Source organism: Stomoxys calcitrans, chromosome 1 (assembly GCF_963082655.1).
Source record: "Stomoxys calcitrans chromosome 1, idStoCalc2.1, whole genome shotgun sequence".
In the NCBI taxonomy this organism is placed as follows: domain Eukaryota; kingdom Metazoa; phylum Arthropoda; class Insecta; order Diptera; family Muscidae; genus Stomoxys; species Stomoxys calcitrans.
This window is the reverse complement of record NC_081552.1, coordinates 81,496,021-81,568,109: the sequence shown is the minus strand read 5'-3', so window position 1 is coordinate 81,568,109 and position 72,089 is coordinate 81,496,021. Positions and strand designations below refer to the sequence as shown.

At 37.7% G+C, this 72,089-nt stretch overlaps 1 protein-coding gene and 1 long non-coding RNA gene across 3 annotated transcripts in view; one reads left to right on the top strand and one right to left on the bottom strand.

Annotated features, from left to right (window-relative positions):
* Positions 1-3,166, top strand: part of LOC131994178 (uncharacterized) — a 3,186-nt gene extending 20 nt beyond the window's left edge. Inside the window, exons 1-2 of the mRNA XM_059360645.1 lie at positions 1-955; positions 3,075-3,166. The exon at positions 1-955 is cut by the window's left edge and continues 20 nt beyond it. Coding sequence (XP_059216628.1) covers positions 336-955; positions 3,075-3,096 — 642 coding nt within the window. The 5' untranslated portion in view covers positions 1-335 and the 3' untranslated portion in view covers positions 3,097-3,166. The remainder of the gene's footprint in view (positions 956-3,074) is intronic.
* A 12,538-nt stretch (positions 3,167-15,704) lies between these two features.
* Positions 15,705-67,616, bottom strand: LOC131994179 (uncharacterized). Of its 2 annotated transcripts, XR_009396510.1 has the most exons (4): positions 67,536-67,616; positions 67,274-67,437; positions 66,975-67,112; positions 15,705-16,019 (listed from the first exon to the last, which is right to left on the bottom strand). It is a non-coding gene; the product is annotated as an uncharacterized LOC131994179 (long non-coding RNA). The 2 variants fall into 2 exon arrangements; XR_009396509.1 differs by having other exon boundaries at positions 67,274-67,609.
* Between the last annotated feature and the right edge of the window lie 4,473 nt (positions 67,617-72,089).

Sequence of the window (72,089 nt, the reverse complement as noted above, 5' to 3'; positions counted from 1 at the left end):
ACTTGTTGGTTCCCAAGTTTTCTGCCAATTTTTCGTGTCAGGCGTATCATCCATTATTGGAAATAACTCTAAGCCATAGAGCTACGTTGGAGGTTGCCGCAGTAGAGTTTGCAGCATACATTCGACTCCCGTTGTCGTTAAAAACCACATTTAAAAAATAAATTATTTTATTAAACTTTGTAATATCACTGGAAGGCGCTGGTAATACTAATACAACGAATAGCTATAAGTAAACAACAGCTGCGCTCTTCTATCAAACCACATTGTCGATAACGATCAAACAGCTGTCCGATATAATCGTTCAACGTAAAACACAGGGTGTTACGTATTAGCAAATGAATAATAAGAGAACGCTATTATCGATATCACCAGAAAACAGTCACAGTACCCCAAAAAAGTATTCACCATATCAAAAAATGAACATAAATAACCAACAAGATGTTTTTTCGTGGAGTAAGCTGGGCGATGTGTTGGATGATAAGTTGAAAGATGTGGCCAAAAAAGAGGACCTTACTGCAATCAAATATGAAGTGGAAGAACTTAAACAGGAAAATTGTAAATTGAGAGAAGATATCAAGAAACTAACAAATCGCTTAGAAACCTTAGACAGAAAATCTCGTACTACAAATATTGTGGTGAGTGGACTTAGAAGTAGAACTACATTTACGGCAAAAAAAGAATTCCTCGACATCTGCAACAACAAATTAAACATCGTAGTTAACATATCGTACGCTAGAATGTTATCTTCAGGAAAATCGTTCGTATTTACACTGGACACCAATTCCCAAGTGCAAAATATTTTAAATACGAAAGAAAAATTGCATGGCCAATTTATATATATACAAAAGGATTATACTGCTGTCGAACAGTCTACCAGATACAACCTGCGTCAAGTTGGCAAAATCGTATCCCAGCATAAAAAAGACGTTAAAGTTAGGTTAGGAGAGTTCTGTCTCTTCTTGAATGATAAAAGATATTGCTGGGCCGACGGAAAAATACTAGCTCCAACTTTAAGTGATGCCAAATTTCTGAGCAACATTCTTGTTGATAACGGTAGTCCCATTGAGGTTTATTGCAACAATGCTGAAAATGTTACCCTTAATGTTCCCCCATCATCGCAATAGCAATTTGATTCGTGCCATTTGTTATCATATAATGTTTCAAATCTCGAAAGTTCTTTAAATTATGGAAATTTTATAACCTACCTTAATAATTTTGATATTTTCTTTCTCTTTGAAACACATGTATTACCCAATAAACAAACGTATCTCTCGTCTTATTTACAAAACTACTATTTGCAGTGGCAGGACGCAACTAAAGTGAATAGATTTGGGCGTGCCAGTGGTGGATGTCTTTTCGGCTTCAAAAAAGAAATTAAAAAGAAATACAAATTAAATTTTATCGTCTCTGATTCTCAGTACACAATGCTGTCAGCTAGTCTAGATGGAAATATATTTTATTTTATACCTACGTATTTGAACTGTACGCGTTGGAAGGTGGATGTAGAAAGGTTTGGTTCTTTTTTGGAAGACCTTAACCCAACGAATTTTTGTATAATGGGTGATATGAATGCAAGAATAGGCGAAGAACAGGTTCTAGATTACAACATTGTTAAAGATTGTCCCCACATTAGCTATTCTAGACGCTCCAAAGACAGAAACGTTAATACCCAGGGAAGGAATCTCCTACGTATTGTTGATGACATAGGCGGTATTATCATAAATGGCAGAACTTTAGAGGATATAGATGGGGAGTTTACTTTTTGTGGTGCAATGGGTAGTTCTGTCATAGATTACTGTATAAGTTCGGCGAGTTTTCTGTCATATATTGACAAGTTCAAGGTGGCCACTGAACCCTTTTCTGATCACATGCCCTTATGCTTAGATATTAAGATTCCGAAAAGTTCGACAGAAACTACTCAACAGCCTATACAGAAGCTACACTGGGATGAAAGGCATAGATCTCAATACAATCACAACTTAAGTTTACTTGCAGAGCCAGTAAATGATTGCGTCTTTTTATCGTCAGAGGATTTGGTTGAGAACATTAAAAATAAAATTAGGCGGGCTCAGGTAAAGAAGACCAATAGAACATTTTTTGAGCCTAAGCAGAAGTGGTTCGATTGGACGTGCTTTCGTTTAAGATCCAATATGCATAAAAATTTAAAGATATACAGAAAGTCACACACTGTTATCAACAGAAGGCGTTATTATTCATCCAGATCTAAGTTTCATAGAATGTGTAACGAGAAGAAACTGCAATATTTCAATGGCAACCTCAGAGAACTAGATACTGTTTCCTGCAGCAAGGATTGGTGGAATCTGGCAAATTCTCTGAATAAACGTAATGTTAAGGGTAGAGGAAATCTAGACGCAGATGATTTCTTAGCACACTTTAACTCTTTACTAGTTAACGAAGATAATTCCAAAATTATCAGCTGGTGTATACCGTTTCATGTAGACCCACTTTTAGACTCCCCTTTTGAATTTTGTGAGCTACTCTCCGTTTTAAAAGGACTTAAATCGAATAAGGCCCCCGGGAACGATGGTATACCTTACGAATTTTATAAATTTGCTCCTCGCCGTTTTCTGCAAGAAATACTTGTAGTATTTAATAAGATATTCCTCCATGAAAATGTTCCTACTTCCTTCAAGAAGTCAATATTGATACCTCTATTTAAGAAAGGTGATATAAACTTGGCGTCAAATTATAGAGGTTTGTCACTTCTGGATACTATCGGAAAAATTTTTAACTCTGTTCTGCTAAACCGTATAACATTTTGGCTGACGAGACACGATGTTTTAAATGAATTTCAGGCTGGATTTAGAAGAGAGTATTCTACTATAGATAATATATTTAACCTCGTGAATATTGTTTCTTTGAACCAGCTACAAGGCAAAATTACATATGCGTTTTTTGTCGATTTCTCTTCTGCATTTGATTTGATTCCCAGAAACAGCCTTTTTTATAAACTATCTAGTCAGGGTCTATCTACGAAACTTGTAACTATATTAAGAATGCTGTATGATGGCACAGAAAGTAGAGTATGGGATGGAAGTACGTTCTCTGAATACTTTCCTGTTGAATCTGGTGTGAAACAGGGCTGTATTCTCAGTCCTGTACTCTTTTCGTTATACGTGAATGACCTTCCCTATATATTGCCTGGTGGTGTAAGAGTAGCGGACACTACGGTCAAAGTCTTATTATACGCCGATGACATTGTGCTATTATCTGACTCTCCATTGGGCTTACAAGAGATGATTTATGAACTTGAGAGGTACTGTTTGTTGTGGAGCTTGAAAGTAAACCTTTCTAAATCGAAAATTCTTGTTTTTCGTAGAGGTTCTAGAATCTCTTCGAATTTAAGGTGGTGCTTTGGAAATCAGAATATTGAAATTGTTAATAGTTACACATACCTGGGCGTTGAAATAACTTACAATTTGTCATTTAGAAAACACTTACAGAAGAAGCTTGCGGATTCCAAACTGGCCATAAATAGCACATGGTCGAAGTATATAAGTCACCCTAGTATTGCTAAAACTAATAAGATGAAGATATTCGATGCATGTTCCAGATCTATAATGTTTTACGCTGCACAGGTTTGGGGTTACTCAAGGTTTGATGATGTAGAGAAGCTCTTTCGCTTTTTTACTAAGAAAATGCTTTATTTGCCTAATAATACACCAAATTACATGTTGTATCTAGAAACTGGATTTTCTTCTATGTTTTGTAACACTCTTAGAATCCATTTTAACTACATTAATAGAATATTGCGACTTAGCTCTCACCGCTTGCCCCGCTTGCTGGCGGAGAAAATCATAGAATTGAATGCATTATGGGCAAAAGAATGGTCAAATATTTGCCAAACCCTACAATATATTCCTGCTAATGCTACAAATCCGATATGCATGTATTCAGACAAAATAGTAGAATTACTGAGAATTCAAGAACAACGTGAATTTGAATCAGATGCAAGAAATTCACAGTTCCACGATCTTTATTCTGTGCTTGAGTATAATATAATTCCATTTCATACTGCTGACTTATCTTCACGAGCTACTAGCTTAATCATTAAAGCTAGAGGTGGTTTACTCGACCTTAACTCGAGATCATTCAGAAGTAACACCCACGGCACTTGTTCTATGTGTAATACAGATCAAGATGAAAATACACTTCACTTTATTGGCGCCTGCCCACTATACAGAGAATTTAGAAAAAGTTATTTCGGAAAATATTCCCTTAATGAGTCCGAAGTATTAAATATATTAAATGGCACGAATAACTCATCACTATATAAATACATAGAAAATTGTACTAAGTATAGAAAATTAATTATTAATGAATTCAGTTTTTAATAACCAAAATGAAAAAAGAAAAAGCAAGAAACATATAGAAACAAACAACAATTTAGTGATAAGCATTGTATTACGGCTAACAGCATTTTTGCTAAGCCTAACATAGATTGTATTTAAGAACTTTATGAAATACTATTCTTGAATTGTAATTTGAATTCAATCTATTAATAAATAATAATAATAAATAATAATAATAATATATGTTTGGTAGGTTTTAGGGTGGGGCGGCCCTCCTAGGTACCCCATCCGAAATATAGATACCAAATTTTTATTTTTAGGATACTATATGAGAGCACACAAAATTTCGCTTAAATCGCACCACCCATCTCCGAGATCTGTCGCTTCTGAAAATTAGGTTAAGGGGGAGAGTCCGCGTTTTTTCAACGGCTTGGTACTCTGTAATTGCATTCTTTCTTCTGTCAGTTATCAGCTGTTATTTTTAGCTTGCTTTAGAAAAAAAGTGTAAAAAAGTATATTTGATTAAAGTTCATTCTAAGTTTTATTAAAAATGCATTTACTTTCTTTTAAAAAATCCGCAATTACTTTTTGGGGAACCCAATAGCTGCCATATAAACCGATCTTGGGTCTTGACTTCTTGAGCCTCTAGAGTGCGCAATTCTTATCCAATTGGAATGAAATTTTGCGCGACGTGTATTGTTACGACTTTCAACAACTGTGCCGAGTATGGTTCAAATCGGTCTATAACCTGATATAGCTGCCATATAAACCGATCTTAGCTCTTGACTTCTTGAGCCTCTAGAGTGCGCAATTCTTATCCGATTGGAATGAAATTTTGCACGACGTGTTTTGTTATGAGTGCGCAATTCTTATCCGGTTGGAATGAAATATTGCACGACGTGTTTTGTTATGATGTCCAACAACTGTGCCAAGTATGGTTCAAATCGGTTCATAACCTGATATAGCTGTCATAAACAGATCTGGGGACTTGGCTTCTTGAGCTTCTAGAGGGCGCAATTCCTATCCGATTTGGTTGTAAAATTTCATGAAGTATTTTATTCTTACTTTCAACAACTGTGTCAAAGAAGGTTGAAATCGGTTCATAACCTGATATAGCTGCCATATAAACCGATCTGGGATCTTGACTTCTTGAGCCTCTAGAGGTCGCAATTATTATCCGAATTGCCTGAAATTTTGTACTACGGATCCCCTCATGACCATTAACATACGTGTTTATTATGATCTGAATCGGTCTATAGCCCGATACAGCTTCCATATAAATATATCTCTCTTTTTTACTTCTTGAGCCCCCAAAGGGTGCATTTCTTATTCGAATTGGCTGACATTTTACACAGGTCTGTAACATATAAATTAATTGTGGTGCTAACCGCACCATATCTTGATATCGCTCTAACAACAGAGCACATCTTTTCTTATATCCTTTTTTTGCCTAAGAAGAGATGCCGGGAAAAGAACTTGACAAATGCGACCAAGGTGGAGGGTATATAAAATTCGGCCCGGCCGTACTTAGCACGAAATAATTTTTTAAGGACAAAATTAATGAAATTCTTAGTAAAAATAAATTTTTAATGCAAGTTTTTCTTAACAAATTTTAATTAAATTTTTCTAAAGATTAAAATTCAGCATACATTCTGTAATGACAACACTTCATCTCGAAATTATTTTTTTTTTAATTTCTTTAAAATTGTTTCTAAAGACAACATTTAAATAAATTTTTTAAGGATTAAATTTCAGCGAAAAACTCTCTACAGACAACCTAACCTCGAGATTAATTTTTAAAGCAAAAATTTTAATTAAATTTTGCATTTTGCGACACTACATTTTGCATAAACATTCTTAAAGGCTTTTGATCCCTCCACCATAGGATGGCGGTGTACTAATTTCGTCATTCTGTTTGTAACTACTCGAAATATTCGTCTGAGACCCCATAAAGTATATATATTCTTGATCGTCGCGATATTTTATGTCGATCTAGCCATGTCCGTCCGTCCGTCCGTCTGTCCGTCCGTCGGCCCGTCTGTCTGTCGAAAGCACGCTAACTTCCGAAGGAGTAAAGCTAGCCGCTTGATATTTTGCACAAATACTTTTAATTGAGCCTCTCGAGGGCGCAATTCTTTTCCGATTGGAATGAAATTTTGCACGACGTGTTTTGTTATGATATCCAACAACTGTGCAAAGTACGGTTCAAATCGGCCTATAACGTGATATAGCTGCCATATAAACCGATCTTGGGTCTTGAATTATTGAGCTTCTAGAGGGCGTAATTCTTATCCGAATGGAATTAAAATTTTCCACGACGTGTTTAAATATAACGTCCAACAACTGTGCTAAATTAGGTTCAAATCGCTCCATAACCTGATGGAGCTGTCACTTAAACCGATCTGGGGACTTCACTTCTTGATCTTTTAGAGGGCGCAATTCCTATTCGATTTGACTGAAATTTTGCATGACGTATTTTATTATGACTTTCAAAAACTGTGCCAAATAAGGTTCAAATCGGTTCATAGCCTGATATAGCTGCCATATAAATCGATCTGGGATCTTGAGCCCCTAATGGGCGCAATTCTCATCCGATTTGGCAGAAATTTTGTACAATGGCTTCTCTCATGACCTTCAAATTTCGTGTTCAATATAGTCTGAATCGATCAATAGCTTGATATTTGCTTCTTGAGCCCCTAAAAGGCGCAATTCTTTTCCGAATGAACTGAAATATTAGACAATGACTTCTAAAATGTTCAGTATTCATTTATGGTCCGAATGGGACTATAACTTCATATAGCTCCAACATCATAACAGTTCTTATTCAATATTCTTCGTTTGCCTAAAAAGAGATACCGCGCATAGAACTCGACAAATACGATCCTTGGAGGAGGGTAAATAAGATTCGGCCCGGCCGAACTTAGCATGCTATTACTTGTGAATAGATTGTTTTTTTAGTAGTAAATTTCTTTTCTTTATGCAAATTAAAAATGCCACAATCAATAAAATCAACTCCCGTTCAAGTAAAGTGTCTGTGTTTTTTTTTATATACACATACTAGCAGAACCGCTCCGCTGCGGCTTTTATACCCTCCACCATAGTGGTATTCTAATTTCGTCATTTTGTTTGTAACTCCTCGAAATATTCGTCTAAGACCCCACAATTTATATATATTCTTGATCGTCATGACATCTTAAGTCGATCTAGCCATGTCCGTCCGTCCGTCTGTCTGTCGAAGCACGCTAACTTTCGATAAAGTAAAGCTATCTGCTTGATATAGATGCCATATAAACCGATATCGGATCTTGATTTCTTGAGCCAATAAAACCCGCAATTCTCATCCGATTTGGCTGAAATTTTTGATGAGATATTTTTTTATGACTTCCAACAACTGTGTCAAATATGGCTCAAATCGATCCATAACTAGATATAGCTGCTATATAAACCGATCTTGACTTCTTGAGCCTCAAGAGGGCGTGATTATTATCCGATTTGGCTGAAATTTTGTACAATGGCTCCTCCCACGACCTCCAACATACGTGTCGAATAGGGTCTGAAAGGTCTATAGCCTGATACAGCTCCCATATAAGCCGACCTCCCTATTTTACTTCTTGAACCCCTAAAAGGCAAAATTCTTATTCGATTTGGCCGAAATTTTACACATAGACTTCTACTGTGGTCTCCAACATTCAATGCAATTAGCACAATTCTTTTCTTTTATCCTTTGTTTGTCTAAAAAAAAATACCGGGAAAGAACTCGCAAATGCGATCCATGGTGGAGGGTATATAAGATTCGGCCCGGCCGAACTTAGCACGCTTTTACTTGTTTATTATTCTTATCTGTCCCAAACACCAGTTTCCTAAAATTTTTTCTATAAACAAATTGAAGTAAATATTTTTAAAAGCAAAATTTTAACCCATTATATTCAACCCTCGAATCCATTGTCCGATTTTTTATTTCCTAAGCCCATGCAACAAAACAATTATTTTCTTAATATTTTATGACCATTTAGCGAGAAAACTGGATTTAATGATTTTTTCATAAAATTGCACCTGTTGTCAAAAGAAGTAGGCGCAATATGTAGCTCAAATGCGGGTTTGGAAGAAGAGTGATATCCACTTTCAGGGCAAAGGGTAAGGCTTCTCAAATCCGCCACCAAAACCAAAATAATGAAATAGATCTAACATCCAAACATTATTGGGCAGAACTTCCCCCTTACCACAATTTCCAAAAAACGCCAGATCTAGGAGATGGGTGCGATTTAAGCGAAATTTTGTATGCCACCGTATGGTACCCCGGTACACAAAATTGATATGAAAACCCCTCAACAGGACATATTTACCGATTGGGAGAATATGGGTACCAAATGAAAGGTATTTGGAAGTTGAGTACACATCTGTTATAAGAATTTAGTCCAAGGTGTCTAAGGGGCTTACCCACCCCTAAATACCCCCAAAACGGGCTTGAATGTCCAACGTCACAAATTGGGTATCAAATGAAGAGTCTTTGGGATTTGACTACGAATCTGGTAAACAAATTTTGGACAGAGTCTGGGAACTGAATACCCTTGAAGAGGACGTCTATTTCGAGCGAGATAATATGTGAATTTAAAGAAAGGTCTATGTCAGTAAAGTTCGAGTCTAATGTTGATATAAGGATTCAGGTTTATGGGTCATGTCCTGCCGTTCAACAGGACATGTAGATCGCGACAATAAAGAACTAAAATAAATTATTTTTTGGGTCTTAGCGTCGGGGGGACCGACCCTTTCCTCTCAATAAAAAACAACCCCAAACTATCATGTAGGACGTTCCAGAATATATTGTACACAAATGGAAGGACGTGTCTGGGAGCAATCTATCTCCCCCATCCTACCCAAAACAAAAAGGAATTAGAAATACAATAACATATCAATGCCGATTAGGATATAATATTTAGGACAGCAATAAAAGGTCTTTGGCAGTAGAGTACACTTTTTGCCTCAAATTGGGGTAGACACCCCTGTATATATTGATTGCCACCTTCAAAATGCGCGACACTATGGGGCTCAAACAACCCCCCCCCCCCCCCCCCCCCCCCTTACCCGATTTCCACAAAACCCCAGATCTTGGAGGTGGGTGGTGTGATTTACGCGAAATTTAGTTTGCTTATATTAACTCAAAAACATAAATTTGGTATCCTTATTTAGGGTGGGATATCTAGGGGGCCGCGTCACCTCCAAAACCCGCCAAATGGACATATATACCAATAATGACCATATGGGATTCAAATGAAAGGTATTTGAGACCTGTAGCCCTTAATGTCTTGATCACCAGCTAAAAATGCTTAACGAAAAATCCATTTTCAAAAAGCCATTTTATGGTGTGGTGATGCGCTCCGGGCCAGCTGGTTAAATAGAAAGAACAAAATTTTTTGTTGTGAATACATAGAGACTTAGGAAATAAAAAGATTTTCATTCAAAAATTTTTAAAATTCAAAACTTTAAAAAAAATAAACGTCAATATAAATTCGCTAATTAATGAATATATAAAATTTTTGTCTGTTTGCGCTTTCCTTTTTGGTCTTAAAATCTTATTGAGATTCCATTGCAGGACATTGTCCGGCTTTAGAACATTGTTTAATGCCTTCTATTCAAAGAATAGTATAGCAAAAAAACATTTAAAAAGTCAGCAAAAAGTGTGTTGTTGTTAGAAGCATTTGACTTGTTTCCTTCATCGCGATTTCATTTTCAATCAAGAGAAGTCATCAGAAGGCGATGTCAATTCTTTGAATAGAATGCATTAAACAATGGTCTAAAGCCGGACAATATCCTGCAATGCCCTTGAAGCCATCACACCTAATATGCTTGAAAAGTCTTCTAACTGACGAAACGCGTCCCATAGTGTTTGGTGTGTGTTGCGATCTCTAGATTTCCTTTTCCATTTGCAAAGAAAATCTCAGATCATTGAGCTCGTCTCGAAAGAGAAACTCGGGTATATACGTAAACCACCTATCGTCATAATCCGGTGAAAATGCATAATCCATTGCAGCTATATCGAAATATGGTCCGATTTGGACCAAATTCGGCGCGGACATTGAGTGGTCTAATAAGTACAAGTCAATTTTATTTTGTAAACCAAAATATTGGTCTTTGTGGCAGCTACATTCAAATAAAGACCGATCTGAACCATATACAACACATATGTCTAAAAGCTTAGCATAAGTCACTGTGTCAAATTTCAGCGAAATCGGATTATAAATGTGCTTTTTATGAGGCCAAGACTTTAAATCAAGAGATCGGTCTATATTGCAGCTGTATCCAAATCTTAACCGACCTAGGCCAAATTGAAGAGGGATGTCGAGGACCCTATCACAACACACTGTCCCAAATTTCGGCGACATCGGACAATAAGTGCGGCCTTTATGGGCTCAAAACCTAAAATCGAGAGATCGGTTTATAAGACAGCTATATCCAAATCTAGACCGTTCTGAGCCAAATTGCACAAATATGTCAAGGGGCCTACCACAACTCATTACCTCAAATTTAGGCGACATCGGACAATAAATGCGCCTCTTACGGGCACAAAAACCTTAAATCGAGAGATCGGTCTGAATGGCAGCTATATCCAAATCTTGACAGATCTAGGCCAAATTAAAGAAAGATGTCGTGGGGCCTAATACCACTCACTGTAACAAAATCGGACAATAAATGCGCATTTTATGGGCCCAAGACCTTAAATCGAGAGATCGGCGTATATGGCAGCTATATCCAAATATGAACTGATCAGGGTAAATTTAAGAAGAATATCGAGTAGCCTTACATAGCTCGCTATCCCAAATTTCTGCAAAATCGGATAATAAATGTGGTTTTTATGGGCCTAAGACCTTTAATCGGCGGATCAGTCTATAATGGGGCTACATCGAGATATGGTCCGATATAGCCCATCCTCGAACATAAACTGCCTATGGGCAAAAAAAGAATCTATGCAAAGTTTCAGCTCAACATCTTTATTTTTTAAGACATGTCTAGATGGTCTTTGATTTTTACGACGATCAAGAATATATGTACTTTTTAGGGTTGGGAATAGATATTTCGATGTGTGGCAAATGGAATGGCAAAATGAATATACCCCCATCCTTCGGTACTGGGTATAAAAAAGACTTTAAAAATATTTAGGCAAAATGTTGTGTGTGAGGTTAAGTTGTCTTTACAGAGCTCTTTGCGGAAATTTAGTTTTTAAAAAATTCATTAAAACGAAGTCATTAGAAAAATAATTTTATTGAAATTTTTTTTTTTAAATTTTTTTTTTAAAAAAAATTTAATTAAAATTTTATCTTTAAAAAAATTTTGAATTTAAAAAATATTTTCAAGGGAGTCCGGCCTGGGCTGAAGTTTTATCATTAGAGAATGTTACGCTGAAATATTGTCTTAAGAAAAAATTTCATTAAAATTTGTTATAAAAAAATATTTCATTTATTTTGTTTTTAATAAGAATTACACTAAAAATGTTCCTTAATAAAAATATTTTTATACCCTCCACCATAGGATGTATACAAAATTCGTCATTCTGTTTGTAACTACTCGAAATATTCGTCTGAGACGAATGAGTATTGGGTTGCCCAAAAAGTAATTGCGGATTTTTCATATAGTCGGCGTTGACAAATTTTTTCACAGCTTGTGACTCTGTAATTGCATTCTTTCTTCTGTCAGTTATCAGCTGTTACTTTTAGCTTGCTTTAGAAAAAAAGTATATTTGATTAAAGTTCATTCTAAGTTTTATTAAAAATGCATTTACTTTCTTTAAAAAAATCCGCAATTACTTTTTGGGCAACCCAATATATATATTCTTGATCGTCGGGACATTTTATGTCGCTCCATGTCCGTCCGTCCGTCCGTCTGTCTGTCGAAAGCACGCTAACTTCCGAAGGGGTAAAGCTAGCCGCTTGAAATTTTGCACAAATACTTCTTATTAGTGTAGGTCCGTTGGTATTGTAAATGGGCCATATCGGTCCATGTTTTGATATAGCTGCCATATAAACCGATTTTGGGTCTTGATTTCTTGAGCCTCTTGAGGGTCTTTGTTATGATATCCAACAAATGTGCCAAGTATGGTTCAAATCGGTCCATAACCTGATATAGCTGCAATATAAACCGATCTTGGGTCTTGACTTCTTGAGCCTCTAGAGGGCGCAATTCTTATCCGAATTTTGGCACGTAGTATTTTGTTATGATATCCAACAACTGTACCAAGTATGGTTCAAATCGGTTCATAACCTGATGTAGCTGTCATATAAACAGATATGGGGACTTGACTTCTTGAATGTCTAGAGGGCGCAATTCCTATCCGATTTGGCTCAAATTTTGCATGACGTATTTTATTCTTACTTTCAACTACTGCGTCAAATAAGGTTCAAATCGGTTCATAACCTGATATAGCTGTCATATAAACCGATATGGGATCTTGACTTCTGGAGCCTGTAGAGGTCGCAATTAATATCCGATCCGATCCGCAAAATGATACCGAATTTTTGGTTGTTATATGTATGTAATTTAAATTTGGTGTTTGGATAAAATCATTTCGATCATTTACCTACCAGAAAATATTGCACCCCACGACGCAATAGTGTTAAAACTATCGTAACATTAGCATACGCAGTTGCTTTCGGTATGCTGTGCGCGATGTCCCACGTAAATGCGATTGTTTAAAGACCCAAAATGTGCTTCTTTTTTAACATCTTAAATGGAACATTAGCCGCACAAATTTAATTTGTCTTTTTCATGCAAGTAAAGTTTTCAATGAAAACATAGTTTTCTGCGATTAGTGCACCAAAAACTCAATGATTTTTATACCCACCACCCAAGGATGGGGTATATTCATTTTGTCATTCCGTTTGCAACATATCGAAATATCCATTTTCGACCCTATAAAGTATATACAGGGTGGCTGATGAATATTGCTACAATGATGAATATTGCTACATTTTTTTTTCGGTGTATGGAATACATTTTTCTTTTATTCATGTTAAATTAAATTATTAAATTAATTATTAAATTATTATTAATTAAATTAATTAATTAATTAATTAAATTAATTATTAAATTATTATTATTAAATAGAAAAAAAGTTATTACATTTTTTTTTGGTAGCGGCTTTCATCAGCCACCCTGTATATTCTTGAACAGCGTAAAAATCTAAGACGATCCGTCCGTCTGTCTGTTGAAATCACGCTACAGTCTTTAAAAATTGAGATATTGAGCTGACACTTTGCACAGATTCTTTTTTGTCCATAAGCAGGTTAAGTTCGAAGATGGGCTATATCGGACTATATCTTGATATAGCCCCTATATAGACCGATCCGCCGAATTAGGGTCTTAGGCCAATAAAGGCCACATTTATTATCCGATTTTGCTGAAATTTAGGACAGTGAGTTGTGTTAGGCCCTTCAACATCCTCCGTCAATTTGGCCCAGATCGGTTCAGATTTGGATATAGCTGCCATATACACCGATCCTCCAATTTAGGGTCTTAGGCCCATAAAAGCCACATTTATTATCCGATTTTGCTGAAATTTGGGACAGTGAGTTGCATTAGGCCTTTCGACATCCTTCGTCAATTTGGCCTAGATCGGCCCAGATTTGGATATAGCTGCCATACAGACCGATCCTCCGATTTAGGGTCTTAGGCCCATAAAAGCCACATTTATTATCAGAAATCACTGAAATTTGGGACAGCGAGATGTGTTAGGCTCTTGGACGTCCTTTCTCAATTTGGCCCAGATTTGACTATAGCTGCCATATAGATCGATCTCTCGACTTAAGGTTTTGAGCCCATAAAAGTCGCATTTATTGTTTGATTTCGCCGAAATTTGGGACAGCGCGTTGTGTTAGGCTCTTCGAAATTTTTCTGTAACTTGACCACGATCGGTCCAGATTTGGATATAGCTGCCATGTAGACCGATATCTCGATTTAAAGTCTTGGCCCTATAAAAGGCGCATTTATAATCCGATTTCACTGAAACTTGACACAGTGATTTATATTAGGCTTTTGGCATCTGTGTCGTATACGGTTCAGATCGGTTAATTTTTAGATATAGCTACTGAAAAGACCAATATTCTGTTAAACACAATTGAACAATAACTTGTACTTATTAGTATTTGGTCCAAATCAGAACATATTTCGATATAACTGCTATGGGACATCACGTATGCAATTTTCACCGGATTTTGATGAAAGGTGGTATACATATATACCCGAGGTGGTGGGCATCCAAAGTTCGGCCCGGCCGAACTTAACGCCTTTTAACAGACAGACGGACGGACATGTCTAGATCATCCTAGATTTTTATGCTGATCAAGAAATTATATACTTTATAGGGTCGAAAATGGATATTTCGATGTGTTGCAAACGGAATGACAAAATGGATATACCCTCATCCTTCGGTGGTGGGTATAAAAAGTATTTAAATTTGAATACAGTCTCAAAATATTATAAGAATACTGCATTAAGAAGTATAAAACAACAACAAAAGATAAAACACAACACGCGCCATAACCTCCTCGGCCGAGTTCGCAAATTCAACTGAAGATAATAAATTCTCTTTAAAGCACGCGCCAATTTCTTGCTTTCGTGAAGCACGAATGGTTTTACTTGATCTTCGTTAAATGAGCTCAAAACACTATTAGCATACACAACCGCTGATCAGAAGCAATATTGATGCAAGACAAATTCGTCTTTACTATACTTTGAAGCCATGTTTCATACGTAACCTATGTAATAGATAACTGCACAAAAGTATGTTGAAACCATATGTTTTTGTAAATTTTTTAAAGAATATAAGTTTACATTATATTATAATTTCATGCATACTTATTGAGCCTTCAAAATGCGCATTAGTATGCTAAAATATTTTCGTATTGCTTCTAAGACAGGAAAAATTTTTGCTGGGTACTGATGGTTTTATCTGGGTCATATTTGATATGGTTGTTGGAAGTCATTAGTACACATCACATACGAAATTTCTGTCGGATTGAGCAAACAATGAGGCCTTTCGTTGGAGATAGGTTTATATGAATGCTATATAATATATTTATAGACCTTTTTGAGTCGCATTTGGCGTGGGTATTCAAAATTCATAACCGAACTGTACATTACGAATTTCAGTCTAAACAGATATGAATTAAGGGCTTCAGGACCATTAATTAATTAAATTTGTAACTATTTTCCATGTGTAACTATTCTCCTATTGCAAATTATTCTCCTATTGCACAAAATAAAAAGTATTACAAAAATGATCAAATATTGCTACAATTTATTCAAAAAAACAAACATTTAAAATAGGAGATTATTAAAAAAAAAAAATCAAGCATTTATTTTTTCAAACTTTATCAGTATCACAAATATTTATCACAAAACATCGAAAAAAAATTATTGCATATTTAAAAGTTTTATCAAATGGCGACAATTCTTCTCTGTGCTAGAAGTGTATAAAACACATATTGACACACAGTTTGAATAAACATCGAAACATTTATTTTCTTCCCTAACGTCATCAGCAGCTTAGCAAATGATATATCATCACCCTTGGTCATGAATTTAAAACTTGAACAATCGCTAGTTTTCTAGGGTATCACCATAAAATACTTATTTGCTGTCCAGCTGCTATTGCGGTTATGGGAGTTGCCGCTGTTCCATTGCTTTCATTTAATTTCGTTTATATTTTCGTAACCACTACAATAAAATCAAACGTTAGTTGAATTTGTAATTCTGCATGTAACATCTTCTTATATATAACAAGTAAAAACGTGCTAAGTTCGGCCGGGCCGAATCTTGGGAACCCACCACAACGGATGATGCTATAAATATATACAAAATAAATTTAGTTGAAGGGCATATTTTTATTTTATTTTATTCTACATACTTGTAGGAACCGAACAAGAATGATCGAGGGACTGATCTACATGGAAGCTATGTTAGACCTAAACAGTTCGTGGAAGTCATAACATCACACCTCATGCAAAATTTTTGCCAAATTGGACACAAATTCCGGCTTGTAAGGCCTCACGAAGTCAAATCGGAAGATCGGTTTATATGGGAGCTATATAAGGTTATAGAACGATTCTGGCCGTACTAAGAACAGTTGTTGGAAATTATAACAGAACACTGCATGTAAAATTTTAGCCAAATCGAACAAAAATTTCGGCTTGAAGGGTTCAAGAAGCCGAATCGGAAGATCGCTTAATATGGGAGCTTTATCTAAATCTAAACTGATATGGCCCATTTGCAAATCCCAATCACCTACATCAATACTTAGTATCTGTGCAAAATTTCAAGTGGCTAGCTTAACGCGTTCGACCGCTATCGTGATTTTGACAGACGGACGGAGACGGCTAGATCGAATTATAATGTCGAGACGATCCAGAATATATATACTTTATGGGGTCCCAATATTTCGAGGTGGTACAAACGGAATGACTAGTTTAGTATTCCCCCAATCCTATGGTGGTGGATATGAAAAGGGACGTCCCAGAATTTTACTTAATTTAATTTTAATTTTTTGTTGGAACCGAACAAGGATGATCGAGTGACCGGTTTACATCAGAGCTATATCAGGTTATAGACAGAAAGTCGTTAAAGTACACCGCATGCAAAATTTCAGCCAAATCAGACAAAAATTGCGACTTGTATGGACTCAAAAAGTCATATCTGGATATCGGTTTATATGGGAGCCATATAATGTTATAGACCGATTTAGACCATACTAGCCATTGTTGTTGGAAGTCATAGCAAATCATTACATGCAAAATTTCAGCCAATTCGGACAAAAATTGGGCTTGTAAGGGCTCAAGAAGTCAAATCGGGAGATCGGATTATATGGGATCTATATCAGGTTATAGACCGATTTAGACCGTACTTGGTACAGTTATTGGAAGTCGTAAGAGAACTCTACATGCATACATCAGCCAATTCGGAAAAAAATTGTGGCTTCCATGGACTCAGGAAATCAAATTCGGACCGTACTTTGCACAGTTGTTGGAATTCATAACAGAACATTATATGCATCGGTTTATATCCAAATCTGAACCTATATGACCCATTTCCAATCCCAATTGACCCACATCGATATTAGGTATCTGTGCAAAATTTCCACCGACTTGCTTTACGCGTTCGACCTCTATCATGATTTCGCCAGACGGACGGACATGGCTAGGTCTTATTCGAATATTTCGAGGTGTTACAAGCGGAATGACTAGATTAGAATACTCCCATCTTATGTTAGTGGGTATGAAAACATAATAAAAATTGGACAGGAATTGCGCCCTTAAGGGGCTCAAAAAGTAAAATAGGGAGATCGTTTTATAGGGGAGCTGTATTAGGCTATAGATTCAGACCATATTTGGCAAGTATGTTGAAGGTCATATTATACAAATTTCCCCCAAATCAGATAAGATTTACGCCCTCTAGAGGCTCAAGAATTCAAGATCTCAGATAGGTTTATATGGCAGCTATATCAGGTTATGAACCGATTTGAACCATACTTTCCACAGTTGTTGAAAGTCATAACAAAACACATCATGCAAAATTTCAGGGAAATCGGATAGAATTTGCTTCCTCTGGTGGCTCAAAAAGTCAAGATTCAAGATCGGTTTATATGGCAGCCACATCAGGTTATGGACCGATTTGAACCATACTTGGCACTTGTGATACCAAAAAACAACGTGCAAAATTTCAATCAAATCGGACTAAAATTGCTTCCTCTACAGGCTCAAGAAGTGAAGACCCAAGATCTGTTTATATGGCAGCTATATGAAAACATGAACCGATGTGGCCCATTTACAATCCCAACCGGCCTACACTTATAAGAAGTATTTGTTCAAAATTTCAAGCGTCAGACGGACGGAGATTGCTACATCGACAGAAAATGTCATGACGATCAAAATTGCATACACTTTATGGGGTCTGAGATGAATATTTCGAGGAGTTACAAACAGAATGACGAAATGAGTATACCCCATCCTATGGTGGAGGGTTTAAAAGGACTTCGATATTGATTGTTTTTAGGGCCCATACCCCAAACCGGACTTATTAGCTGACTTTTGCAATAAGTGGGTTTAAATGTAAGGTATTTGAGAATAGAAAACGAATTTGATATCCAATTTCGAGGTCAATGGCAGGTCTAAGTGTTTGGGGTACCACCCACTCCCTTAAACTCCCCTAAATTGGGCATATTTACCGACCATGTCAATGTGGGGCTCAAATGAAAGTTATTCGGAAATAGAGCACGAAATTGATACCCACTTCCAGGACCAATTTTCATTTTCATTTATTTACTGACCATCGCAATATGGGGCTCAAATAAAAGTATTTGGGAGTAGAATACGAATCTGATATCCAAATGTCGGACCATGTATTTGGGGCACCGCCAAAGCATAAAAATTTACGGACCATGAAAAGTAAATGGGATTAGAAATCGAATTTGATAACCAATATTTGGGAGACGCCTCATCCTACAAAATCTCCTTAAAACAATATGGGTTTAAATAAATGGGAGTTGAAAGAAGAGGACGATGCTGATATTTTGTTTAGGGCCAAGCGTCTGGAGTACCAGCCCACCCCGGAAAACACCCTTAAATCAGACATCATGAGAATATTGGGCTGAAATAAAGTCCTTTAAGAATGGAGTACACCTAGCATCCAAACTTAAATGGTATTAAACACTCCGAGCGAATTCGTAGTCCAATTAAGTTCATGGGATTCAAACAAAGGCACTTATATTGTTATACTTTTAGTTAATTGATATGCATATACTATTTTCGTAGCATGGTATTTCACTAAAAGCTCTAAATTTGTCGAAAATAAATATTCAATGGATAATTTTGTTCCATATAAAGTGAAACAAGGCGCTGCGGAGCGGACCCGGTCCAGCTAGTTTAAAATAAAACTATCAAAAGCACACTAAGTTTGTTCGGGCCGAATCTTGGGAACCAACTGCCATGGATTCTGCTAAAAATTTATACAAAATAAATTTAGGTGAAGGGCTTAGTTTTATTCTACATACCAAACTCCTGTCAAACCAGCAAATGTTAAAGCTTCTAGAAACCTAACAATGATGATCAAGAGACCGGTTTACATGGGAGCTAAATTAGGTTATTGACTGATTTTGACTGTTTTTGGCACAGTTGTTGAAAGTCATATCAGAACACCGCATGCACAATTTCACCCAAATCGGACAAACATTGCGGCTTGTAAGGACTATAGGAAGTCAAATCGGTTTATATGGGGGCTATATCAGGTCTTAGACCGATTCGGTCCGTACTTAGCACAGCTCTTGAAAGTCTTAACAAAACATTTCGTGATATATTTCAGACAATAAACCTGCTAAGTTCGCCGGGCCGAATCTTGGGAACCCACCACCATGGATTCTGCTGAAAATGTATACAAAGTAAATTTTGTTGAAGGTTATAATTTTATTCTTCTTTCCAAATTTGTCAAATCGGCAAAAATTAAAGCTTCTAGGAACCAAACCAGGGTGTTCGAGAGACCCGTTTACATAAATAATTTTTTTAATTTTAATTAATTTTTAATTAATTTTAATAATTTAAGTTTTTTTCTATTTTTTTTGTTTTTCTCCTTTTTATACCCTCCACCGTAGGATGGAGGCATACTAACTTCGTCACTCTGTTTGTAATTACTCGAAATATTCGTCCATCCGTCCGTCCGTCTGTTTGTCGAAAGCACGCTTACTTTCAAACGACTAAAGCTAGCCGCTTGAAATTTTGCACAAATACTTTTTATTAGCTGTCAGGGTCTGTTGGGTCTTGACTTCTCGAGCCTCTAGAGGGCGCAATTCGTATCCGATTGGAAATCGGTCCATAACCTGATATAGCTGTCATATAAACCGATCTGGTGACTTGACTTCTTGAGCTTCAAGAGGGCGCAATTCCTATCCGATTTGGCATGACGTATTTTGTTCTTAATTTCAACAACTGTGTCAAATAAGGTTCAAATCGGTTCATAACCTGATATAGCTGCCATATAAACCGATCTGGGATCTTGACTTCTTGAGCCTCTAGAGGTCGCAATCATTATCTGATTTGCCTGAAATTTTGTACGACTTATCCTCTCATGACCATCAATATACGTGTTTGATATGGTCAGAATCGGTCGATAGCCCGATACAGCTCCCATATAAATAGATCTCTCTATTTTACTTCTTAAGCCCCCAAAAGGCGCAATTCTTATTCGAACTGGCTGACATTTTACTCAGGTCTCCAACATATAAATTAATTGTGGTCTAAACCGGACAATATCTTGATATCGCTCGAATAGCAGAGCAAATCTTTTCTTATATCCTTTTTTGCCTAAGAAAAGATGCTGGGAAAAGAACTTGACAAATTCGATCCATTGTGGAGGGTATATAAGATTCGGCCCGGCCGAATTTAGCACGCTTTTATTTGTTTAATTTTCTTTATTATTCCACCTTTCTCCCATTTTTTATACCCACCACCATAGGATGGGGGTTTGTAACACCTCGAAATATTGATCAAGGACCCCATAAAGTATATATATTCTTGATTGTCTCGATATCCTGGATCGAGCAGCCGTGTCTGTCCGTCCGTCCGTCTGTCGAAATCACGATAACGGTCGAACGCGCTAAACTAGCCGCTTGAAATTTTGCACAGATAACTAATATTGATGTAGGTCGTCAGTGATTGCATATGGGCCATATCAGTTCAGGTTTGGACCGGTCAAGAACTTTATATAACTCCCATACTGGAAGCCGCTGGAAGCTGATTTGACTGAAATTTTGCACGTAGTGTTCTGCTATGACTTGCAACAACTGTGCCAAGTACGGTCTGAACCGGTCAAGAACTTGATATAGCTCCCATGTAAATCGATCTCCCGATTTGACTTTTTGAGCCATAGGAAACCACAATTTTCATCCGATTTGGCTGAAATTTTGCATATAGTGTTCTGTTTTGTTCGAATTAAAAATTTATGAAAAAAAAAATTAATTTGTATTTAAATCTACCTTTAGATGAAACAATTATTTCAAATTATGGTAAAACAAGTACTAATCGGCTTAACTCAAGCAAGGTCATATTGTTTTCAAGTATGCGTGATGCTAGGGAAGGCCACCGTAGCGCAGAGGTAGGCATGTCTGCCTATGAACACCTGGGTTCGAATCCTGGCGAGTCCATCCGAAAAAAATTTTCAGCGGTGGTTTTTCCCTTCTAATGGTAACATTTGTGAGGTACTATGCCATGTAAAACTTCTCTCCAAAGAGGTGTCGCACTACGGCTCGCCGTTCGGACTTGGCTGTAAAAAGGAGGCCCCTTATCATTGAGCTCAAACTTGATTCGGACTGCTCTCATTGATATGTGAGAAGTTTGCCCTTGTTCATTTGTGGAAGGTTCATGGGCAAAATTTGCAATTTGTGTGATGCTAGAATCAACTTACAGCGTATTTAAATTAAGCTGGAGTGTACTGGTGGGCTGGAGATTACCTAAATCTAGGGCTGGGTTGTCGAGGAACTCCGAGTCCGACTTCAGGCAAATTTATCGACTCCGATTCAGATTCCGGGAACAACTCCGGTACCACTTCGATACCACTAAAGAATTGGGCGTGATACCCAACCTAGGCAATATGGGTATCAAATGAAAGGTATTAGCGAATAGATTACGAATATGTAAAAACAAAAAATAAAAATTGCACCTGGGAAAGACCTACGGGGTCTTGCAAATTTTGGACCCCCTTTAACCCTTGGCAAAATGGGTACCAAATGAAAGGTATTAAAGAGTACACTAGGGTGCCTTTTCCAAATTATAATTTTTCTACCCACCACCGAAGGAAGGGGGTATATTCATTTGTCATTCCGTTTGCTACACATCGAAATATCCATTTCTGACTCTAAAAAGTACATATATATATTCTTGATCAGCGTTAAAATCTAAGACAATCTAGACATGTCCGTCCGTCTGTCTGTTGAAATCACGCTACAGTCTTCAAAAATAGAGATATTGAGCTGAAACTTTGCACAGATTCTTTTTTCGTCCCTTAACAGGTTAAGTTCAAAGATGGGCTATATCGGACTATATATTGATATAGCCCCCATATAGACCGATCCGCCGATTTAGGGTATTAGGCCCATAAAAGCCACATTTATTATGAAAATTGGGACAGTGAGTTGTGTAAGGCCCTTAGACATCCTTCGCCAATTAAGCCCACATCGGTCCAGATTTAGATATAGCTGCCATATAGACCGATCCTCCGATTTAGGGCCTTAGGCCCATAAAAGCCACATTTATTATCCGATTTTGCTGAAATTTGGAACAGTGAGATATGTTAGGCCCTTCGACATATTTTGTCAATTTGGCCCAAATCGGTTCAGATTTGGATATAGCTGCCATATAGACCGATCTCTCGATTTAAGGTTTTGTGCCCACAAAGGCGCATTTATTGTCCGATGTTGCCGAAATTTGGGACAGTGAGTTAAGTTATGCTCCTTGACATACTTCTGCCATATGGCACAGATAGGTAAGGATTTGGATATAGCTGCCATATAGACCGATCTCTCGATTTTAGGTTTTGGATCCATAAAAAGCGCATTTATTGTCCAATGTCGCCGAAATTTGGAACAGTGAGTTGTGTTAGGCCTTTCGACATCCTTCTTCAATTTCACTCTGATCGGTCCAGATTTGGATATAGCTTCTATATAGACCGAACTCTCAATTTAATGTTTTGGGCCCATAAAAGGCGCATTCGGGACAGAGGGTTAAGTTAAGCCCCTCCACATATTTTTTGCAAATTGGTCTAAATCGATCAAAATTTGCATATGAAGCATGAAATTTGGCACAGTGACCTATGTTAGGCTTTTCGACTTTCATGTTGTATATGGTTCAGGTCGGTTTATTATACCCTCCACCATAAGATGGGGGTATACTAATTTCGTCATTCTGTTTGTAACTACTCGAAATATTCGTCTGAGACCCCATAAAGTATATATATTCTTGATCGTCGTGACATTTTATGTCGATCTAGCCATGTCCGTCCGTCTGTCCGTCCGTCCGTCCGTCCGTCCGTCTGTCTGTCGAAAGCACGCTAACTTCCGAAGGAGTAAAGCTAGCCGCTTGAAATTTTGCACAAATACTTCTTATTAGTGTAGGTCGGTTGGTATTGTAAATGGGCCATATCGGTCCATGTTTTGATATAGCTGCCATGTAAACCGATCTTGGGTCTTGATTTCTTGAGCCTCTAGATTGCGCAATTCTTATCGGATTGGAATGAAATTTTGCACGACGTGTTTTGTTATAATATCCAACAACTGTGCCAAGTATGATTCAAATCGGTCCATAACCTGATATAGGTGCCATATAAACCGATCTTGGGTCTTGACTTCTTGAGACTCTAGAGGGCGCAGTGCTTATCCGATTGGAATGGAATTTCTCACGACGTGTTTTGCTATGATATCCAACAACTGTGCCAAGTATGGTTCAAATCGGTCCATAACCTGATATAGCTGCCATATAAACCGATCTTGGGTCTTGACTTCAGGGGGCACAATTCTTATCCGATTTAAATGAATTTTTGCACGAAGTATTTCGTTATGATATCCAACAACTGTGCCAAATATGGTTCAAATCGGTTCATAACCTGATATAGCTGTCATATAAACAGATCTGGGGACTTGGCTTCTTGAGCTTCTAGAGGGCGCAATTCCTATCCGATTTGGCTGAAATTTTGCATGACGTATTTTATTTTTACTTTCAACAACTGTGTCAAATAAGGTTCAAATCGGTTCATAACCTGATATAGCTGCCATATAAACCGATCTGGGATATTGACTTCTTGACCCCTCGAGGTCGCAATTATTATCCGATATGCCTGAAATTTTGTACGATGGATCCTCTCGTGACCATCAACAAACGTGTTTATTATGGTCTGCATCGGTCTGTAGCCCGATACAGATCCCATATAAATCGTTCTCTCTATTTTACTTCGTGAGCCCCAATGGGCGCAATTCTTATACGAATTGGCTGAAATTTTACACAGGTCTCCAACATATAATTTAATTGTGGTCCGAACCGGACCATATCTTGATATCGTTTTAATAGCAGAGCAACTCTTTTCTTATATCCTTTTTTGCCTAAGAAGAGATGCCGGGAAAAGAACTCGACAAATGCGATCCATGGTGGAGGATATATAAGATTCGGCCCGGCCGAACTTAGCACGCTTTTACTTGTTTTTAGATAAGCTACTAAAAAGACCAATATTTTGGTATATACAATTGAACAATGACTTGTACTTATTAGTATTTGGTCCAAATCGGAACATATTTCGATATAAATGCTATGGGACATATGGTATGCAATTTTCACCGGATTTTGATGAAAGGTGGGATTAAGTGGAGGAGGAGGAAGATGATGAGTATGAAGACATCACATCGTGGGTGTAAAGGAAGCCCACATTAAATATACTCCTGGGGGAATTAAAATTTGATTCCCACATCCACGTGGCAATCTCAACGACAATGCCCCCGGAGGAGCCATTTTGGGCTATAAAGGATCGAGGGGATATTTCGGGTCGTTAGAGGATAAATCAGGCATTTTAGTTCGAGGGGCCTTTGCCCCAAAATCGGTATTCCGAATCTCATTCCTGGGCTCAAAACTAGGGAGTGCGCCTTAAAAGTGCACCTTTTTCGCAAATTTCGTCATTTCGTTTATAACACCTCGAAAAATTTATAATTAATATACGCAATAGTCTGAGGATTCGATGTCAATCTAGCAATATCCGTCCGTCCGTTCAATAGGTAGACGAAATCACGACTCCATCGGAACGAATGAGGAGATCCGCATGAAATTTTACATACTCTATATTGTAGGTCGTTTGCCGTCCAATATTGGCCATATTGGTTAGATTTAATTTAATTTATACAAAAAAAAGTAAAAAGGCGTTAAGTTCGGCCGGGCCAAACTTAGGGTACCCACCGCCTCGGGTATATATGTAAACCACCTTTCATTAAAATCCGGTGAAAATTGCATACCTTATGTCTCATAGCGGTTATATCGAAATATGCTCCGATTTGGACCAAATACTAATAAGTATGAGTCATTGTTCAATTGTGTATAACAATATATTGGTCAATTTAGTAGCTATATCTAAAAATAAACCGATCTGAACCATATGCGACACAGATGTCAAAAAGTCTAACATAAGTCACTGTGTAAAATTTCAGTGAAATCGGATTATAAATGCGCCTTTTATGCGGCCAAGTCTTTAAATCGAAATATCGGTCTACATGGCAGCTACATCCAAATCTGGACCGATTTAGGCCAAGTTGCAGAAAATGTCGAAAAGCCTAACACAATACACTTTACCAAATCTCGGCGAAATCGGACAATAAATGCGCCTTTTATGGGCCTAAAACCTTAAATCGAGAGATCGGTCTATATAGCAGCTATATTCAAATCTGCACCGATCTGGGCCAAATTGAAGAAGGACGTCGAAGAGCCTAACGCAACTCACTGTCTCAAATTTCGGCAAAATCGGACTCTAAATGCGCCTTTTATGGCCTAAAAACCGGAATCTCAACCGATCTGGTTGGATATAACGAAGGATATCGAAGGGTCTAACACAACTCACTGTCCCAAATTTCAGCAAAATCGGATAATAAATGTGGCTTTTATGGGCCTAAGACCCTAAATCGGAGGATCGGTCTATTCAGATTTGGATATAGCTGCCATATATCCAAATCTGAATCGATCTGGGCCAAACTAACGACGAATATCGAAGGGCCTAACACAACTCACTGTCCCAAATTTCAGCAAAACCGGATAATAAATGTGGCTTTTATGGGCCTAATACCCTAAATCGGTCTACATGGTAACGATATCCAAATCTAGACCGATCTGAGCCAAGTTGTCGAAGGATGTCTAAGGGGCTAACGCAACACACTGCTCCAAATATCAGCAAAATCTGGTAATAAATGGGGCTTTTATGGGCCTAAGACCCTAAATCGGCCGATCAGTCTATATGGGGGCTATATCCAGATATAGTCCGATATAGCCCATCTTCGAACTTAACCTGCTTATGGAGAAAAAAAGAATCCGTGCAAAGTTTCAGCTCAATATCTCTATTTTTAAAGACTGTAGCGTGATGTCAACAGACAGACGGACATGTCTAGATCGTCTTAGATTTTTGCGCTGATCAGGAATATATATACTTTATAGGGTCGGAAATGAATATTTCGATGTGTTGCAAACGGAATGACAAAATGAATATATCCCCATCCTTCGGTGGTGGGTATAAAAAAATTATAATAAATACTTAAAAATTGTTTCGTACTACGTACGTACTAAAGTAATTAATGGGCCATCTTTTTCCTGAACTGGGCTTTCAAACTGTCTGTGCAAGTTTTTAGTATTTTTAAATATCCATTGCAGGATATGCAGAATAAATATGGGAAAACTAAAAATCTAAATTTTCACAAAAATAATTAAACAATTTTTGCACTGTGATACACAATTTAACAAAATTTTTTTCAAACATCAAACTTTAATGAAATTTTTCCAAATACATATACAATTTAATGAAGCGTTTTCTAAAGACAAAATTTTAATGCAATTTTTAAATACTTGCTTTACAGTGCCCGCTCCACTGCGCCTTCGTTCACTCTTTTAATTTATATTAGCCCTATACGGTCACGTCAGGAAATAAGTCCTGTTCGGGGGTGCTGGTACGGCCTTTCAGATATTTCGCGCCAGTGTGAATATTATATTGGTGCTCTTCTCCCAAATACCTTTCATTGGAGCCGTATATTACTATGGTCAGTAAATATGTCCGGTATGAGGGTACTTTTGAGAGTGATGCGGATCCCTATATATCAGATTCGTACTCTGGTCTCAAATACCTTTCATTTGAGTCCCATATTGTCATTATTGATTTATATTCCAGTAGGCTTTGAAGGTGGAGCGGCCCCCTAGATATCCGACCAATCTCCGAGATCTGGCGGAAATATGGTAAGGGGAGGGTCCGCCCTTTTTTTGGTGGTGGATTAGAGTAGCCAAACTCTTTGCCCCAAAAGTGGATATCAGATTCATACTCCACTCTCGAGGTCAGGCGTCCTTGAAACACTTGGCTATAAAACAGATGCAGATTCGAACCCCTTTTTGCCGTAATCCACAAATATGTCCAGTTTGAGGGGTATGCAGGGTGGGGCGGCCACCCACGTACTTATAAACAAACTAATTTTGCCCATGAACATTTCTTTAAGAAAAAGGGCCAAACTTCTCACATATCAATGAGTGCAGCCGGATTTAAGTTTTAAGCTCAATGATAAGGGGCCTCGTTTTTATAGCCGAGTTCGAACGGCGTGCCGCAATGCGACACCTCTTTGGAGAGAAGTTTTACATGGCGTAGTATCTTACAAATGTTGCCAGCATTACCCGTACTTAGCCCTGAAAAAAATATCTGCATCGTGCTCTATTTTCAAATTTCTTTAATTTGAGCCCCAATTGCCATTGGTTAGGTGGAGTTTATGGGTTTTCTACTATCAAATACCTATTATTTATCGCCTTAGTTGGCAATCATGGCCGGTTTGAAGGGAGTTTAGAGGCGGACCCTGAAGTAATATAAGCATCGTGCTAGAGCACGATTTTGTTTTAGCCCTATAATGTCAGCATTTTGAAGGAGGCAATCAAGATATTCAGGGCTAGGGTGTCTCGTTCAGATTCACACTAATTGATTTTTTTGTATTGGTTATCTAAATTCAATGTCATATTTCAAAGCAGCCACTTGGGATACTACATTCTTAACGATCCGCAGGTCCTCCTGTGCCCATCCCAATTTGAGGGACCTTTTATTTCTGTTCTATTCTATCCTGATCGGCCTTCATATATTATTTCATATTATTCTTAATTCCTTTTTTCTTTGTAAAATAGGGGGAGAGGGATTGCCGGGAGGGTCCTCTCCCCCATCGGAAACCATAAAATGTATTACACTATTCTCACCGGGGGCCCAAACTCTACCATCTGTGAAAATTTCATGAAAATCGGTTCAGCCGTTATTGAGTCTATACAGAACAGACAAACAAACTAACAAACAAACTATCAAACAAACTATCAAACAAACAAACAAAGGGCAACATTTTCATTTTTATACCCACCACCGAAGGATGGGGGTATATTCATTTTGTCATTCGATTTACAACACATCGAAATCTCCATATCCGACCCTTTAAAGTATATGCAATACAATATATTCTTAATCAGCGTAAAACTCTAAGACGATCTAGACATGTCCGTCCGTCTGTCTGTTAAAATCACGCTACAGTCTTCAAAAATAGAGATACTGAGCTGAAATTTTGCACAAAGTATTTTTATACCCTCCACCATAAGATGGGGGGTATACTAATTTCGTCATTCTGATTGTAACTACTCGAAATATTCGTCTGAGACCCCATAAAGTATATATATTCTTGATCGTCGTGAAATTTTATGTCGATCTAGCCATGTCCGTCCGTCTGTCCGTCCGTCCGTCCGTCTGTCTGTCGAAAGCACGCTAACTTTCGAAGGAGTGAAGCTAGCTAGCCGATCTTGGGTCTTGAGTTCTTGAGCCTCTAGAGTGCGCAATTCTTATCCGATTGGGATGAAATTTTGCACAACGTGTTTTTTTATGATACCCAAGAACTGTGCCAAGTATGGTTCACATCGGTCCATAACCTGATATAGCTGCCATATAAACCGATCTTGGGTCTTGACTTCTTGAGCCTCTAGAGTGCGCAATTCTTATCCGATTGGAATGTAATTTTGCACAACGTGTTTTGTTATTATATCCAACAACTGTGCCAAATATGGTTCAAATCGGTTCACAACCTGATATAGCTGCCATATAAACCGATCAGGGGTCTTGACTTCTTGAGCCTCTAGAGTGCGCAATTCTTATCCGATTGGAATGAAATTTTGCACGACGTGTTTTGTTACGATATCCAACAACTGTGCCAAATATGGTTCAAATCGGTTCATAACTGATATAGCTGTCATATAAACAGATCTGGGGACTTGACTTCTTGAGCTTCTAGAGTGCTCAATTTCTATCCGATTTGGCTGAAATTTCGCAAGACGTTTTTATACCCTCCACCATAAGAAGGGGGGTATACTAATTTCGTCATTCTGTTTGTAACTGCTCGAAATATTCGTCTGAGACCCCATAAAGTATATATATTCTTGATCGTCGCGACATTTTATGTCGATCTAGCCATGTCCGTCCGTCTGTCAGTCCGTCCGTCCGTTTGTCTGTCGAAAGCACGCTAACTTCCGAAGGAGTAAAGCTAGCCGCTTGAAATTTTGCACAAATACTTCTTATTAGTATAGGTCGGTTAGTATTAACCGATCTTGGGTCTTGAGTTCTTATGCCTCTAGAGTGCGCAATTCTTATCCGATCAGAATGAAATTTTGCACGACGTGTTTTGTTATGATATCCAACAACTGTGCCAAGTATGGTTTAAATCGGTCCATAACCTGATATAGCTGCCATATAAACCGATCTTAAGTCTTGACTTCTTGAGCCTCTAGAGGGCGCAATTGTTATCCGATTTGGTTGAAATTTTGCACATATCATTTTGATACTACTTTCAACAACAGTGCCAAGTATGATCTAAATCAGTTCATAGCCTGATATAATTGCAATATAAACTGATCTCTCAATTTTACTTTCTCAGCCTATTGAGGGTGCAATTATTATTCAATTTGACGGAAATTTTTGAGGTAGTAGCTTTTAACACTTGTACGGTCCGTATCGGTCAATAACTTTAAATAGCTCATATATAATTGAAAGAGTAATTGAAATAACTTGACAAATGCGATCCATGGTGGAGGGTATATAAGATTCGGTCCGGCCGAACTTAGCACGATTTTGCTTGTTATACCCTCTACCATAGGATGGGGGTATACTTGTTTCGTCATTCTGTTTGTAACTACTCGAAATATTCGTCTGAGACCCCATAAAGTATATATATTCTTGATCGTCGGGACATTTTATGTCGATCTAGCCATGTCCGTCCGTCCTTCCGTCTGTCTGTCTGTCGAAAGCACGCTAACTTCCGAAGGGGTAAAGCTAGCCGCTTGAAATTTTGCACAAATACTTCTTATTAGTATAGGTCGGTTAGTATTAACCGATCTTGGGTCTTGAGTTCTTATGCCTCTAGAGTGCGCAATTCTTATCCGTTTTGAATGAAATTTTGAACGAAGTGTTTTGTTATGATATCCAACAAGTGTGCCAAGTATGGTTTAAATCGGTTCATAACTTTATATAGCTGTCATATAAACCGATCTTGGGTCTTGACTTCTTGAGCCTCTAGAGGGCGCAATTCTTATCCGATTTGAATGAATTTTTGCATTACGTTTTTTTATTTTTTCTTTCAACAACTGTGTCAAATAAGGTTTAAATCGGTTCATAACCTGATATAGCTGCCATGTAAACCGATCTGTGATCTTGACTTCTTGAGCCTCTAGAGGTCGTAATTCATATCCGATTTGCCTGAAATTGTACGACGGATCCTCTCTTGACCATCAACATACGTGTTTATTATGGTCTGAATCGGTCTATAGCCCGATACAGCTCCCATATAAATCGATCTCTCTATTTTACTTCTTGAGCCCCCAAAGGGCGCAATTCTTATTCGAATTGGCTGACATTTTACACAGGCCTCGATTTAAAGTCTTGGTCCCAAAAAAGACGCATTTATAATCCGATTTAACTGAAATTTGACACATTGACTTATGATAGGCTTTTCGACATCCATGTGGTATATGGTTCAGATCGGTTTATTTTTAGATACAGCTACTAAATAGACCAATATATACATAATTGAACATTGACTTGTACTTATTAGTATTTGGTCCAAATCAGATCATATTTCGATATAACTGCTATGGGACAAAATTTATGCAAATTTCACTGGATTTTGATGAAAAGTGCTTTACATATATACCCGAGGTGGTGGGTATCCAAAGTTCGGCCCGGCCGAACTTAACGCCTTTTTATTTGTTATATAATAGAAGATAATTCATTGTAGAAATTTTCAATACATTTGTTTTTTAAAGAGAAACTTTGAATAAGATTATTTCTAAAGGCAAATTTCGATGAAATTTTCTTTAAAGACAACATTTCTGTAAGAATTTTTCAAAGACTAAAATCCAATAAAATTTTTTCTAAACACAAAATTTCGATCAAATTTCTTCCAATAAAAAAAAATGTCGATCAAATTTTCTCTAAACATAAAATTTTTATAAAATTTTTTGTTAAGGCAAAATTTCAATATAATAATATAATTTCAAAAAAAAAAAAAAAATAAAAAATTAACTAAACTTTTTCTAATGACAAAACTTCAATTAAATTATATATGAAAACAAAATTTAAAATCAATTTTTAAAAACAATGAAGTTGTTTCTAAAGTTGATTTCTAAAGACAAATTTTCAATGGATTTTTTTCTTAAGACAATATTCCAATGAAATTTTTCTAGAGCTAAAAATTCAATGACAAAATTTTAAAGAAATTTTTTTTTCTAAAGACAAGATTTTAAACACATGTTTTCTAAGGACTAAATTTTAATCAAATTAATTTTTTTATAACCTCCACCATAGGAGGGGAGGTATATTAATTTCGTCATTCTGTTTGTAACTATTCGAAACATTCGTCTGAGACCCCATAAAGTATATATATTCTTGATTGTCGCGACATTTTATGTCGATCTAGCCATGTCCGTCCGTCCGTCTGTCTGTCGAAAGCACACTAACTTCCGAAGGAGTAAAGCTAGGCGCTTGAAATTTTGCACAAATACTTCTTATTAGTGTAGGTCGGTTGGTATTGTAAATGGGCCATATTGGTCCATGTTTTGATATAGCTGCCATATAAACAGATCTTTGGTCTTGACTTCTTGAGCCTCTATAGTGCGCAATTGTTATCCGATTTGGTTGAAATTTTGCACATATCATTTTGATACTACTTTCAACAACAGTGCCAAGTATGATCTAAATCAGTTCATAGCCTGATATAATTGCAATATAAACTGATCTCTCAATTTTACTTTCTCAGCCTATTGAGGGTGCAATTATTATTCAATTTGACGGAAATTTTTGAGGTAGTAGCTTTTAACACTTGTACGGTCCGTATCGGTCAATAACTTTAAATAGCTCATATATAATTGAAAGAGTAATTGAAATAACTTGACAAATGCGATCCATGGTGGAGGGTATATAAGATTCGGTCCGGCCGAACTTAGCACGATTTTGCTTGTTATACCCTCTACCATAGGATGGGGGTATACTTGTTTCGTCATTCTGTTTGTAACTACTCGAAATATTCGTCTGAGACCCCATAAAGTATATATATTCTTGATCGTCGGGACATTTTATGTCGATCTAGCCATGTCCGTCCGTCCTTCCGTCTGTCTGTCTGTCGAAAGCACGCTAACTTCCGAAGGGGTAAAGCTAGCCGCTTGAAATTTTGCACAAATACTTCTTATTAGTATAGGTCGGTTAGTATTAACCGATCTTGGGTCTTGAGTTCTTATGCCTCTAGAGTGCGCAATTCTTATCCGTTTTGAATGAAATTTTGAACGAAGTGTTTTGTTATGATATCCAACAAGTGTGCCAAGTATGGTTTAAATCGGTCCATAACTTTATATAGCTGTCATATAAACCGATCTTGGGTCTTGACTTCTTGAGCCTCTAGAGGGCGCAATTCTTATCCGATTTGAATGAATTTTTGCATTACGTTTTTTTATTTTTTCTTTCAACAACTGTGTCAAATAAGGTTTAAATCGGTTCATAACCTGATATAGCTGCCATGTAAACCGATCTGGGATCTTGACTTCTTGAGCCTCTAGAGGTCGTAATTCATATCCGATTTGCCTGAAATTGTACGACGGATCCTCTCTTGACCATCAACATACGTGTTTATTATGGTCTGAATCGGTCTATAGCCCGATACAGCTCCCATATAAATCGATCTCTCTATTTTACTTCTTGAGCCCCCAAAGGGCGCAATTCTTATTCGAATTGGCTGACATTTTACACAGGTCTCGATTTAAAGTCTTGGTCCCAAAAAAGACGCATTTATAATCCGATTTAACTGAAATTTGACACATTGACTTATGATAGGCTTTTCGACATCCATGTTGTATATGGTTCAGATCGGTTTATTTTTAGATACAGCTACTAAATAGACCAATATATACATAATTGAACATTGACTTGTACTTATTAGTATTTGGTCCAAATCAGATCATATTTCGATATAACTGCTATGGGACAAAATTTATGCAAATTTCACTGGATTTTGATGAAAAGTGCTTTACATATATACCCGAGGTGGTGGGTATCCAAAGTTCGGCCCGGCCGAACTTAACGCCTTTTTATTTGTTATATAATAGAAGATAATTCATTGTAGAAATTTTCAATACATTTGTTTTTTAAAGAGAAACTTTGAATAAGATTATTTCTAAAGGCAAATTTCGATGAAATTTTCTTTAAAGACAACATTTCTGTAAGATTTTTTCAAAGACTAAAATCCAATAAAATTTTTTCTAAACACAAAATTTCGATCAAATTTCTTCCAATAAAAAAAAATGTCGATCAAATTTTCTCTAAACATAAAATTTTTATAAAATTTTTTGTTAAGGCAAAATTTCAATATAATAATATAATTTCAAAAAAAAAAAAATAAACAAGTAAAAGCGTGCTAAGTTCGGCCGGGCCGAATCTTATATACCCTCCACCATGGATCGCATATGTCGAGTTCTTTTCCCGGCATCTCTTCTTAGGCAAAAAAGGATATAGGAAAAGAGTTGCTCTGCTATTAAAACGATATCAAGATATGGTCCGGTTCGGACCACAATTAAATTATATGTTGGAGACCTGTGTAAAATTCCAGCCAATTTGTATAAGAATTGCGCCCATTGGGGCTCACGAAGTAAAATAGAGAGAACGATTTATATGGGATCTGTATCGGGCTATAGACCGATTCAGACCATAATAAACACGTTTGTTGATGGTCATGAGAGGATCCATCGTACAAAATTTCAGGCATATCGGATAATAATTGCGACCTCTAGGGGTCAAGATCCCAGATCGGTTTATATGGCAGCTATATCAGGTTATGAACCGATTTGAACCTTATTTGACACAGTTGTTGAAAGTAAAAATAAAATACGTCATGCAAAATTTCAGCCAAATCGGATAGGAATTGCGCCCTTTAGAAGCTCAAAAGTCAAATCCCCAGATCTGTTTATATGACAGCTATATCAGGTTATGGACCGATTTCAACCATACTTGGCACAGTTGTTGGATATCATAACGAAATACTTCGTGCAAAATTTCATTCAAATCGGATAAGAATTGTGCCCTCTAGAGGCTCAAGAAGTCAAGACCCAAGATCGGTTTATATGGCAGCTATATCAGGTTATGAACCGATTTAAGCCATACTTAGCACAGTTGTTGGATATCGTAACAAAACACGTCGTGCAAAATTTCATTCCAATCGGATAAGAATTGCGCACTCTAGAGGCTCAAGAAGTCAAGACCCCAGATCGGTTTATATGGCAGCTATATCAGGTTATAAACCGATTTGAACCATACTTGTCACAGTTGTTGGATATAATAACAAAACACGTGGTGCAAAATTTCATTCCAATCGGATAAGAATTGCGCACTCTAGAGGCTCAAGAAGTCAAGACCCAAGATCGGTTTATATGGCAGCTATATCAGGTTATGAACCGATTTGAACCATACTTAGCGCAGTTGTTGGATATCATAACAAAACACGTCGTGCAAAATTTCATTCCAATTGGATACGAATTGCGCACTCTAGAGGCTCAAGAAGTCAAGACCCAAGATCGGTTTATATGGCAGCTATATCAAAACATGGACCGATATGGCCCATTTACAATACCAACCGACCTACACTAATAAGAAGTATTTGTGCAAAATTTCAAGCGGCTAGCTTTACTCCTTCGGAAGTTAGCGTGCTTTCGACAGACAGACGGACGGACGGACGGACGGAAGGACGGACAGACGGACGGACATGGCTAGATCGACATAAAATTTCACGACGATCAAGAATATATATACTTTAAGGGGTCTCAGACGAATATTTCGAGTAGTTACAATCAGAATGACGAAATTAGTATACCCCCCATCTTATGGTGGAGGGTATAACAAACGAAATGAAGCATAAAATAAATCGGCTAGAGCAAAAAATGACAGAAAGAAATACAGAAATAAACAACTTAAATGATCCCAATATGAGTGCAGCCGATGTGTTAGAAAAAGTAGCAACATACCTTAATGTGCATCTCTCAGAAGCTGACGTTGATAATGCATATCACATTAAAACCAACAAGTAAAAGCGTGCTAAGTTCGGCCGGGCCGAATCTTATATACCCTCCACCATGGATCGCATTTGTCGAGTCCTTTTTCCGGCATCTCTTCTTAGGCAAAAAACGATATAAGAAAAGAGTTGCTCTGCTATTAAAACGATATCAAGATATGGTCCGGTTCGGACCACAATTAAATTATATGTTGGAGACCTGTGTAAAATTTCAGCCAATTCGTATAAGAATTGCGCCCATTGGGGCACACGAAGTAAAATAGAGAGAACGATTTATATGGGATCTGTATCGGGCTATAGACCGATTCAGACCATAATAAACACGTTTGTTGATGGTCATGAGAGAATCCGTCGTACAAAATTTCAGGCATATCGGATAATAATTGCGACCTCTAGGGGTCAAGAAGTCAAGATCCCAGATCGGTTTATATGGCACCTATATCAGGTTATGAACCGATTTGAACCTTATTTGACACAGTTGTTGAAAGTAAAAATAAAATACGTCATGCAAAATTTCAGCCAAATCGGATAGGAATTGCGCCCTCTAGAAGCTCAAGAAGTCAAATCCCCAGATCTGTTTATATGACAGCTATATCAGGTTATGGACCGATTTCAACCATACTTGGTACATTTGTTGGATATCATAACCAAATACTTTGTGCACAAATTCATTTAAATTGGATAAGAACTGTGCCCTCTAGAGGCTCAAGAAGTCAAGACCCAAGATCGGTTTATATGGCAGCTATATCAGGTTATGAACCGATTTAAACCATACTTGGCAAGGTTGTTGGGTATCATAACAAAACACGTCGTGCGAAATTTCATTCTGATCGGGTAAGAATTGCGCACTCTAGAGGCTCAAGAAGTCAAGACCCAAGATCGGTTTATATGGCAGCTATATCAGGTTATGGACCGATTTGAACCATACTTGGCACAGTTGTTGCATATCATAACAAAACACGTCGTGCAAAATTTCATCCCAATCGGATAAGAAATGCGCACTCTAGAGGCTCAAGAAGTCAAGACCCAAGATCGGTTTATATGGCAGCTATATCAGGTTATGGACCGATTTGAACCATACTTGGCACAGTTGTTGCATATCATAACAAAACACGTCGTGCAAAATTTCATCCCAATCGGATAAGAAATGCGCACTCTAGAGGCTCAAGAAGTCAAGACCCAAGATCGGTTTATATGGCAGCTATATCAAAACATGGACCGATATGGCCCATTTACAATACCAACCGACCTACACTAATAAGAAGTATTTGTGCAAAATTTCAAGCGGCTAGCTTTACTCCTTCGGAAGTTAGCGTGCTTTCGACAGACAGACGGACGGACGGACGGACGGACGGACGGACAGACGGACGGACATGGCTAGATCGACATAAAATGTCGCGACGATCAAGAATATATATACTTTATGGGGTCTCAGACGAATATTTCGAGTAGTTACAAACAGAATGACGAAATTAGTATACCCCCCATCTTATGGTGGAGGGTATAAAAATTAACTAAACTTTTTCTAATGACAAAACTTCAATTAAATTATATATGAAAACAAAATTTAAAATCAATTTTTAAAAACAATGAAGTTGTTTCTAAAGTTGATTTCTAAAGACAAATTTTCAATGGATTTTTTTCTTAAGACAATATTCCAATGAAATTTTTCTAGAGCTAAAAATTCAATGACAAAATTTTAAAGAAATTTTTTTTTCTAAAGACAAGATTTTAAACACATGTTTTCTAAGGACTAAATTTTAATCAAATTAATTTTTTTATAACCTCCACCATAGGAGGGGAGGTATACTAATTTCGTCATTCTGTTTGTAACTATTCGAAACATTCGTCTGAGACCCCATAAAGTATATATATTCTTGATTGTCGCGACATTTTATGTCGATCTAGCCATGTCCGTCCGTCCGTCTGTCTGTCGAAAGCACACTAACTTCCGAAGGAGTAAAGCTAGCCGCTTGAAATTTTGCACAAATACTTCTTATTAGTGTAGGTCGGTTGGTATTGTAAATGGGCCATATCGGTCCATGTTTTGATATAGCTGCCATATAAACAGCTCTTTGGTCTTGACTTCTTGAGCCTCTATAGTGCGCAATTCTTATCAGATTGGAATGAAACTTTGCACGACGTGTTTTGTTATGATATCCAATAACTGTGCCAAGTATGGTTCAAATCGGTCCATAACCTGATAAAGCTGCCATATAAACCGATCATTGGTCTTGACTTCTTGAGCCTCCAGAGTGCGCAATTCTTATCTGATTGGAATGAAATTTTGGACAACGTATTTTGTTATGATATCGAACAACTGTTCCAAGTATGGTTCAAATCGGTTTATAACCTGATATAGCTGTCATATAAACGAATCTGGGGACTTGATTTCTTGAGCTTCTAGAGGGTGCAATTCCTATCTGATTTGGCTGAAATTTTGCACGACGTATTTATTCTTACTTTCAACAAGTGTGTCAAATAAGTTTCAAATCGGTTCATAACCTGATATAGCTGCCATATAAACCGATATGATATGTAGACTTCTTGAGCCTTTAGAGGTCATAATTATTATCCGATTTGCCTGATTTTCCGATTTTGTACGACGGATTCTCTCTTGACCATCAACATACGTGTTTATTATTGTCTGAATCGGTCTATAGCCCGATATAAATCGATCTCTCTATTTTACTTCTTGAGTCCCCAAAGGGCGCAATTCTTATTCGAATTGGCTGACATTTTTCACAGGTCTCCAACATATAATTTTATTGTGGTCCAAACCGGACCATATCTTGTTATCGCTCTAATAGCAGAGCAAATCTTTTCTTATTTCCTTTTTTTCCGAAGAAGAGATGCCGAGAAAAGAACTCGACAAATGTTATCCATGGTGGAGGGTATATAAGATTCGGCCCGGCCGAACTTAGCACGCTTTTACTTGTTTACATATAATAATTTTGTATACCCACCACCGAAGGATGGGGGTATATTCATTTTGTCACTCCGTTTGCAACACATCGAAATATCCATTTCCAACCCTATAAAGTATATATATTCTTGATCGTCGTAAAAATATAAGACGATCTAGCCATGTCCGTCCGTCTGACCGTCTGTATGTTGAAATCACGCTACACTTTTAAAAATAGAAATATTGAGCTGAAACTTTGCATAGATTCTTGTTTCGTCCATAGGCAGGTTAAGTTTGAAGATGGCCTTTATTGGACTGTATCTCGTTATAACCTCCATATAGGCCGGTCCGCCGATTTAAGATCTAAGACCCATAATAGCCACAGTGATTTGGGACAGTGATTTGTAATAGGCCCCTCGGCATCTTTATGCAATTTGGCCTAGATCGGTCCTGATTTGGATACAGCTCCCATATATACCTATCTCTCGATTTAAGGTCATGGACCCATAAAATACGCATTTATTGTCCCATTGCGTCGAAATTCGGGACAGAGAGTTGTGTTAGGCCTTTCGACATCCCTTTTTAATTTGGCCCAGATCGGTTCAGATTTGGATATAGTTCCCATATAGACTGATCTCTTGATTTAAAATCTTGGCCCCATAAAAGGAACATTAATAATCCGATTTCGCTTAAATTTGACACAGTGACTTATGTTAGGCTTTTTGAGATCTGCTTTGTATATGGTTCGGATCTTTTTTTAGATATAGCTACCAAAAAGACCAATATTTTGTTTAACAAAATTAAAAAAAAACTTGTACATATTAGACCACTCAATGTCGGTGCCGAATTTGGTCCAAATCGTACCATATTTCGATACAGTTGCAATGGGGGCATAAATTATGCATTTTTCACCGAATTACGACAAAAGGTGGTTTATGTTTACATCCGAGGTGGTGGTCATCCAAAATTCGGCTCGGCCGAACTTAACGAATTTGTACTTGTTTTTTTTTTATCATTTTTTCTATTTTGTGCGGAGTCGGTAGTTTTTCCAACTCCGAGTCCAGGGAAAATTGCTGAACTCCTTAATGGCTAGAAAAAAAAAAACATTGTGTCAGATTAAATAAAAATACGTAAACGCGTGCTAAGTTCGGCCCGGCCAAATATTTAGAACCCACCGAAATTAAGTTAATGGACATAATTTTATTCTACATACCAAATTTCTGTCAAGCCAGAAAACCGATCCGAACAATGATGATCGAGAGACCGGTTTTCATGGGAGCTATATCAAGTTATAGTAGAGCTGGCAAAATAACGATGGAAATATCGATATTTAATTTTTTGGCTGAATATCGATTGATATTTTTCCGATGGATACTATTGCAAGTGTTAAATTTTTTTGCAAAACTTAACAAAAATAAGCTATCCGACACTGAATGTATCCTTTAAGATATATTGCTCCTACAGAGGGCGCAATTTTGACCCGATTAGACTAACATTTTGTACAATGATTTTACTCATGACTCCCAACTGACTCTATTAACCTTGGTTTTATTTGGTCTGTGCATTGATATTGCTTCTTTATATAAATCCATCTTCTGATTTCTACTTCTCATTTTCGTTTGAAATATAGGTGATGGGAAATTGAAGATAGTATATATATTTATTGTTAAAACTATCGAAAATATCGAATGTTGTGATTACTGATAGTTTGCCAGCTCTAGGTTATTGACTCATTTGGACCGTATCTGGCACTGTTAGTGGATGTCGTAACAGAACACCGTGTGAAAAATTTTAACCAAATTGGACAAAAATTCCGGCTTGTAAGGACTCAAGAAGTCACATTGGGAGATCGCTTTATGTGGGAGCTATATCAGGTTATTATACACCTATTCGGACCGTACTCGGCATTCGTAACAGAACACTACATGCAATATTTCAACTAAATTGGACAAAAATTGCGACTTCCAGGAGCTCAAGAAGTCAAATCGGGAGGTCGTTTTATATGGGAGCTATATCAGGTTATAAACCGATTTGGACCGTACATACATTTGTTGGAAGTCGTAACAGAACACTACATGCAAAGTTCAGCTAATTAGGACAAAAATTGCGACTTCCAGGGGTTCAAGAAGTCAAAATGGGAGATCGATTTATATGGGAGCTATATCGGGTTATAGAACGATTTGGACCGCATTTTTCATAGCTATTGCAAGTCTTAACAGAACACTACATGCAATATTTCAGCTAAATCGAACAATGGGTTTATATGGGAGCTATGTCAGGTTATAGACCAAATTGATGCGTACTTGACAGTTGTTGAAATTCATAACAGACCATTACGTGTAACATTTTAGCCAAATCTGGTGAAAACGGCGGCTTCCAGGAGTTTAAGAAATCAAATCTGGAGGTCGGTTTATATGTGAGTTATATCTAAATCTGAACCGATTTAGCCCATTTGCAATCTCCACCGACCTACATCAATACTTAGTATCTGTGCAAAATTTCAAGTGGCTACTTTGATGAGACTGACTGACATGGCTAAATCGACTCAGAACGTCAAGATGATCAAGAATATACAATATATACTTTATGGCGTCTTAGACGAATATTTCGAGGTGTTGCAAACGGAATGATTAGTATACTACGGTGGTGCGTATATTGAATATTCCATCAAGGAACAGGAGATAATTCTCATATCAATGAGTGGGGTCCGATTCAAGTTTAAGCTTAGTGATACAGGGCCTTCTTTTTTTACGCCAAGTCCGAACGGATCGCCACTTACTTGGTAGAGAAGTTATAACATGGCACGATACCTGACAAACGTAGCCTGAATTTGTAAGGGGAAAACTACCGCTGAAATTTTTTTCTGATGTTTTTCTGTTTGATCCAGTCATTCGTTGTCATAGGTTGACATGTTTACCTCTGCGCCACGGCGGTCTTCCATCTATGGGAAGCATTTGTGCAAAATTTTAGGCACCTAGCTTTACTCCTTCGAATGTTAAAGAGCTTTCGATAGATGGACGTACAGACATTGATAGATCGACTTATAATATCACGAATATCAACAATTTATGTGCTTTATTGGGTCTCGGACAAATATTTCGAGGTTTTGGGAACGGAATGACGAAATTAGTATACCCCTATCCTTTAGTGATGAGTAAAAAAAGTCATTCAAAGAATGTGTCAAATGCGATCCATTCAAGTTGCTAGCTTTACTCGTTTCAAAGGAAGCGTGCTTTTGACAGGCAGACAAACTTTGCCAAAGTTCTTCTTGCGTATGTAAGTTCTTGGCTGCATATGACCGCTATTCTAAAAAGTAATTTCGTCATTGTGCCGTATGATAGCTTAGCGGCAAATAAAGATCTAATAGCAAACGAAAAGGCATACATACATGCTTGCGACAGGTACGATTGGAATTTCGTTGAACGCTATCAACGAAATGTTGACTCCTTTCTGTCAATGGAGAAGGTTTATATATTTCAGCGGCATTATAGGAATCTGTTATGATATGTTAAGTACACAATTTTTCCGCACAGATATTAGAAATGATGGTATCTGCCGATCAAATTATCGAATTATCATTGCACTTACGTCCTGAAAGTAAGTTTTCATCTTCTTAGCCAATGTCCGACTTTATCTTGTAGTGGACAAAGGACAATATGATCTTTTTGTCAGGCAAGAAATAAATTAAGACGGAGGAATCTTAATGGGCCAATAATTGTCCGTCTTCCAATCTAAGCGAACCTAACCATAATCGGTTGTTTATGCAAAATAGACATCCCGTTTAAATAAAACGTTTTCAATTTTTCTTTGTAAAAATAAAACATTGCACTGCGAAACAAAAAATAGCATGATGCTATGACAAAGTGCAAAAATCTCCTAAGAATGGCTAAAATTTATCCTTACAAATAGATATTCTTATATAACTTAAAGACTTCTTTCTTCAGAGCCTTGACCCAAATTATTTAATGTTCACCAGTAGCTCTTACCATACTACCGATTCCTTTTTCCGCTTTCATAAAGATGCCCTTTGCAGTTTGCACAAATACTTCTTCGCAGTTGTTATGAGATTTTATTGACATCGTGCACAATATGTAGAGTACATATTACAAGCTAGGCCCTAAGAGATCCAAAAAAGATGTTCTGTACTTTGATATGATAGACTCCATATAAGTTGTTGTTTTTGAACGACTTCTAAAGCCTTATTCATTCGCAGATTAAACTATTGAAAATATTTTACACAAAGTTACACGAATTAACAGCATTTAAGATATGAGTATGCAAGTTTTGGCCCGCTAAAAATAAGTACATATGTTCTTTTGTCATATAGGGTGCGAGACTGTGTGTCCAAATTAACAACTTTTGGTACCTTCCCTTCTTAACCTTAAAGAATTCTCCCCAAATTTTACTTAATCGTAAGAATTCATAGTCCTTACAACTTGCCAAAATTCATCATATATTTAATATTATGGAAAATCAATTTATCCTTCCAAACCTCTGCTTAGTAAAGGGTATGCGAAATTCGGTAACGTTATATTTAGCTCACTTTGATATATTTCATACTACTTTTTGGTCCATTTTCTCTAAATTGTTTAGAGGGGATTTTGTTTAATACAACTATGCAGTTTTAACAACTAGAATGTTTGACCTAATTTCGTTGTATTTTCATTTCATGTTTCTCGATTTTTTTATGAGAAAATTGATACCATCGTTGAGTGAACCATGAATATATATGTGTTTGTATATTAATTAAAATTTTTATTGCAATATAACTAAAAATATAGAGATGAATGTATGCTTACCGCTATATTTTCATAGCACTGGGTTGAAGTTTTATTAGGACATCATAAAATGCAAAACATTGAATTATAACGATATACTCGTATTAACACAGTGAGACTAGCAAGTACTCAACCACAAAGGGAAAGGAATTTCATTATGATGGTCAACACAAATTCATTAGAAAATTTAAAAATTGCTGACATAAGCTTTTTGTTGCAATTTGATGCTATGTATACGAATTTAGTATGATTAAAATAAAACATAAAATATGGAAGGGTATATTAGAAATAACATTTTTTTTAATCTAGAAGCTAATATTAATAAAGAAAATTATACGTGATTTAAGCTCGGGAGCACCGAATCTTGCATATCTTATACTAGGGATCACATTTGTTGTTTGCCTCTGAACGAATTAATGTTCCGCCCACAATGTTTTCCAAGGAGAAGACAATTTGGAGATCGGTTTATAAGGGAGCTATATAAGATTAAATACCACTTACAACCTCTACCTAGTTTACATCAACAATTGTTGCCCAGTTTGCAGTGGAGAGATTCATTCATGCATGATGGTGGGTATCCAAAATCGGCCCAGCCAAAGTTATCTCGTCTTTAGTTTTTTTACGCTCCACCATAAGATGGGGGCTAATTAATTTCGTCATTCCGTTTAATCAGGGATTCGGAGCGAAGCGGAGTGGCGCGTGGAGCATAGACTTTAAGACTTAAAGTAAAATCGTTCAATCAAAAACAACGTGCTAAGTTCGTTCGGACCGAATCTTGTATGCGTTTGTTAAGTTCTTTGCGTGGTTTCTCTTTACAGGTAGAAATACAAAAGGATCCAGCAACAAATTGCTGGATATATTTAAGTTAGAGTGGGGCGATTTGAAAATTTTAAGAGACGCTTCGCATTTTTGAATCTTGGGATTATACTGAGCTAAAAAGTCCACTAGATCATAAGTCTACGGTGAAAATCGAGCTTCCAGAATTCGATTTGCAGTTTTTTCTCGGACATATTTTTTTTTCGTAATAGTTTCGTAAACTATTTGAAATTTTCACTTAATTTCAAAAGTAAAGCTATTGTGTCAGGCTATTTCTTGATATTTTTACAGATGGTGCATAATGATCCCGTGGTAAAAATAGGGTACCAAATTTTTTGAAACGCCTGATTTTGATGGGTGGTGCGATGTAAGCGAAGTTTTGTGTGCTCTCATGTAGTACCCTAAAAATAAAAATTTGGTATCCAAATTTCGGATGGGGTACCTAGGGGGGCTGCCCCACCCTAAAACGTACCAAACATGCATTTTGACTAATCACGACAATATGGGACTCAAATGAAAAGTATTTAGAATAAGAAAACGTACTTGATATCCAATTGTCGGACCAAGTGTTAGGGGGACCACCCCAACCCCCAAAACACTCCTAAATCAGACATGTTTACCGACCATGGCAATATGGGTCCACCCCTACCCCGAAACACCCCCCACACAAGACTTATTTTTTGACCATGGGAATATGGGGCTTAACTGAAATTAATTTAAGTGTAGAATTCGAATCTAATATCCAAATATGGGACCAAGTGTTTGGGGGGGCAATAAGGAGATAAAATAAGATCAGAAAACTAATTTGATATCCAATTTTAGGTCAATGGCAATATGGGGTTCAAATAAATGATATATAATATGAGAATGGAGTACGTTGCTGATATATTTTCCCGGCTTAGTGTTTGGAGGACCAAACCAATCCCCAAAACAATGTGTTGAACTTAAATGAAAGGTGTTGGGGGGTAGACCAACAATTGAAATCCACTTTCGTAACCAATTTTCTGAGGGTCTTCGCCTTTCCCAAATACCCCACAAATAACAATTTTTTAATGATCATCGCATTGTGGGGCTCAAATAAAGGTATTTGGGAGTAGAATGCGAATTTGATATCCAAATGTAGAACCATGTATTTAGGGCATCACTCCTTCCCCAAAACACCCCCAAGGGATAAAAATTCGCCAATATGTGGCTCAAATGAAAGGTATTTGAGATTAAACAAGTAAAAGCGTGCTAAGTTCGGCCGGGCCAAATCTTATATACCCTCCACCATGGATCGCATTTGTCGAGTTCTTTTCCCGGCATCTCTTCTTAGGCAAAACAGGATATAAGAAAAGATTTGCTCTGCTATTAGAGCGATATCAAGATATGGTCCGGTTTGGACCACAATTAAATTATATGTTGGAGACCTGTGTAAAATGTCAGCCAATTCGAATAAGAATTGTGCCCTTTGGGGGCTCAAGAAGTAAAATAGAGAGATCGATTTATATGGGAGCTGTATCGGGCTATAGACCGATTCAGACCATAATAAACACGTATGTTGACGGTCATGAGAGACTCCGTCGTACAAAATTTCTGGTAATTCGGATAATAATTGCGACCTCTAGAGGCTCAAGAAGTCAAGATCCCAGATCGGTTTATATGACAGCTATATCAGGTTTTCAACTGATTTGAACCATACTTAGCACAGTTGTTGGATATCATAAGAAAACACGTCGTGCCAAAACTCATTCAAATCGGATAAGAATTGCGCCCTCTAGAGGCTCAAGAAGTCAAGACCCAAGATCGGTTTATATGACAGCTATATCAGGTTAAAAACCGATTTCAACCATTCTTGGCACAGATATTGGATATCATGACAAAACACGTCGTGCGAAATTTCATTCCAATCAGATAAGAATTGCGCCCTCTAGAGGCTCAAGAAGTCAAGACCCAAGATCGGTTTATATGACAGCTATATCAAAACATGGACCGATATGGCCCATTTACAATACCAACCGACCTACACTAATAAGAAGTATTTGTGCAAAATTTCAAGCGGCTAGCTTTACTCCTTCGGAAGTTAGGGTGCTTTCGACAGACAGACGGACGGACGGACGGACAGACGGACGGACGGACATGGCTAGATCGACATAAAATGTCACGACGGTCAAGAATATATATACTTTATGGGGTCTCAGACGAATATTTCGAGTAGTTACAAGCAGAATGACGAAATTAGTATACCCCCCATCTTATGGTGGAGGGTATAAAAACAAATTTGATAACCTATTTTGGGGTCATGTGTTTGTGGGACGCCTCATAGTGTAAACACCCCTAAACCAATGGCAACATAGGGTTTAAATAAATGGTATTTGAAAGAAGAGCACGATGCTGAAATTTATTCAGGGCCAAGTGTCTGGTGGACCACTTGACCCCCGACAACACCCCTAATTATGACATCATGACAATATCGGGGTGAAATAAAAATATTTTAAGAATGGAGTACACATTACATCCAAACTTAAATTCGTAGAACAATAAAAATCATATGGGATTCAAATAAAGGCTCTTATATTGTTAAACTGTTAGTCAAGCGATATACTATTTTCGTAGCATGGTATTTCATTAAAAGCTCATTAATTGCCGAAAATAAATATTAAAAGGAAAAATTTGTTCCATGTAAAGTAAAAGAAGGCGCAACGGAGGGGGCCCGGGTCAGCTAGTAAAGTATACATATTCTTGATCGTCATGTCATTTTAAATCAATCTAGCCATGTCCGTCCGTCCACGCTAACTTTCGAAGGAGTAAAACTAGCTGCTTGAAATTTTGCACAAACACTTTTTATCAGTGTAGGTCGGTTGGTATTGTAAATGGGCCATATCGGTCCATGTTTTGATATATATGCCATATAAACCTATCTTTGGTCTTGACTTCTTGAGTCTCTGGAGTGCGCAATTCTTATCCGATTGGGACGAAATTTTGCACGACGTGTTTGTTATGATATCAAACAATTGTGCCAAGTATGGTTCAAATCGGCAAATGACCATAATATGGTCTGAATCGACCAATAGCTTGATACAGCTCCCATATGAACATATCTCCTGATTTTGCTTCTTGAGCCCCTACAAGGCGCAATACTTATCCGAATGAACTGAAATATTGTATTACACAATGACTTCTACAATGTTCAGCATTTATTTATGGTCCGAATGGGACTATAACTTGATATAGCTCCAACAGCATAACACTTCTTATTATACCCTCCACCATAAGATGGGGGGTATACTAATTTCGTCATTCTGTTTGTAACTACTCGAAATATTCGGCTGAGACCTAATAAAGTATATATATTTTTGATCGTCGCGACATTTTATGTCGATCTAGCCATGTCCGTCCGTCTGTCCGTCCTTCCGCCCGTCCGTCCGTCTGTCTGTCTGTCGAAAGCACGCTAACTTCCGAAGGAGTAAAGCTAGCCGCTTGAAATTTTGCACAAATACTTCTTATTAGTGTAGGTCGGTTGGTATTGTAAATGGGCCATATCGGTCCATGTTTTGATATAGCTGCCATATAAACCGATCTTGGGTCTTGACTTCTTGAGCCTCTAGAGGGCGCAATTCTTATCCGATTAGAATGGAATTTCGCACGACGTGTTTTGTTATGATACCCAACAACTGTGCCAAGTATGGTTTAAATCGGTCAATAACCTGATATAGCTGTCATAAAAACCGATCTTGGGTCTTGAATTCTTGAGCTTCTAGAGGGCGCAATTCCTATCCGATTTGGCTAAAATTTTGCATGACGTATTTTATTTTTACTTTCAACAACTGTGTCAAATAAGGTTCAAATCGGTTCATAACCTGATATAGCTGCCATATAAACCGATCTGGGATCTTGACTTCTTGACCCCTCGAGGTCGCAATTATTATCCGATATGCCTGAAATTTTGTACGATGGATCCTCTCATGACCATCAACAAACGTGTTTATTATGGTCTGAATCGGTCTATAGCCCGATACAGATCCCATATAAATCGTTCTCTCTATTTTACTTCGTGAGCCCCAATGGGCGCAATTCTTATACGAATTGGCTGAAATTTTACACAGGTCTCCAACATATAATTTAATTGTGGTCCGAACCGGACCATATCTTGATATCGTTTTAATAGCAGAGCAACTCTTTTCTTATATCCTTTTTTGCCTAAGAAGAGATGCCGGGAAAAGAACTCGACAAATGCGATCCATGGTGGAGGGTATATAAGATTCGGCCCGGCCGAAATTAGCACGCTTTTACTTGTTCAATATTCTTTGTTTGCCTAAAAAGAAATACCGCGCATAGAACTCGACAAAAACGATCCATGGTGGAGGATAAATAAATTTCGGCAAGGCTAAACTTAGCACGCTTTTACTTGTTTTTGGATATTTTGGCCTTTAACTGCCAAATTAAGATTTTCGATCCAATACTAAGACAAAAACCAGTAAGGAAATGCAAAATTCGGAAGGAGCCGACTTTATAATACCCTACACCACCTGGTGTGCGTACTACTTTTAATGAATAGAACTTATCTCCAAATCATGTCAGACTTTAAGATAGGACAAAAATTTAGAACTTTAAATAAAACACCTCAGCCATAACTGTGACTTCTGCAGCCATAAAATTCCATATTGGATGAAGATATATATGGGAACTATATTTAAATGTGACTGCGCCCATATGGGGACATTAAATAAAACACCTCATGCCAAATTTAAAGATCGAACTAAATTTGTGGCTTCTAATGATGTAGGGTATGCAAATTTTAGCCAAGACAATAGTTAAGAACTCTGTAGTACATCGCAAAAGAATTTGAACGATATAGCTGCCATATAAACCGATATGGGATCTTGACTTCTTGAGCCTCAAGAGGGCGCAATTATCATCCGATTTGGCAGAAATTTTGTACAACGGCTTCTCTCATGACTTTCAAGACACGTGTCTAATGTGGTCTGAATCGATCAATAGCTTGATACAGCTCCCATATAATCCGATCTACCGATTTTGCTTCTTGAGCCCCTACAAGGCGCAATTTTTATCCCAATGAACTGAAATATTACACAATGACTTCTACAATGATAAGCATTCAATTCATTAATGATCCAACTCGGACTATGACTTGATGTAGCTCCAATAGCATAAGAGCTGTTTTGCTTTATTCTTTGATTGCGCAAAGAACTCGCCAAATGCGATCCATGGTGGAGGGGATATAAGATTCGGCCCGGCCGAACTTAGCACGCTCTTATTTGTAATGGATTTTCTGTCGGAATATACAAACGAAGACATCTGCTAGCGTTTGTTATCCATCTCGAATGTCCTACCTGTCCAGGTTTAATATTTGCAAGATTAATTGAACAACTACCATTTGAACGTTGGGCAATTTGGTATACATATTTAACGTCCGTCGAAAGTTGATTTTTAGCATCTGTACTCATTGGAGGAATTCGTTCTAGTTTAGTTTAGATTATTTCAATGCCTTCAATATCTATCCATTGAGCTAGCGATCCACTGTTTGCCACCACACCGTAACTGCAGACGACAAATTAATTTTGAAGTGAAAGATTTTTAGATTTGAAAAATTTAATCAATTCGGCTTGTTTCGCTTTGGAGGTCTCGTCTTTCCTTTCTAAATTCACATAGCCAGTTAATGACGAATGTGGTTCACATATTACCACTAGGCATGGTTCTTTTCGGATCGTAGTGTGATATACTTCATTAGGGATCAACGATTCACCATCGTGATTAGCTCGTAAAATATCGCGTCTGCATTTTTCACGCTTTCGGCTCACTTTTTTTATACCCTCCACCATAAGATGGGGGGTATACTAATTTCGTCATTCTGATTGTAACTACTCGAAATATTCGTCTGAGACCCCACAAAGTATATATATTCTTGATCGTCGTGAAATTTTATGTCGATTTAGCCATGTCCGTCCGTCTGTCCGTCCGTCCGTCCGTCCGTCCGTCCGTCCGTCCGTCCGTCCGTCTGTCCGTCCGTCCGTCCGTCCGTCTGTCTGTCGAAAGCACGCTAACTTTCGAAGGAGTAAAGCTAGCCGCTTGAAATTTTGCACACATACTTTTTATTAGTGTAGCTCGGTTGGTATTGTAAATGGGCCATATCGGTTTATGTTTTGATATAGCTGCCATATAAACCGATCTTGGGTCTTGACTTCTTGAGCCTCTAGAGTGCGCAATTCTTATCCGATTGGGATGAAATTTTGCACAACGTGTTTTTTATGATACCCAAGAACTGTGCCAAGTATGGTTCACATCGGTCCATAACCTGATATAGCTGCCATATAAACCGATCTTGGGTCTTGAGTTCTTGAGCCTCTAGAGTGCGCAATTCTTATCCGATTGGAATGTAATTTTATACAACGTGTTTTGTTATTATATCCAACAACTGTGCCAAATATGGTTCAAATCGGTTCATAACCTGATATAGCTGCCATATAAACCGATCAGGGGTCTTGACTTCTTGAGCCTCTAGAGTGCGCAATTCTTATCCGATTGGAATGAAATTTTGCACGACGTGTTTTGTTACGATATCCAACAACTGTGCCAAGTATGGTTCAAATCGGTCCATAATCTTATATAGCTGTCATATAAACCGATCTGGTGTCTTGACTTCTTGAGCCTCTAGAGTGCGCAATTCTTATCCGATTGGAATGAATTTTGGCACGTAGTATTTTGTTATGATATCCAACAACTGTGCCAAATATGGTTCAAATCGGTTCATAACTGATATAGCTGTCATATAAACAGATCTGGGGACTTGACTTCTTGAGCTTCTAGAGTGCTCAATTTCTATCCGATTTGGCTGAAATTTCGCAAGACGTTTTTTATTGTTACTTTCAACAACTATGTGTTTTTACTTGTTTATCCATAATAATGGTTACTCCTCGCTCATCCTTAAACTGTATGTCAGCGAATAAAGCTGAAGCCACAAACAGATGCTCATCGATCGGATATCCCAAAGCGATCGCACATCATTTCAAACCATAGTGGTCTATATGGTGGAGTACACATTCTTCGCACAGTTGGTGCATGGATTTGCGAACCAAGAGGTTTATAGTTTGCAAATTCAATCACATTGGATGCACCTGAATGTAAGGATGGTAACACAGTCGATTTTTCTGTTTCGACTGCCAAATATTCGGGTATTGTAAGTCTGCGTTCGTTATGCTGATACAACATAAATTCATGGAGTCGGTCAGGAATTTTGCCACAATTATAAGGAGCTTCTTTGAGCTGGCATTTACATTTTCCGATGTAAAATATCGTTGTTGTGCTGTCAACAAATTATGAATTTGAATTATTATTTTTTGTTTGTCTCTTACAAGCTTTACTGTAATTTTTATACCCTCCATCATAAGATGGGGGGTATACTAATTTCGTTATTCTGATTGTAACTACTCGAAATATTCGTCTGAGACCCCACAAAGTATATATATTCTTGATCGTCGTGAAATTTTATGTCGATCTAGCCATGTCCGTCCGTCTGTCCGTCTGTCCGTCCGTCCGTCCGTCCGTCTGTCTGTCGAAAGCACGCTAACTTCCGAAGGAGTAAAGCTAGCCGCTTGAAATTTTGCACAAATACTTCTTATTAGTGTAGGTCGGTTGGTATTGTAAATGGGCCATATCGGTCCATGTTTTGATATAGCTGCCATATAAACCGATCTTGGGTCTTGACTTCTTGAGCCTCTAGAGTGCGCAATTCTTATCCGATTGGGATGAAGTTTTGCACGACGTGTTTTGTTATGATATCCAACAACTGTGCCAAGTATGGTTCAAATCGGTCCATAACCTGATATAGCTGCCGTATAAACCGATCTTGGGTCTTGACTTCTTAAGCCTCTAGAGTGCGCAATTCTTATCCGATTGGAATGAAATTTTGCACGACGTGTTTTGTTATGATATCCAACAACTGTGTTAAGTAGGTTCAAATCGGTCCATAACCTTATATAGCTGTCATATAAACCGATCTTGGGTCTTGACTTCTTCAGCCTCTAGAGTGCGCAGTCCTTATCCGATTGGAATGAAATTTTGCACGACGTGTTTTGTTATGATATTCAAAAACTGTGCCAAGTATGGTTCAATAGGATATCCAACAACTGTGACAAATATGGTTCAAATCGGTTCATAACCTGATATAGCTGTCATATAAACAGATCTGGGGACTTGACTTCTTGAGCTTCTAGAGGGCGCAATTCCTATCCGATTTGGCTGAAATTTCACAAGACGTTTTTTATACCCTCCACCATAGGATGGTGGGTGTACTAATTTCGTCATTCTGTTTGTAACTACTCGAAATATTCATCTGAGACCCCATAAAGTATATATATTCTTGATCGTCGCGACATTTTATGTCGAACTAGCCTTGTCCGCCCGTCCGTCTGTCTGTCGAAAGCACGCTAACTTGCCGCTTGAAATTTTGCACAAATACTTCTTATTAGTGTAGGTCGGTTGGTATTGTAAATGGGCCATATCGGTCCACGTTTTGATATAGCTACCGTATAAACCGATCTTGGGTCTTGACTTCTTGAGCCTCTGGAGTGCGCAATTCTTATCCGATTGGAATTAAATTTTGCACGACGTGTTTCGTTATGATTTCCATTAACTGTGCTAAGTATGACTCAAATCGGTCCATAACCTGATATAGCTGCCATATAAACCGATCTTGGGTCTTGGCTTCTTCAGCCTCTAGAGTGCGCAGTCCTTATCCGATTGGAATGAAATTTTGCACGACGTGTTTTGTTATGATATTCAAAAACTGTGCCAAGTATGGTTCAAATCGGTCCATAACCTTATATAGCTACCATATAAACCGATCTGGGATCTTGACTTCTTGAGCCTTTAGAGGTCGTCATTATTATCCGATTTGCCTGAAATTTTGTACGACGGATCCTCTCATGACCATCAAGATACGTGTTTATTATGGTCTGAATCGGTCTATAGCCCGATACAGCTCCCATATAAATCGATCTCTCTATTTTACTTCTTGAGCCCCCAAAGGACGCAATTCTTATTCGAATTGGCTGAAATTTTACACAGGTCTCCAACATATAATTTAATTGTGGTCCAAATCGGACCATATCTTGATATCACTCTAATAGCAGAGCAAATCTTTTCTTATATCCTTTTTTCCCAAAGAAAAGATGCCGGGAAAAAAACTCGACAAATGCGATCCATGGTGGAGGGTATATAAGATTCGGCCCGGCCGAACTTAGCACGCTTTTACTTGTTTATTAAATAATCTACCCAATTCCTTTATAATATTTTATACCCATATATTGGGTTGCCTAAAAAGTAATTGCCGATTTTTTAATAGAAGTAAATGCATTTTTAATAAAACTTAGAATGAACTTTAATCAAATATATAATTGCCATTTTGTTCGATAACCTTTTGCCATCTTCCTGGCAAATTTAGTATTCCACGCTCATAGAACTTCTGGCCTTTATCAGCAAAAACTGAACCAAGTGCGATTTTATAGCCTCATCATTGCCGAAAGTTTTACCATTTAAGGAGTTCTGCAATGATCGAAATAAATGATAGTCTGATGGTGCAAGGTCAGGGCTATATGGTGGATGCATCAAAAGTTCCCAGCCAAGCTCACTCAGTTTTTGGCGAGTGTCCAAAGATGTGTGCTGTCTAGCGTTGTCCTGGTGGAATATGACACCTTTACGATTGACCAATTCTGGTCGCTTCTCCTTGATGGCTGTATTCAATTTGTCCAATTGTTGACAGTAAACATCCGAATTAATCGTTTGGTTCCTTGGAAGCAGCTCAAAATATACCACACCCTTCCAATCCCACCAAACAGACAGCATAACCTTCTTTTGATGGATATCAGCCTTTGAAGTGGTTTGAGCTGGTTCACCATGATTGGACCATGATCGTTTTCGACTAACGTTGTTGTAAACAATCCATTTTTCATCTCCAGTTATGATTCGTTTTAAAAACGGATCGAATTCATTGCGTTTAAGGTGCATATCACAAGCGTTGATTCGGTTTGTTAAATGAATTTCTTTCAATACATGTGGTACCCATATTAAAATTGACGCCAAACAAACAAATGTAAACAAAATTTGGCGCACTTTTTTTCTAAAGCAAGCTAAAAGTAACAGCTGATAACTGACAGAAGAAAGAATGCAATTACAGAGTCACAAGCCGTTGAAAAAATTTGTCAACGCCGACTATATTACTACTATATTACCAACAATTACTTTTTGGGCAACCCAATAATATTTTATTATACCATAGGATGGGGTTGTACTTATTTCGTCATTCTCTTAATGTCCGTCCACATGTATATCGAAATCACACTTGAAATACTTCTTATTAGTGTAGTTCGGTTGTAAATAGGCCATATCGGTACATGTTTTGATATGGTTGCTAGATTAAGAGATCTTTAATCTTAATTTTTTGAGCCTCTGGGAGGCGAAATTCTAATCCGATTTGGCTAATTTCCAGCAACCGTGGTAAATATGGTTTAAATCGGTCCATAACCTAGCTGTCATGTAAACCGAACTGGGTCTTGACTTCTTCACCCTCTAGAGGGCGCAATTATTATCCGATTTTCAGAAATTTTGTAAAACAGCTTCTCCCATGACCTTCAACATACGTGTCAAATATGGTCTGAATCGGTATATAGCCTGATACAATTCCCATATAAAAAGAACCCCCTACTTTACTTCTTGAGCCCCTATAGGGTGCAATTCTTATTCAAATTGACTGGAATTTTACACAATAACTTTTACTATGGTCTCCAAAATTCAATTAAAGTTTGGTCCCAATCGGACCAAAACGTGATATAGCTCTAATAGCCTTTGTTTGTTTAAAAAAAGATACCGGTAAAGAACTCGACAAATGCGATCCATGGTGCAGGATATAGAGGATTCGGCTTGGTCGAACATAGCACGCTTTTACTTGTTTTTCAATAACCTCAATATATAATTTATTCCAAATTTTTATCAATTTGTCGCAAACGTGTGGGGTGAATGTGTCATAGGAAAGCATTTTATTTGGGTTTTTGCAACGTGCAGCCAAGAAAAATCAATGTTTCAAAAAGTTGCTGGTAGTTGAAATCGAAATATCGCCAAATTCAGTTTCTAAACCGAATGCCAATACGTTTTGCGAAGGCATATGTTCTAGATTTGAGGTTGACGTTGATGATTCTGGCTGCGTTCTCATCTCCACATTCTCTGAATTATCAGAACCAATGGTTTATCGATATTTTTAAATCTTAATTAAAATAAATGTTTTTTATTAGAACTGCACAGTTTATACAGAAATAACTACAGTTGAATCTCGATTATCCGGGCCTCTTTTAACCGCCTACCCCTGTTAATCGGCATGCTATGCTTTTGGTTTTGTACCTCTATTAACAGTGGTATACCTCTATTATCCATCCTTCTAAAAACTACATCTATTACCCACCACCATAGGATGGGGGTATACTAATCTAGTCATTTCGTTTGTAACATATTCGTCTAAGACCTCATAAAATATATATATTCTTGATAGTCTCGATATTCTGAGACGACAAAGTCTCATGTCCGTCCGTCTGTCGAAATCATGATAGAGGTCGAACGCGTGGGCCAATGGGGATTGCAAATGGGTCATATCGGTTCAGATTTAGATATAGCTCCCATATTACCCGATGCATGTAGTGTTCCGGTCTCCCGATTTGACTTCTTGAGCCCCTGGAAGTCGCTGATTTTATAGGCCAATGAGGATTGGAAATGGGTCATATCGCTTCAGATTTAGATATAGCTCCCATATAAAACGATGCATGTAGTGTTCCGGTCTCCCGATTTGACTTCTTGAGCCCCTGGAAGTCGCTGATTTTATACGAATCGGCTAAAATTTTGCATGTAGTGTTCTCCTGTTACTACCAATAACTGTGCCAAGTGCCGTCTAAATCGGTCTTTAGATAAAATATATAGATAAAATATAATCCAATCTCCCGATTTGACATTCTCCGATCTCGCTGTTTGACTTCCAGTGCCCTGGAAGCCGCAATTTTTGTCCGATTTGGCTGAAATTTTGCATGTGGTGTTATTTTATGACTCCAACAACGGTGCCAAGTACCGTTCAAATCGGTCTACATCCTGATAAAGCTTCCATTAAAACTAATCTCTCACATTGACTTCTTGAGCCCCTGGAAGCCGCAATTTTTGTCCGATTTGGCTGAAATTTTGCATGTGGTGTTCTTTTATGACTCCAACAACTGTGCCAAGTACCGTCCAAATCGGTCTTTAACCTGATAAAGCTTCCATTAAAAATAATCTCTCAATTTGACTTCTTGAGCCCCTGGAAGCCGCAATTTTTGTCCGATTTGGCTGAAATTTTGCATGTGGTGTTTTTTATGACTCCAACAACTGTGCCAAGTACCATTCAAATCGGTCTACATCCTGATAAAGCTTTCATTTAAATTTATCTCCCGATTTGACTTCTTGAGCCCTTGGAAGCCAAAATTTTTGTTCGATTTGGTTAAAATTTTGCACATTATGTTATTTTATGACTCCAACAACTGTGCCAAGTACCGTCCAAATCGGTCAATAACCTGATAAAGATTCCATTAAAACTGATCTCCCAATTTGATTTCTTGAACCCCTCGAACCCCTTTTTGTCCGATTTGGCTGAAATTTTGCATGTAGTGTTGTGTTATGACTTATAACAACTGCGCAAGTACGCTCCACATCGGTCATAAACCTGATATCGCTGCAATACAAACCGATCTCTCGATTTGACTTCTTGAGCCCCTGGAAGCCGCTGATTTTATCCGATTTGGCTAAAATTTTGAACGTAGTATTCTTTTATGACTCCAACAACTGTGCCAAGTTCCGTCCAAATCGGTCTATAACCTAATAAAGTTTCCATTAAAATTGATCTCCCAATTTGACTTCTTGAGCCGCTGGAAGCCTCAATTTTTGTCCGATTTGGCTAAAATGTTGCACATAATGTTCTTTTATAGCTTTCAACAACTGTGCATGATCAGTATATAACCTGATAAAGCTCCCATGTAAACCGGCCTCTCGATCATTCTTTTTCGGTTCGTAGAAGCTTTAATTGTTACTGTTTTGACAGATGTTTGGTATGTATTGGGTTGCCCAAAAAGTAATTGCGGATTTTTCATATAGTCAGCGTTGACAAATTTTTTCACAGCTTGTGACTCTGTAATTGCATTCTTTCTTCAGTCAGTTATCAGCTGTTACTTTTAGCTTGCTTTAGAAAAAAAGTGTAAAAAAAGTATATTTGATTAAAGTTCATTCTAAGTTTTATTAAAAATGCATTTATGGTACTTTCTTTTCAAAAATCCGCAATTACTTTTTGGGCAACCCAATAGAATAAAATTATGCCCTACAACTTTATTTATTTTTTATAAATTTTTAGCAGGATCCATGGTGGTACGTTCCCAAAATTCGGCCCGGCCGAATTGATCAGGTTTTTACATGTTTTATTATACTTTCCACCATATGATGGGGGGTATACTTATTTCGTCATTTCGATTGTAACACCTCGAAATATGTGTCTAAGATCCCATAAAGTATGCATATTCTGGATCGTCACTTTTAGTCGATCTAGCCATGTCCGTCCGTCTGTCGAAATCACGCTAACTTTCGAAGGAGCAAAGCTAAGCACTTCCAATTTCTCACAAATATATCTTACTAGCTGACCCGGGCTTGCTACGCTGCGCCTTCTTTTACTTTATATGGAACAAAAGTCTCATTGGAATATTTATTTTAGACAATTAAAGTTCTTTTAGTGAAATACCATGCTACGAAAATAGAATATCGCTTGACTAACAGTTTAACAATATAAGCGCCTTTATCTTAATCCCATTTGATCTTTAATGGTCTACGAATTTAAGTTTGGATGTAAGGTGTACTCCATTCTTAAAATACTTCATTTCAGCCCGATATTCTCATGATGTCTGATTTAGTGGTGTTTTAGGGGGAGAGATGGTCCCCCAGATACTTGGCCCTGAAAAAATATCAGCATCGTGTTCTTCTCTCAAATATTGTTTGTAGGGTATTTTGGGTATCAATTCTTGCGAAAATTGGTATCAATTCTTGCTCTACCCCTCAATACCTCTCATTTAAGCTCCACAGTGACATGGTCGGTAAATATGCCCGATTTAGGGGTGTTTTGGGATTGGGGTGGTCCCTTAAACACTAAGACCGGAATCGTACTCTATTCTCATATATCTATATATCATTTATTTGAACCCCATATTGCCATTGCCCTCAAAATTGGATATCAAATTCGTTTTCTAATCTCATTTAAACTCCTTATTGAAAAAGTCAGAAAATATGTCCGGTTTGGGGTATTGGCCATAAATACTATGAATATTTAGTTCCACTCTCTATAAGACTCAAATTGTCTTGGTGAGCAAATACGTCCTATTTGGGGGTTGTTATGGTTGTTGGACGTCCCCTAGACAGTTGGCCCTAATGTTGATATCAGATACGGTCTACTCCCACATATCTTTAATGAGCTCCATATTTCCATAGTCGACAAACATGACCGGCTTGGGGGGTGTTTTGGGGGATGGGCGGCCTTGAAAATATATATCGGATTCGTGTTCTACTTTAAAAACCCTCTTATTTGAGCCTCATATTGCAATTGTCAGAAAATACTTACTATTTGGGTGGTGTTGGGGGGGTGGGGTGGCCCCATAGACACTTTTCCCGAATATTGATATCAAATTCGTGCTTTACTCTCAAAGACCTTTCATTTGAGCCCATTATTGCTATGGTCGTAAATTTGTCCCCTTTGGGGGATGTTTTTGGTGAGAGGCGGCACCCCAAACACTTGGTCCCATAGTTGGATATCAGATTCGTATTCTACATTCAAATACCTTTTATTTAAGCCCCATATTCCCATATTACTAGCAAATACCTTTCATTTGAGTCCCATATTGCCATGGTCGGTAAATATGTCCGATTTAGGGGTGTTTTGGGGCTTGCGGTGGTCCCCCTAGCACGTGGTCCGACAATTGGATATCAGATACGTTTTCTTATTTACAATACCTTTCTTTTGAGCCCCATATTGTCGTGATTGGTCTAAATACATGTTTGGTAGGTTTTAGGGTGGGGCAGCCCCCCAGGTACCCCATCCGAAATTTGGATACTTTTATTTTTAGGGTACTATATGAGAGCACACAAAATTTCGCTTAATTCGCACCACCCATCTCCGAGATCTGGCGTTTCTGAAAACTAGGGTAAGGGGGAGGGTACGACAAATGCGATCCATGGTGGATCGCATTTTGATTGTCTTGACATTCTAAACCGATTTAGCAATTTCCGCCGTCCGTCCGTCAGTCTGTCTGTCAAAACACGCAACTTTCGATGGATTTAAGCTAGGTGCTTGACATTTTGAACAAATACTTCTTATTGGAGCAGGTTGTAATTGGGCCAAATTGTCCATGTTTTGGTACCGCTGTCATCAGAGACAACAACCTTTTTTGAAATTACAAAATTTCATATCGTATATACAGGGTGGCTGATGAATATTGCTACAATGATGAATATTGCTACATTTTTTTTTTCGGTGTATGGAATACATTTTTCTTTTATTCATGTTAAAATAAATTATTAAATTAATTATTAAATTATTATTAATTAAATTAATTAATTAATTAATTAAATTAATTATTAAATTATTATTATTAAATAGAAAAAAAGTTATTACATTTTTTTTGGTAGCGGCTTTCATCAGCCACCCTGTATAACAAGTAAAAAGGCGTTAAGTTCGGCCGGGCCGAACTTTGGATACCCACCACCTCGGGTATATATGTAAACCACCTTCCATCAAAATCCGGTGGAAATTGCATACCTTATGTCCCATAGCAGTTATATCGAAATATGTTCCGATTTGGACTAAATAGTGAAAAGTACAAGTCATTGTTCAATTGTGTTAACAAAATATTGGTCTTTTTAGTAGCTATATCTAAAAATAAACCGATCTGAACCATATACGACACAGATGTCGAAAAGCATAACATAAGTCACTGTGTCAAATTTCAGTGAAATCGGACTATAAATGCGCCTTTTTGGGGCCAAGACTTTAAATCGAGAGATCGGTCTACATTGCAGCTATATCCAAATCTGCACCGATTTTAGTTAAGTTGCAGAAAAATGTCGAAGAGTCTAACACATCGCACTGTCCCAAATATCAGCGAAATCGGACAATAAATGCGCTTTTTATGGCCCCAAAACCTAAAACCGAGAGATCAGACTATATAGCAGCTATATCAAAATTTCGGCGACATCGGGCAAAAAATGCGCCTTTCATAGGCCCACAACTTTAAATCGAGAGTTCGGTCTATATTTCAGCTATATCCAAATCTGGACCGATCTGGGCCAAATTTACGAAGGATGTCGAAGGGCCTAATACAACTCACTGTCCCAAATTTCAGCAAAATCGGATAATAAATGTGGCTTTTATGGGTCTAAGACCCTAAATCGGACGATCAGTCTATATGGCAGCTATATCCAAATCTGGACTGATCTGGTCCAAATTGACGAAGGATGTTGAAAGGCCTAACTCAACTCACTGTCGCAAATTTCAGCAAAATCGGAAAATAAATGTGGCTTTTATGGGCCTAAGACCCTAAATCTGAGGATCGGTCTATATGGCAGCTATATACAAATCTGGTCCAATCTGGGCCAAATTGACGAAGGATGTCGAAGGGCCTAACACAACTCATTGTCGCAAATTCCAGCAAAATCGGATAATGAATGTGGCTTTTATGGGCCTAAGACCCTAAATCGGCGGATCGGTCTATTTGGCAGCTATATCCAAATCTGGACCGATCTGAGCCAAATAAGCGATGGATGTCGAAGGGCATAACACAACTCACTGTCGCAAATTTTAGCAAAATCGGATAATAAATGTGGCTTTTATGGGCCTAAGACCCTAAATCTGAGGATCGGTCTATATGGCAGCTATATCCAAATCTGGACCGATCTGAGCCAAATTGACAAAGGATGTCAAAGGGCCTAACACAACTCACTGTCGCAAATTTTTAGCAAAATCGGACAATAAATGTAACTTTTATGGGCCTAAGACCCTAAATCGGAGGATCCGTCTATATGGCAGCTATACCCAAATCTGGGCCGATCTGAGCCAAATTGACGAAGGATGTCGAAGGGCACAACTCACTGTCGCAAATTTTAGCAAAATCGGATAATAAATGTGGCTTTTATGGGCCTAAGAACCTAAATCGGCCGATCGGTCTACATGGGGGCTATATCAAGATATAGTCCGATATAGCCCATCTTTGAACTTAACCTGCTTATGGACAAAAAAAGAACCTGTGCAAAATGTCAGCTCAATATCTCTATTTTTAAAGACTGTAGCGTGATTTCAACAGACAGAAGGACAGGCGGACGGACATGTCTAGATCGTATTAGATTTTTACGCTGATCAAGAATATATATACTTTATAGGGTCGGAAATGGATATTTCGATGTGTTGCAAACGGAATGACAAAATGAATCTACGACCATCCTTCGGTGGTGGGTATAAAAATCAATTTGTGTTTGTTTGTATGTTTGTGTGTTCCTTATAGACTCAGAAACGGCTAAACCGATTTTCTTGAAATTTGCACAGATGTTGCATAATGACCCCGTGGTGAAAATAGAGTACTACTTTTTTTGATATTTGAAGGGGTGGTGCGATTTAAGCGAAATTTGGTGTGCTCTCATGTAGTACTCTAAAATAAAAATTTGGTATCCAAATTTCGGATGGGGTACCTAGGGGGGCTGCCCCACCCCAAAACCTACCAAACATATATTGAGACCAATCACGACAATATGGGACTCAAAAACAAGGTATTTAGGATTAGAAAACGTATCTGATATCCAATTGTCGGTCCAAGTGCTATGGGGATCACCCCAAGCCCCAAAACACTTCTAAATCGGACATATTTACCGACCATGGCAATATGGGACTCAAATGAAAGGTATTTGCGAGTAGAATACACATCTGATATCCAAATGTGGGACCATGTTACCGGGGGTCCACCCTTTTCCCAAAACATCCCCCCCAACAGGTCTTATTTACTGACCATGGGAATATGGGACTTAAATAACTGGTATTTGAATGCAGAATACGAATCTGATATCCAAATGTGGGACTAAGTGTTTGGGGGGCCGCCTCTCACCAAAAACATCCCCCAAAGGGGACAAATTTACGACCATAGCAATAATGGGCTCAAATGAAAGGTCTTTGGGAGTAAAGCACGAATTTGATATCAATATTCGGGAAAAGTGTCCATGGGGCCAAAACATCCCTAAATCGGGCATATTTACCGACCATGTCAATGTGGGGCTTAAATGAAAGGTATTAAAGGATAGAGCAAGAATTGATACCCATTTTCGGAACCAATTTTCTGCGGGTCTACCCCTTTCCCAAAATACCCCACAAACAGAAATTTTTTGGTGACCATCGCAATAGGCTCAAATAAATTTGGGAGTGGAAAACGAATTTGATATCCAAATGTAGGGCCATGTATTTAGGGCATCACCCCTTTCCCAAAACACGCCCAAAGTGAAAAAAACGCCTGATCCTGTAAACTCCTTTTAAGCCAATGGCAATATGGGATTTAAATAATTTAAGGGCCAAGTATCTGGGGGACCACCCCCGAAAACACCACTAAACTAGACATTATGAGAATATCGTGCTGAAATGAAGTATTTTAAGAATGGAGTACACCTTACATCCAAACTTAAATTCGTAGACCAATAAAGATCATGTGGGATTCAGATAAAGGCACTTATATTGTTAAACTGTTAGTCAAATTTGCATGGTATTTCACTAAAAGATCGTTAATTGTCGAAAATAAATATTCCAAGGAGACTTTTGTTCCAAATAAAGTAAAAGAAGGAGCAGCGGAGCGGGCCCGGGTCAGCTAGTGTATAATATTTTACAAAGACAAAATTTTGCTGAGGAAGAAGCCGCCTTACAATTATTTTGCTTAAGGACAAAATTGTAATGAAATTTTTTTGAAAAATTTTAATGAAAAGAGAAAATGTCAGCGTTACATTCTCAAATGACTAAATTTCAGCACGGGCCGGAACCCGACAGAATTTTTAATAAAAAAATTTATTAAAATTGTTTCTAAAGACAAATTTTAATGTATTGTTTTTAAAAACTGAATTTCTGCGCAAAGGCTTTAAAGACAATCTAAATTTTTTTAAAGCCAAAATTTCAATAACATTTTCCATAAACAATTTTTGGAGTCTTTTTATTATGCTTATTATTTTCCAAAAATTGATTTTACAGACAAATTTCAATAAATATTTGTCTAACCCATTACGCCTGATTCCGATTTTGGTGAAATTTTAGTAGACGTAGCATTTTTTTTAAATACTTTTAAAATTTAAAATTTTTTGAAAAAAAAAATATCTTTTTATTTCCCTAACCCTAACAATAAAAAAACAAGCAAAAGCGTGCTAAGTTCGGCCGGGCCGAATCTTATATACCCTCCACCATGGATCGCATTTGTCGAGTTCTTTTCTCGGCATCTCTTCTTAGGCAAAAAAGGATATAAGAAAAGAGTTGCTCTGCTATTAAAACGATATCAAGATATGGTCCGGTTCGGACGACAATTAAATTATATGTTGGAGACCTGTGTAAAATTTCAGCCAATTCGTATAAGAATTGCGCCCATTGGGGGCTCACGAAGTAAAATAGAGAGAACGATTTATATGGGATCTGTATCGGGCTACAGACCGATTCAGACCATAATAAACACGTTTGTTGATGGTCATGAGAGGATCCGTGGTACAAAATTTCAGGCATATCGGATAATAAGTGCGACCTCTAGGGGTCAAGAAGTCAAGATCCCAGATCGGTTTATATGGCAGCTATATCAGGTTATGAACCGATTTGAATCTTATTTGACACAGTTGTTGAAAGTAAAAATAAAATACGTCATGCAAAATTTCAGCCAAATCGAATTGGAATTGTTCCCTCTAGAAGCTCAAGAAGTCAAATCCCCAGATATGTTTATATGACAGCTATATCAGGTTATGGACCGATTTCAACCATACTTAGCACAGTTGTTGGATATCATAACGAAATACTTCGTGCAAAAATTCATTCAAATCGAATTAGAATTGCGCACGCTAGAGGCTCAAGAAGTCAAGACCCAAGATCGGTTTATATGGCAGCTATATCAGGTTATGGACCGATTTGAACCATACTTGGCACAGTTGTTGGATATCATAGCAAAACACGTCGTGCGAAATTTCATTCCAATCGGATAAGAATTGCGCACTCTAGAGGCTCAAGATCTCAAGACCCAAGATCGGTTTATATGGCAGCTATATCAAAACATGGACCGATATGGCCCATTTACAATACCAACTGACCTACACTAATAAGAAGTATTTGTGCAAAATTTCAAGCGGCTAGCTTTACTCCTTCGGAAGTTAGCGTGCTTTCGACAGACAGACGGACGGACGGACGGACAGACGGACGGACATGGCTAGATTGACATAAACTGTCGCGACGATCAAGAATATATATACTTTATGGGGTCCCAGACGAATATTTCGAGTAGTTACAAACAGAATGACGAAATTAGTGGCGGGTATAATAATTTTCTTAATATTTTATGTCCATTTAGAGAAGAAAGCCGGATTTTATGATTTTGGCATAAATCGCACCTGCTGTCAGAAGAAGTAGGATTATTGCCATAAATTAATTTTTTAATAAAGAAGCCGTCAAATGCAACTGCCAATTGCCAAATTTCTCCCAAAACGAATCGGGAAAAATTGTTGTAATTGGTTTTAGTCGTTCACTTCACCAAATTTCATTACGATACCTCTTTCCGAATAGCAAGAATAACAAGAAATATGTAATTATAAATTATTTGAATTACATCAGCAATGAAATGAAAAATATTAAGGACGCGGAAACACAATTCGAAACTAGATTCGAATTTCGGGTGTGCTTTGCCGAATTTTTTTAAAGAGAAAAAAACAAAAATTGTAAAATTTGAAAAAAAAATCTAAATGAAACAATCGGTTGAGCGCGGCCGGGACTTGAACCTGTGCACACGGAGCAACAGCGGGAGCGGTTGGCGTTGTCTAGCGTTCGAAGCCATCAATACAACTTCTAACAGATGCACAGAATCATGTGTATACCATGAGAGTAGTGTGATTGTGTAAACAAAAAATTTGCCTTTACACAAAAACACATGCATTGTGGAAAGTACAGCTAATAGACAGGGTTGTTCAGCGTGGTTAACGTGCTAAGTACGGTTTAAATCGGTCCTTAACCTGATATAGCTGCCATATAAACCGATCATGAATCTTGGCTTCTTGAGGCACTAGAGGGCGCAACTATTATCCGATTTGGCTGAAATTTTGCATGGGATGTTTTGTTACTATTTTCAACAACTGTCTTAAGTGGGGTTCAAAGAACCAGATATAGCTGTCATATATACCGATCTTGGGTCTTGACTTCTTCAGCCTCTACAGGGCGCAATTCTTATCTGATTTGTCCGAAATTTTGCAAGAAGTGTTTTGCTTTGGGTTCGAACAACTGTGTCAAATATGGTTTTAATTGGTGCATAACACGGCCATAAAAGCCGATCTGGGTTCTTGGCTTCTTGAGTATCTAGAGGTAGCAATTATTATCCGATTTGAAATATTGTGCAACGACTTACCTCATGAATTTCAACATGCGTGTCAATTAACGTCTGAATCGGTCTATAGCCTGATACAGCTCCCATATAAGCCGATCTCCATATTTTACTTCTTGAGCCCCTTAAGGGTGCAATTTTTATTCGAATAGGATTTAGAAATTTGACACAACGACTTCTACTGTGGTCTTTAAGATTCAATTCAATTATGGTCCGAATAGGATAACTTGTTTCAAATTCATTACTTTATCCACAAAAAAAAAAACTATTAAAACTAAACCGTTAAATAAAATAAAATAAACAAGCCCCAGGTATTAACGACTCGAAGTGAACTGTAATACAAGCTATATTGATTTGGAACTGGTCCCGAAAATGTTTCGACTAGCAAGAAGTCTGTAGAAGTGTCTCGCCTCATAACTTTAAGCACTCCATTATACCACTAGCTCAGTCGTCAGAGAAGCTCTTAAAATTTCGTTTATTATATGGGGTATAATGTATATATATTCTAATATTCTGTTCTAATAATGTAATAATGTACTCTAGATCGTCGTGAAATTTTAAGTCTATCTAGCCATGTCCGTCCGTCGGTTGGTATTGTAAATGGGCTGTATCGGTCCATATTTTGATATAGCTGCCATATAAACCGATCTTGGATCTTGAATTTTTGAGCCACTAGAGGGCGCAGTTCTAATCCGTTTTGATGAAATTTTGCACGAAATGCTTTGTTATAGTTTCCAACAACAGTGCTAAGTGTGGGTTAAATCGGTCCATAACCTTGTATATAAACCTATCTGGGGTCTTGACTTCTTGAGAGGGCGCAACTATTATCCGATGTGACTGAAATTTTGCACGACGTATTTTATTATGACATCCAACAACTGTGCCAAATATGGGTTAAATCGGCGCATAACCTAATATAGCTGCCATATTAACCCAACTGGGATTTTGACCCTCTAGAGGGCGAATTATTATCCGATTTGGCTGAAATGAACAACGGCTTTTCTTATAGCTTTCAACATACTTGTCAAATATGGTCTGAATTGGCCTATAGCCTGTTACAGCGCCCATATAAACCGATCTCCGTATTCCACTTCTTGAGCCCCTAAAGGATTAATTTCTTACTTGAATTGGCTGAAATTTCACACAATGACTTCTATTGCACTATGGTCTCCAACATTCAATTCTATTATGGTCCGAATGGGACCAGAACTGATATAGCTCCAATAGCATAGCAGTAATTTTATTTTATGCTTTGTTGGCCTGAAAAGAGATACGGAAAAAGAAATCGATAAATGCCAACCATGGTGGAGGGTATATTGGAACTTAGCACGCATTTACTTGTTTTCAGTTCATTTGACGCAGTTTTGTTAGTTTATTGTAAACAATTAGAGCATCAAATGCACATAAAATGAAATACTCACTTTAAAATATCTGGCGCAAACATAAATTTAAGAAATACATTTGAACCTCGATTATCCAGCTCGCTCGGGACCAAGTTGAGCACGGTAAATCGAAAACATAGCTGTAGCAGCTGCCTACAAAACTGTCTTGATATTCAAAGATTTGGCGAAATCATGTCCGCTGTCTGAAACCAAATGTTTTGGATGATTCAACCATGGTGGTTGAAGTTTCGGATTATCACTTGAACAATAAGCTGAATTAAGCATATGGAAGAAATATTACTATAACTTTTTCAGATATCACTGCTTATTTAACAAAAAGACTTTTTACTCCTTATTAAAGCAAATATTTTGTAAAATTTCTAGAGGCATATCTAAAAATTATATATATTTTTTTTAAACCCGTAAAGTTTGTTTGCCTACATCATAATTTTCTAAAAACAAACCAACGGAGATGTGTGTTTTTGATATTTATTAAGTTCTAATAATTCCTGTATTGAAAGAACGTTACGTCCTTTTTCATTGTAGTTGGAGACTTTTCCGAACAAAAACCTTGACCGGTTAACATTTAACTACAGACTGAATGTTATTTGATACTTAATATTAACTAAAAATAAGTAAAACCGTGCTAAGTTCGGCCGGGCCGAACCCACCACCATGAATTATGCAAAAAATGTATGGAAAATAAATTTAGTTGAAGGGCATATCTTTATTCCACATACCAAATTTCTGTGAAACCAGCAAAAATTTAAATTCTAAGAACCGAACAAGGATGATCGAGAAACCGCTTTACACTGAAGCAATATTAGGTTAAAGACAAATGTGAACGGCATTACGCGCAGTTCTTGGAAGTCATAACAAAACACCTCACGCAAAATTTCAGCCAAATCGGACACAAATTCCGGCTTGTAATGGCTCAAGAATTCAAATCGGGAGATCGGTTTATATGGGAGCTATATCAGGTTATAGATCGATTTTGACCGTACTTGGCACAGTTGTTGGAAGTTATAACAGAAAATTGCATGCAAAATTTCAGTCAAATCAGACAAAACTTGCGGCTGGTAAAGACTGAAATCGGGAGATCGGTTTATATGGGAGCTATGTCAGGTTATGAACCAATTAGGACCGTGCTTTGCACAGTTGTTGGAAGTCACAGAAAACACCACGTGCAAAATTTCAGCCATCTCGGCTTCCAGGGGTTCAAGAAGTCACATCGTGAGATCGGTTTATATGGGAGCTATATCTAAATTAGAACCATTCGCAATCCCCAACAACTGACATCAGTATTAAGTATTTATGCAAAATTTCAAGCGGCTAGCTTTACCCGTTCGACCGCTATCGTGATTTCGACAGACGGACGGACATGGTTGGATCGACCCAGAGCGTCGTGACGATCAAGAATATATGCACCTTATGGGGTCTTAGATGAATATTTCGAGGTGTTACAAAAAGAATGACTATTTTAGTATACCCCCGTTCTATGATAGTGGGTATAAAACAAGTAAAAGCGTGATAAGTTCAGCCGGGCCGAATCTTGGGAATCCACCACCATGGATTCTGCTATAAATATATACAAAATAAATTTAGTTGAAGGGCACAATTTTATTATACCCTCCACCATAAGATGGGGGGTATACTAATTTCGTCATTCTGTTTGTAACTACTCGAAATATTCATCTGAGACCCCATAAAGAATATATATTCTTGATCGTCGCGATATTTTATGTCGATCTAGCTATGTCCGTCCGTCTGTCTGTCGAAAGCACGCTAACTTCCGAAGGAGTAAAGCTAGCCGCTTGAAATTTTGCACAAATACTTCTTTTTAGTGTAGGTCGGTTGGTATGGTAAATGGGCCATATCGGTCCATGTTTTGATATAGCTGCCATATAAACCGATCTTGGGTCTTGACTTCTTGAGACTCTAGAGTGCGCAATTCTTATCCGATTGGAATGAAATTTTGCACGACGTGTTTTGTTATAATATAGAACAACTGTGCCAATTATGGTTCAAATCGATCCATAACCTGATATAGCTGTCATCTTTGGTCTTGACTTCTTGAGCCTCTAGAGTGCGCAATTCTTATCCGATTCGAATGCATTTTTGCACGAAGTGTTTTGGTATGATATCCAACAACTGTGCCAAGTGTGGTTCAAATCGGTTCATAACCTAATATAGCTGTCATATAAACAGATCTGGGGACTTGACTTCTTGAGCTTCTAGAGGGCGCAATTCCTATCCGATTTGGTTGAAAATTTTCATGAAGTATTTTATTCTTACTTTCAACAACTTTGTCAAAGAAGGTTCAAATCGGTTCATAACCTGATATAGCTGCCATGTAAACCGATCTGGGATCTTGACTTCTTGAGCCTCTAGAGGGCGCAATTATTATCCGGTTTGATTGAAATTTTGTACTACGGATCCTCTCATGACCATCAACATACGTGTTTATTATGATATGAATCGGTCTATAGCCCGATACAGCTCCCATATAAATCGATATCTCTATTTTACTTCTTGAGCCCCCAAAGGGCGCAATTCTTTTTCGAATTGGCTGAAATTTTACACAGGTCTCCAACATATAATTTAATTGTGGTGATAACCGCACCATATCTTGATATTGCTCTAACAACAGAGCAAATCTTTTCTTATATCCTTTTTATTTGCCTAAGAAGAGATGCCGGGAATAGAACTTGACAAATGCGATCCATGGTGGAGGGTATATAAGATTCGGCCCGGCCGAACTTAGCACGCTTCTACTTGTTTTATTTTACATACATGTAGGAGCCGAACAAGAATGATCGAGGTACTGGTTTACTTGGAAGCTATGTCAGGTTATATGCCGATTTAGACCGTACTTGGAACAGTTTTTGGAAGTCATAACATAACACCTCATGCAAAATGTCAGCCAAATCGGACACAAATTCCGGCTTGTAAGGGCTCAAGAAGTCAAATCGGGAGATCGGTTTATATGGAAGCTATATCAGGTTATAAATCGACTCTGACCGTACTTGGCACAGTTGTTGGAAGTTATAACAAAACACTGCTTGCAAAATTTCAGCCATATCGGATGAGAATTGCGGCCTCTATTGGCTCAAGAAGTCAAGACCCAAGAGCGGTTTATGTGGCAGCTATATCAAAACATGGACCGGTATGGCCTATTTACAATCCCAACCGACCTACACTAATAAGAAGTATTTGTGCAAAATTTCAAGCGGCTAGCTAAACTTCTTCGAAAGTTTGCGTGCTTTCGACAGACAGACGGACGGACAGATGGATGGCTAGATCGACTTAAAATGTCACGACGATCAAGAATATATATACTTTATGGGGTCTCAGACGAATATTTCGAGTAGTTACAAACAGATTGACGAAATTAGTATACCCCCATCCTATGGTGGAGGGTATAAAAACAACATAAACAGTTGACAGTGTTCGGCCGCGTTTATACGACTATACAACTGAGTAAAATAAACATAATTCACAATAGTAAATTTGACCGTAAAATTTAAATTATACAGTGGCTCAAAGCGAAAGTTTTGTTTATCTTGTATCGTTCGGTTGTGTTGTTGGGTCTTTATATTGGGTTGCCCAAAAAGTAATTGCGGATTTTTCATATAATCAGCGTTGACAAATTTTTTCACAGCTTATGACTCTGTAATTGCATTCTTTCTTCTGTCAGTTATCAGCTGTTACTTTTAGCTTGCTTTAGAAAAAAAGTGTAAACAAGTAAGAGCGTGCTAAGTTCGGCCGGGCCGAATCTTATATACCCTCCACCATTGATCGCATTTGTCGAGTTCTATGCGGTATCTCTTTTTAGACAAATAATAATAATTGAATAAGAACTGTTATCCTATTAGAGCTATATCAAGTTATAGTCCGATTTGGACCATAATTGAATGCTGATTGACATTGTAGAAGTCATTGTGTAATATTTCAGTTCATTCGGATAAAAATTGCGCCTTGTACGGGCTCAAGAAGCAAAATCGGGAGACAGGTTTATATGGGAGCTGTATCAAGCTATTGATCGATTCAGACCATACTAGACACGTATATTGAAGGTCATGAGAGAAGGCCTTGTACAAAATTTCAGCCAAATCGGATGAGAATTGCGCCCTCTAGAGGTTCGAGAAGTCAAGATCCCAGATCGGTTTATATGGCAGCTATATCAGGTTCTATATCGATTTAGGCCATACTTAGCACAGTTATTGGAAGTCATAACAAAACACCTCATGCAAAATTTAAGCCAAATCGGATGAGAATTGCGCCATCACTTGGCTCAAGAATTCAAGATCCAAGATCGGTTTATATGACAGCTATACCAGATTATGAACCGATTTAAATCATACTTAGCATAGTTGTTGAAAGTAATACCAAAACACCACGTGCAAAATTTTAGTTAAATCGGACCATAATTGCGCCCTCTAGAGGCTCAAGAAGTCAAGACCCAAGATCGGTTTATATGACAGCTATACCAGATTATGAACCGATTCGAACCATACTTGGCAAACTTGTTGGATATCATAACAAAATACGTCGTGCAAAATTTCATTCCAATCGGATAAGATTTGCGCCTTCTAGAGGTTCAAGAAGTCAAGACCCAAGATCGGTTTATATGGCAGCTATATCAGGTTATGGACCGACTTATACCATACTTTGCACAATTGTTGGATATCATACCAAAACACGTCGTGCAAAATTTCATTCAAATCGAATAAGAATTGCGCACTCTAGAGGCTCAAGAAGTCAAGACCCAAGATCCGTTTATATGGCAGCTTTATCAGGTTATAGACCGATTTGAACCATACTTAACACAATTGTTGGATATCATAACAAAATA